We start from the raw sequence: 70,551 nt of genomic DNA, 5'->3' as shown, positions 1-70,551 counted from the left end.
AGATTGTCAAAGTTGCAGAGAGATGAGCAAATCTGTGCCCATGGTGCACCCAAATCTCTGCAACAGTTTTTCTTTCCACACACATTTCTCACTTGCTGCCACTGCTTTGAACCTTCCAGCAATACACTTCCTGCTTGTCCTCTGTTATCTGACCACCTCACCAAGTGTCTTGTCCCACCGCATGTCCTCCACTGGCCCAGCAGTTGGAAAAGCAGGATGGACTGTGGAAGGAGCGCATGAGGGGACTCTGTAATCTGCCCTCAGCAGCCAGGGGACAATGAGCAGACTGACTGCACTTTACCAGAACTGCTCAGGGTGAGGTGGAGAGAAGACACCTGTTCTGTGCACCTAGTAGACTTCTACAGGTTATCCTGCAAACAGACCTAAACAAACATCTTCTCCCACACAACGATGTGGAGTACAATAAGAAATCTGGAGGGTGGGCTGGGTTTGTCATCGGTTACCTTGTCATGGGTTACCTTCTAGCACACCAACCCTCTGTTCTCCTCTCCCTTTCTTATGGGGTATTCTTCTCACCTGGTATCAGCTGTGGGCAGAGCTGTGATCACCCACTCAGTTTCATTGAAGTCTATTGCAAATTTTCTTGCCAAGTCTGTGCTATCACTGCTGCTCAGTGTATCACAGGAAAACGTAGGTGGGAAGGAACCTTCAGAGGTCTCCAGAGCAGTCTCCCACTCCAAGCAGATTCCATTAGGAGCAGTTGTTCAGGTCCTCTTCTAGCTGAGCTTCTAGTGTCTCCAGGGATGGAGATTCCACAGACTCTCTGGACCCTCTTCCAGCACCTGAATCATCTCATGGTAGTTTTTCTCTCTTGTGTACCCAGCTGGAATTCCCTATGTTCTATTATGTGCCCATCAACTCTTCACCATGCACCTCTGAGGACCAGCATTGTCCCCTTGACATCTTCTCATTAGGCAGGTGCTTCTCAAGGCAACAACTGGAATCCTCAAAACCTTTGATACTCCAGAATGTGCAAACACAGCTCCCCCTCCCCTCATGCATCAGTGACATTCTTTATGTATTTACCTGGAGTCCCAGCCTGGACATAGTACCACAGAGGTTTCCTCAGGACAGAACAGAGTATGTGAAGCACCACATTCACTTTGCCTTCTGTCTTTGTCATTCTACAGTGGTTTTGGACAATAAAATTTAAGTTGTTATTCCAGAAGCTTAATAATGTCCCATTTCCTGTAGCTCAACATAAACACCACTTTTTTTTTTTTTTTTTTTTTTTTTTCCCCTCCCAAGGAGAATGTTATTTGGTATCTATAGACATTTCCTGAGGGGCAGGTGGGGTCCAGATGCTTCTTGGGAGCACTGAAGTAGTGCAAGCACTCATCTGAGCTGAGCTGCCCAGGCTGGACTGCTGTCAGAGCCTGGTGAGCACTGACTGCCTTGTGGCGCATCCCAGGGCTCTTAATTTTGGTGAGAAGGATGTCCTTTACTATTGAGAAACTGCTCAGACTATTCACTGAGTCTTCACAGAAGTATAGTGAACGTCATTTATTTCTATCTTTAGCACACTTTTATAGGGTCCAACAGGGTTCACAGGGCTTAACAAGTTACTATTGGTTAATACATATGGTTTACATTCTTTTCCCCAGAACACAAGGCTATTTTTTTTCTTTCATTCTCACTGCTCCATGAAAATTTCAAGGACACTACCTTTAATATTGTTGCTTATACCAAAGGCTGGCTTGTGCAGACAGGCTTTTACTAAAATATCATGCCTTTACTCTGTTAAAATGTTTTACTACACTTTACAGAGTAGAGGGACATTCTGGCTTCTGGCTTCATGCCCCAAGAAGACAGATCAGTCTCTGCTCTTTTTTCTTGTTTACATTTTTATTCAGTTAATCAGGAGCCTCTTCTTTTGTACCAAAACTTTTGTGTTTGGTACAAGAGAACTTACTGGGACACTGTTTTTCCAACAAACATCACTATTCAGCTTCAGTGCAATAAAAAAGTGTTGCTTTTTTTGATCACTGCTCAGCTAGGTCACTGATCATTAGAGCTTTTCAGTTGTATCTTTTCTAGGAGTAAAACCTGGCTGCAGGAAAGCCCAGGACAGCTCTTTTGAGAGGGTGTTCCCTCTAAAAACCCCAGAGGAGACTACTGCTGCTGCTGTTGCATTTCTGAAGCCCTCCAGAAATCATTGTGTGCACAGTGGAGGAATGAAAAGTATCTCTGGGAATCTTTGAATGAAGGGTGACTAAACCAAGAACAGGCAAACCTGACATCATTGCAGTTTGGAAGAGGAAGTGATGAGCTACCAGGGCCACCGTCAAGGGACTGTCATTAGGCACAAAAGTTAATGTCAACTTGAGATGCTTTGTATGCTGTGGCAAGACCTGTCACGAGTTCAAGTCCAGCTTCTCTGAAGCTTTGTGCTTGCAATGGAACCCAAAGTGTTCTAGAACCCAAAAGGGAGAAGTAGCAGCAGCAGCAGCAGCAGCAGCAGCAGCCAGTGCACGTGGCTGTGGGGAGCAGGTGCAGAAGGAAGCAACCCCGGCTGGCTCAGAACAGAGGTGGAGCAAGGAGCTATGTGGGGCAGAAAGGGAAAAGGAGCTGCTGTAGCAGCTGAGGATTGTGCAGAAAAGCCACTCTATGAAAAGCCAGTGTCCATAATGGAGACAGAGGAGTCCCTGAACTTTACTTGAGTAAAGGGAGAGAGTCCACTGGGACATACCCCTGTGCAGTTTCTCAGTTTTGGAGGATGTGGCCTCCTTTTATCCTAAACTCCTGGCTGCATGTTGCCCTCTTCCCTTCTCCACTGGCTGAAGGTACAGCCTTCCTGAAACACCTACCATATATTCCCTCTTGAATATGTATTGAAATTTTACTCCAAAGTCTGGAAGTTCAGATCTGCAATAGACTTGTGTGGACCCATTTCTCCTATTACCCTGAAGTCCAGAAGTTCAAACTGTCTGGGTCAATTGTCTAGGTTCTACAACAAACCTGCAGCTTGATGTAGAGACATTAACACCTATTTCTCCTAAAGACCCTCACATATCAAGTCGTTTGTAAAGACATTCGTACTCGTATTTCCTGTCAGGATCGATCCACAGCCTCCCTTCTGGCAGGTCTGAGGTCTCCTAGAGCCTCCTTCACACCTGGGATGCCACCTCTGGAGCACAATCCTGGCCACCTCCAGCACTCACCAGCAAATGCTGCCCCTCAGGGAAAAGGAACTGCAGACCTGGGACACCCAGGGCTCTCTGTGCCATATCCCATCCCACCCCAACTCATCCCCGTTCCCCACCTGCAGCTGCATCAGTCCCCAGTACCTCCAGGAATGTCCAGGGTCCAGCAGTGCGAGTACTGTGGCCCTGTACTGCTGAGCAGGGGCTCTGACATGGAGTTTCCGATGAGGAAGATCCTTGACACACTGTCACATCCCTGCCTGAGGAGTGCTGGGCATCCCCAACACTGGCATTCTCCCTGAGGCAGCTCTGGCTGGGCCAGGAGAGCCCTGGCATCCCCATAGGACAACTCTCCTCATGGACACTGCAGAGACTACTCCCTGACCATGTAGCAGGGCACACAGCAGGGACTGGGTCATGAGCTGGCCCTGTTCTTCATCAGCTTGAGGCACAAATACGCCTGCCTGGGGATCGCCCTCAAACCAGCAGCAGCCCGTTGGAAGGACATGGGTATGTGTTATAAGTGCATATGGTATTATTGGCTTTTCACAAATATTAAAACAAATGTTACATATACTGTAGGAAAACTTTGCTGTACTAGTATAGTTTCTTTTATTTCTGTTATTGATAAAACTTAGAAATAGTGGTGTAATACATACATATATATATATATATATATATATATATATATATATATTAGGCAGTACTATGGTATGAAAATAAAAGACTGTTTTTGTTAATATAACTCAGAGACTGAAAAGATAGTCAGAAATTCCTCCTGCATTCTTAGATTATCTTATCCAGATGAAGACAGCAGTGGCAAGGACTCCAAGGGAGAAATTTACTGAACCTCTGTTATCGGGGAGTGTGAGACTCAACGGAACCAAGAAGATGGATCTATTGGGGAGGGGGGAGTTGCAGCTAAACAAAGGAACATTTAAAACTTAAGAGGACTGTTTGAATCATGCATAAGAATTTATGAATATGTAATAGATTGTGTTTTTAAGGGACAATCCTTTGTTAGTAAGGTGTGCTCTCTTGGATGAATGCTGAGGCACTCGGCCATATTTGTTAATTTTTCCTTATTCCTATTTCCTAATTGTCTTTCTACTAAACTTTTCAATTTTATATTAAACAAAAAGTGAATGTCTTTTTGCACAGTATGCATGGCTGCCACCCCACCCTGAGCAGCACTGTCCTGCCCACCAGCTCTGCCATCACCACCAGCCCCCAGGACAGCCCAAGCTTGCCTATAGCCACCTCCATAGCTTCCATCCCTGCCAAGGAAGCTGTGCCAGAGAACCCACCAGTACTGGATGTGACTGCTTCACAAACAGGAAGCCAGAGTGTCCCTTTGCCCCAAATCCACTGTGCCTGTACACTGTACCACATGTGCTGAACCTGCCTTGGAGATGGGCCACCTGCCCTTTGCTCAGAGAGCTGTTGCCACCTCTTCTGTCTTGCCCTGCCTTTAGGACAGAAGCAAGACATGAAAGGTGGCTAGTTCAGGTGCAAAGAACAAGAGGCATCTGAGAAACTAATCAGCATTGCTGTCAGAGGTGGAAAATCTACCCAGTTTCCTATTGTGTTCCAAATGGGTGCTGGGACGGCCAGAGGCTTGGAGCTCCTTCTGCACTGTTGGTGGGGGTCTCTCCTCTGCAGGCAATGCCCAGAGCCCCAGAATAAGGATTGGGAGGGAGGGAGGCAACAGCAGGTGGTTTGGGGATGCAATCCAAAGCCCTGTGGTCTGAAAGGACTTTGGGAGTACAGATTAGTCCAGGATTGAGCTGAACATTCCTCTGCCATCATGCACCCCGGATACCAGGAGGACACTTGTGAGAGACTGAACTGTGAAAGGGCAACGACTCCAAACATTCTCCCATTTGTGGAGATGCCAGAGTGCTTTGTGGAAATGGAGGAGAGCTTTCGGATGTGTAATGGCCAATCTCTGATCTGATATGACCAAGACTTTCTTGAGGCCTATGGGTGATGAGATCTTCCTACTCTTGTCAGAATACTGTAGATAAAAACCAAAATGACCACATACCTACTTGCCTGTGCAATCACATTTTTCTACAATGTGAAAACCAAGGTTCACTTTCTTGGTAAAATTTAAAAAGTTTAATAAAGACAATAAGAGACATAGATAATACAGCAAAGAGTAATGGCTCTGCCAAGAGCACTTTTGGTGTCTTGGGAATACCTTTTATATCATTGCTATATCAATGCTATATATAGCATTTCTATCGCATAGACTTCATGCATATTCAAACTTTTCCAAGAACTATTTTGCATGGCCACTCCTTGGGTCTGCCTTTTTAGAGCATGTGCATTTCTTGGCTTGCAGTTTTAATTCCTTTCTTATCTTTTAATTTGGGCTTTGGCTCCTTCTTTCTACAGGGTGTGAGCGTTGATAGCAGTCTGGGCCCCATCATCTGTTCACTGGAGGTTATCCTAACTGCTTAGGCAGTTAAAGTGTTATATTGACCTACACCTAAATTCTTGCTAATAACAGGAGAAAAAGAAAAAAACTACATTCACACAACAAAGCCATTCTAACATTATACATATAACATTCATCTTAATACTTGCGAAAAGCCAACATTACAATATGCATTTATAACATACAATAAACCCTACATGTGTATATTTACAAACACCAATCATTCAGTGTCATTTCACTCTAATCTGCCCTATTCTCTCTTAAAGAGAACCTGGGTTACTACTGCCTTTGAGGGTGGCTTGTAACAGCCCAAAGACAAAGCTGTCCAAAGACAGCTCTTGCTGCATAAATGAATCTTGCAGGGAGAAGAGGCGTCTCAGTCACTTTCCTCCCAGTGCCTTACTAGTGGGGACAAGGGGCAAAAATACAAGTCAGCAGAAAATAAAAAGATGGAGAAAAGAAGACGGAGAAAAGGGGAGGGAAATGAGATTAGTGTTAAAAAAATTGGAAGCTTCTTGGGGTGAGAATGATCAAAGGACAGACATCTACAATTCCTACTTTATATTATTATTGTTATTTTATTTTTCCACTTTTCTTTATTCCTTTCACTAACTGCAGCCTGTGCTTTTCAAGAGGAGGACAGGCGAGGCTAAGGTGTGGTACATGCTTCCATCATTTTGGTTCACAGCCTGAAGAGACAATTGTATTTGCAGCCTGAGGCAGAAGCAAAAGAAACAGCATAGCTGTTCCACTTGGAAAGGGAGAAAGCTTTCCATCACCACCTTAACTTCCAGTGCTAACAGGGGTTCACAGTGGGAAGAGATGGGAGGGAGTTAAGCTGCGGGCTGTGGGACATTTGGGCATGTGCCAACAGAAGCACATGGCAGTGCAAAGAGGAACATGGCAGGACACAGAGGCTCCTCACTGCCTGACCTTGGGGCGAGGAGGTGGCACCGGGCAGAGCCCTGCGGAGAGGAGCCTACTGGAAGCTGACAGACGGTGAACAGTGTGCCATCACCCCACAGAAGGACATTTAGAAAGCGTGTTGCTGACGTGGCAACATGGGATAGGTCACATAATGAAAATTACCACGTTAGGAAATACTGTGCCTTGAGAAAGTGTATAAAACCAGCTCGTTTCTTTGAATAAACGATTCAGATTCCCTGGCCGTCTGAGTCCGTGTCTCAGTCGGTACAGCCCACTGCCAGTCTGGCAGCACAAATGGCTTCTGGAAAGACAGCCTGGTTTATTTTCAAAGATATACTTGCAGCTGTGCTGCTGGCACATATTTATTATGTTCTGGAAGCGTAACAAACGCACGTCCTGAACACCAGAGGGCTGGACCTGGCCAGTTGCTGTGTTATGACTGTGGCAGCGGAGCCAGGGGTGGGAAGTATGTAAATTTTCTGCATCTAGATGTGGCGAGGTTTGTTAGCTTATTAGCAGAGTTAGAAACTTGTTTGTTTTTCCTTTGGCTGGCGGCCCGGGGCGGTTCCCCCCAGCCCCCGCTGCCGCTCCGGACCCGCCGGGGCTTTTCCCCCGTCCCCGCTCCTGCCGGGGCAGAGCCGAGCTCTGCCCATCCCGCGCCGCTGCTGCGGGGAGCCCGAGGGGGCGCTGCCGCCGCCATTACCCGCAGCCGTGGTCGCTCTGCGCTCCTCCGGTGCCGACACGGAGCCCCCGGTACCGCCCGGATCGTGGCAGGGCTGCCGCGATCCGCCCCAACCTCAGCACGGGGCTGCGGCCGCCGCCGCCGGGATTCAGCTCTCTCCTTGTGGCAGTGCGGGCTCCGGGGACGGACGCGGGAAACTCATCTCTGTTTTCCCGATCCCAGCGCGGGGCTGCTCCCGCCTCTGCCCGGCTCTTTCCGTTTCCTTGTGTCTCATCCAAAAGAGGTCGGGCCGCTGCCTTTGTCGCCTTCTCTTCCGCCCCGCGCGCGGCTCCGCGCCGCGGCTCCTCCCGCGGTTTTACTCCCTAATGCTTGGCGTTTGAAGATGTCCATGTATGTTATTTTTTATCTTAACCTGTTATTTTTTATCTTCCCCGATTTGCAGAAGGTTGGGGAACTGGCCAGCCGTGAATAGTAACTGGTCCTTTCTAAACTCCCACCCTCCAAAATACCCCGTTTGAAACAGAGAAATTAAGAATTAGGAATTAATTATAAAAATTGCCTTGAGTAAGAGAAGAGGCTACAAAACCCGTGTGAAATGCTGACTGCTCCCATAAGAGCAGGAAGAGAATAAAGACTACAGGATGAGATAAGGAGCTGGAATACCTGAACAGCATACGAGCATAAATGTGCCATAGGATGAGGAGGTTACTTGGATTCTTTTGGACCCCTAAGACAGAGGAAATGGAAAGAGGGGGATCAAAAGAACTGAAGGGAGCATGCGCAAAGAGACGAGGTAAAAAGTTCAGCTGAAGGAAAATTGCTGACTTCAGCCCCAAAGACCCCCAGAAGACCACCAGAGTGACCAACAAGGAGCAGTGTGCAGCTGCAAATAGGTGTGGAACTAATTTTAATATGAAGCGGGGACAGGCAGGGTTAGTGTCGTTCTAATTGGGAACGGCGGAAAGAACGACACGGACTCTCAAGGGAGTCAGAACAGGAGAAAATCTCTAGTTTATTGTTACAGTCATGTTATATAGACTAGTTTGTGAAGAGTACAGAAAGGAAACTCTTATTGGTTAGTGAAGTACTACATTACCATCATTGGTCAGTGGGGTTTACCACCCCCTGACCTTCTCCTGTAAGGAAAACACGGGAATCAGAAAACAGCACCTGCAGGCTGTTTTGTGTCTTTGAGGATTGTTTTGAATCCTCCCATGAATTTCCCAGGCTAGCTTCTCAGGCAGGCCTGTCAGGCCATGGGGCCTGCAGCTTGCTCCAAAGCTAGCATCCACAACTCACCTTTTCGGTTTAGGAAAAAAAAAAAAATAAAATGTACAGTGTTTGTAACATCCTGCTGGGCCCTTGCAGGAGAGAGAACAAACACGGCACAAGTGGTTTTTTTACTAGATATTGGAATGGATACTAATTTGGAATTTTGGTTTATGATTTTGATGTTTAAAGATTGTTTTCCTTGCAAGGATTTGATGGTTGAGTCAAATATTCTTAACTTAGTGAACTAATACAAAACATTGTTAGTCTGTTCAAACTGACAGTCTAACTTGTCAATATAGTAGTTTAAAAGAACACTAAAGTGGTCACGGTGAGCAAATTTGGGTCTCGCAGGGACCGCAGGACTTTGGTGCGGCTCACCCCCTGCAAGGCGGGGTGGGACGCGTGCTGGCCGGGGCACTGCTCGAGCCCCGGGACCGTCTCGCGGGGCGGCTCGGGTTCGCAGGAGAACCTGGCAGCACAAGGCTGGCAGAACTTGGCTTGGCGCCTGTAGCACGGTCCGCGCGTGCAGGCCGCGCTGACGGGCGCGGGGGGAGGCGAAGTTCGCTCCCCGTCCTCCCCGCCGCTTCCCCGCTGGAGCGCGAGCGAGCGGGGGGCAGCGGGGGTGTTGTGCAGGTCCTGCGGCTCCGCGCCGCCCCTCGCGGCTCGCTCCGCGCGGGGCGCACACGCGCGGGGCGCACACGCGCGGGACGCACACGCGCGGGGCAGCGGTGGGCGTCCGCGCGGGCTCTGCGGTCTCGCGCCGCTTCCCGCGGCACAGAAGAAAGGAGCTCAGAGGGCGCGCGCGCGCGAGCGAAAGGGGGGCCTGGGCTCTCCCCCCCCCTCCCCCGCCACTTTTCGGCCGGCACTTTGGATGGGTGTGTGGGGGGGGAATGCTCGCCACGGCTCTGGCCCCGGCTCCAGATCCGGGCTTCGGCTCGGCTTTTAGGGGGTTTTTGCAGCCGGCCGGAGCCAGGGGGCCCGGCTGGCCGCCCGGCCCGCGGCCGGTGGCGGCGGGCGGCGTCCTGAGTTAGCTTTTTCTTCCTTTTTTTCCACTTTTTCTCTCGTTTTTTTCTCGCCGCTGCTGCTGCTGCTGTGGGGACTCGGGGCACCGGCGGAGGCTCCACGGCGGCCGCTGGCAGCAGTGCTCGCAGCGCTGGTCCTGGAGGGGCCTGCGGAGACTCCGCGGAGGGCGCAGGCAAAGGCGGTTCTCGCGGCGCTGGCGATGGCGGCGCTTGTGGGTGCGGTAAAGGCAGAGCCGAGCGATTTTCGCTCTTCTGTTGTTTTTCTGCTGGTAAAACTTGCACGCCGAGCTCCGTGGAGGGCGGGCGCTCAAATTTTTCTGGAGAGGGAGCTCTCTGGCTCACGGATTGCTCCTGCCCGCTGCTAAAGTTCTTTAAAGGTCCGGGCAGAGCTGAAGGACTGCTACACAGTTCAGTTTCACTGTTTTTAGGCTGGCACTGTTCCAGTGCCTTAAAAATCACTCTCCAAGTTGCTGCTAAGCTGCACGCACTGGTATCTCCCGCAGCTAGCTTAGTCCACAGGTGGTCTCCCACTGACCACCAAATCTCAAGGTTAAACACATTATTCACAGTCACAGCAAATTCCTGCGCTTTCACCCAGTGGAACAAAGCGCGTATATCTTCTTCAGGAATACAGAGTCCCATGCTCAGCAAGGCGTCTTGCCATGCAAAGCTGACAAGTTGCTTATCAGCTAAATCACAGTTCTTCATTATGAAAAAATTTTTTATCTTGGCGGCTCCGCGAATGCAATTATGCAAACGCTATCGGCTTGGACCCGGGATTTCAAGCTCTGCTTCACCAAGATAGCCGTTCCAAGCCCGCTCTCTGGCAGGCTCCACTATCCCGTTGGTTAAAAACCAGCTTCCTCTTGGAAAGCCCGGGAGAATTCCACTTTCCCCTCTAGGGGGAAGGGCCGGTGTTTTTCCCGCTCGCTGCTTACCCTCAGGGGATTAGCAGATGTCTTCACGTCGGTTGTTTCTGACCTCGGGGGTCGGCTGCACATCACGTCGGATTACCAGACCTCGGAGGGTCGGTCCGTCATCACGCGGGGTCACCAGATGTCGTTCTAATTGGGAACGGCGGAAAGAACGACACGGACTCTCAAGGGAGTCAGAACAGGAGAAAATCTCTAGTTTATTGTTACAGTCATGTTATATAGACTAGTTTGTGAAGAGTACAGAAAGGAAACTCTTATTGGTTAGTGAAGTACTACATTACCATCATTGGTCAGTGGGGTTTACCACCCCCTGACCTTCTCCTGTAAGGAAAACACGGGAATCAGAAAACAGCACCTGCAGGCTGTTTTGTGTCTTTGAGGATTGTTTTGAATCCTCCCATGAATTTCCCAGGCTAGCTTCTCAGGCAGGCCTGTCAGGCCATGGGGCCTGCAGCTTGCTCCAAAGCTAGCATCCACAGGGTTAGCAAATGAATATGTATTAGGTGTACTGTGTAACCCTAGTTTGTAGAGAATAAAAAGGGAGAAACAAGTCTCCAAGCTGTGCATGCCTTTGAGGAGATATCCCCCATGCACCTCAGTGCTGAATAAATTCATACCTACTCTTATAACTACGCTGCGAGTTATAGAGTTCTTTCTATCCACATATCACGTTAAAAGAAGCAGCCTGAATATTTTGTCTCTTTCTCCTGGAGTTTCCCTTTGCAGAAATAAAGCTGTGAAACAGAACCCAGAAGAAAGGTCCCCCCTCATTTCTTTGCTCATTCGAGGACTTGTGCTCAAGGTGAGCTGGTGAGCTCAAATCCTGGTCCAGAGCCAAACAAAAGTTCTGGCTAGGACCCCTCCTGGCCCTGAGCTGGAGAGAAAAGAAAACCCATATTTGAGCCAGCCAGGGAGCTCTGGCCCAGGTCATCTTGACAGTTACAGTTATAGTGGGAATTTTCACGTTGATGTCTGAAATTCTTTTTGTTGATGCAAGTGAAGTTTGCGAAGATTGTGTCATGAATATTTATATTAATGCTAATTACCTTAGCTAAGAGTTGAGAACAGTTACATCTCCTTCTAACAGAAGTCTGTCTTTGGAATCTGTGATGTCTCTGAAGCTTTTCTTTTCTGCTAGACTGGGGAAGACAGTCCTGGACAAGACCTTTGGACATAGTTGTTTGCCTACTTAGGTAAAGCCTTTGTCAAGATGTTCTTCACCTCTGTTTCTGAATGTGTAGCTGAAGGGGTTTAGCTTCAGGGTTACAGCTGTGTTTAAGATGGTGACTGTTCTGATCAGTTCCAGTGAAGCTTTGATAGATGGCTTGATGTGGAGAAAGATGGTGGAGCAGTACCAAATAATTACTATCATGAGATGGGAAGAAGTGGCGGAGGATCATCACTGGCCTTGAGTGTGAGATCTTCAGTACAGTGGAGATGATAGAAATAAAGGAGGTCAGGGTAAGGACACAGGGGCCGAGGATGACAATGGCAAACAGGACAAAGCACACCAGCTCAATGAGTGTGATATCTGTGCAGGAAAGGGTAATCCAGGGGGAGGTATCACAGAAGAAATGGTTGACAACATTAGAAACACAGAAAGACAACCTGGCACAGAAAGACATAGCTGCTGATATGACCAGGAAACCACCCACTATCAGCCCCCTGGACAGAGTGCTGGTCATGATGCTGCTGTAGCTCAGGGGGTAACAAACAGCTAATTAGTGAGCATATGCCACGACTGCAAGGAATAAATATTCTGTACAACCAAACAAGAAGACAAAGTGCATCTGAAGGAGGTAACCTGTGAAGGAAATGGACTGGCTTTGTAACACAAGATTGGCAGTGTCTTTGGGATGTAGGCAGAGGTGAACCAGATCTCCTGGAAGGCAAAATTACAGAGAAAATAGTACCTAGGGTAGTGGAGTTGATGGAAAGTACTCATGAGCACAATAATGCTGAGATTGCCCATGACTCAGAACATACACAGAGAGGAAGAAGACAAACAGGAATATTTACAGGTGTTGAGAACCAGGGAATCCAAACAGGATAAACTCCTTCACCTGGGTTGACTTCTGTTGCACATCCAGCAACACAGACTGCAGATTGCAGGGGCTGGGCATGCAGAAAGCAGAGGCAACTGTGGAGAAACCTGACTCACTCTCCCTTGGTCTTGAGGGGATCAAGGACAGCTTACATTCAGAGCATACATCTCACAGAGGCTGATACCTGTTCCAGCCTATCATGGCTTTGGCACTTTCATATGAGATGAGACGATGATGTCCTCTTAATCAGAGCTGGTCAAAGTCAGGGGAGAGAAATGGGCACTTCAAGGATGCAGCTGTTTCCCCACCAAACCCTTTCCTGCTTCTGGGTGTAATAAATGGAATTGATTTGTGCTAACTGAATTGTAATTATTTGGAAAGTTATTATTAAAAGCAATCAAAAGAATCAGTGTTACAAAGCAGATGTACCCCTTTACAGATATTACATATTAAAATTAAGGTACAGGATGTAGTGTGGAAGATAGGTGATATCCCAAGACAAAAATGACCTTGAAATGGACAAAATTAGAACGACTTTAGGCATAGGACCTAAAATTCATTAAATGTGAGAGGGATGACGGGTTTGTCTTCACAAACAAGCTGTGGGTCTGCTGATAAGATGAAACTGTCACTGAGAGATAACAGAAACAATGGGATGGATTCCACTGAAAGATGAAAGAGGCACTGAAGAAGCACCATGAATTCCACAAGAGTTAAGAATTAAGAAGGGATTATGCATTGGGGGTGGGGGAGAAGGTATCCCAGGTATCAGGCGTTCTGGGAAGCCTGTACCTCTCAAGTACCTCAGCCTATGGGGAAAGAGAGAAGGGACAAGCGGCCGGGAATTAGGATAAAAAGGAGGCTGCGCCCTCCAAAAATTTGAGAGACCCCAGGGGAACGCCCCATGGCCTCTCCCTTTATTTGAATAAAGAAAAATGACTCCTCTGTCTCCTTTTTGGACATAAACCTCTGGTGTTTGTGGATTAATTTTCCTGACAAATGTAAGACTAATTAATAGACTTACATAACACAACGCTTAGTATGCACACGCCAACCTCTGAGGCCATCCAGAGGACAGCAAGGATGAGTGTAAGCCTTCATCCAAAAGACCCCCAAAAGAAGACTGAAGACCCCCTAACAACAAGTGAGGCATGTGCCATGAGGAATAGTGTTGTAAAGTCAGAAAAAATCAGACATAGGAGGAAATTTATGGGAAACATTAATGAATATGTATAAGCATACAATATATAAGTTTAGCTTGAAGTGCTTTGTTTTGTATGTGAGGCAGGGTGGGGAATCCCCTCTGTACCCTGGTCAGTTTGGTACATGAGGTGAGGTAACAAGCCCTCTCCATGCCCCGGTCGTTTTGCTTATGCTTTAATTATGCTTAATTACTGGCAGATTACATATATGAGTTGCATTTTTTTGCTAAATTGTATTCTTTTACTAAACTGTATTCTTGTAAACCAAATTACTATTCAATTTACTAAATTGTATTTGCCGCGGCGGCGGAAAGCCCGGAGCACCGCGACTTCTCCAGAAGCAGCCTTGAGAAAGGCTGGCCCGAAGCGCATGTGAGCAGCTTCGAGCAGTCGAGTGATTCCAGCTCAGCTCAGTAATAGTATAGTGATTTCAGCTCAGCTCAGCTCGGCAGCAGCGGCGGCAGGCAACACAGGAAGCAGGGACGAGACAGCTGGTCCAGCGTTCCACCGAGGCACAAGCCTTTATTTAGGCAAAGCTTCAGCGAAGGGTGCCGGTAACAGCGAATCTCTCGAACAGAGGAAAAGCTGGGATATTTATGGGGAAGGAGAGGGGCGGGGGGAAGCCCGAGATACCTGTATCGGGGTGGGACAGCAGGGGGGAACACCAATGAAACACAACAGTTTAACATAACTAACTCAAAGACCCCTGGGAGCGACATTGTGTCGCTCTTACAGAGAAGTATCTCCTCTCCAGGGGAGGGCCAGTATCTCGGGCCCAGCGGGCTCCTCCGTACCCACAGTATTCACTTTTAATTACATTGTTATTAACTCAAGGGACCTAGTTGTCTGAAATTACAACAGTAATTACAACTCTCTTAGATTTGACAAAGTTGTAGAGAATAACAGTTGCAAAATTGCAACAAGATTACAGAGTTTAATGGAAGACCTTTTAGAAGAGAAGTAGCTTTGCTTTAAAACTGAACTGAAGGAGAAAGAATTTCCCTCACGCACATACACTCTGTCTTGCTCCCTAGTCTCTGGGAAGGCATCTCCAAGGAAACTGCCCAACAGCCAGGCACCATGATTCACCTCATCTGTTAGGCTTCCAGATCCCCTCTGATGACACCCAAGGTGAGGAATGCCAGGATTTTCATCACTCCCACACTACCTGGACTCTTCCTAGGCTGGTAGTCATGTTCAGGTTTTGAGTCTCTCTTCTAGTATCTCTCAGGTAGAGGCACCTCTCCCAGAGGTGCTTGACTCCCATCTCTGAGACAGACTGGCTTTGCTGTTCTTTGCCTTCTTGTCTGGGTGTGTTGTAATTCCTGCCCAGTTCTTTACCTTCCCAGCCTCAACACTTAATAGTTTGAGGATTTCTTCCAGTCTGACTGTTGATTTCCCCACCCCTCCCCCATCCTTCCCTGTTCCATTATCTGGGTATCCTGAGAAACTGCACTTGACATGCAGGGATCCTTTGCTGGACTGCTAATCTGGCTGCCATCAGCATGTGCTGCTTTTGGAAGTATTCTGCTTTTTGTTTCTCCTCATGATTCCACAGTTGTACATGAGCATTCCTTCAACCCTATGAGGAGCAAGTAATGCAAGTAAAGAAGCACCATCCTGGTGATCAAAAAAAGAGATTTTGACTCACTTGTTAAATGTCTGTTTCTAGGAAGTCACCAAAACTTGATACAATTAGTTTTCAGGGTTGATTTTCAGTGTTGATTTTGTCGTGATTTTGTGTAGATTTCACTGTGGAAACATCTTGATGAAAGGCTGTAAAACACACAGACCTCAGGCATGAGACAGGCTGAAGATGGAACTCACCTGTATTTAGCCATCAAAACCTGATGCTAATATTACAGCAACATGGTGGTTTCTGTGGCTTGAAAACACTGTTCCTGTCACACTATTGCCGCAGTACAGCCAGCCTGGGCTGGACAAAGTGAATCTGACCATAACACAAATCCAGTTTGGCTGGCCTGGTTCATACCTGAACATGTCCCTGGATAAGTTACAGGGGACCCTTGGCCAGCCCCATTCAAGCTGAGAAGTGAGCCAGAGATCACTGGCCAGAGATCTGGGTGGAGAGAGATCCCACCCAATAGGTATCTAAGCCTGGGAGTTTTGAATTGAGTATGAAAGTGAGCTCTGCACAATAAACAAGGGTGTTCTGTTTTATGAGCATCTGGTTCACAAGTGGTGGATTTTCATCTCCCCACTGTTATAAACGAAATTAGAATTTTGACAACTAGGTCCCTTATGTTAATGGCAGTTTAATTAAAAATGAATACAGTTTAGTAAATTGTATAGTAATTTGGTACACAAGAATACAGTTTAGTAAAATAATACAATTTAATAAAAAAAATACAATTTATATATATATAATTTGCCAGTAATTAAGTATGATTAAAGCATAAGCAAAACCGACTGGGATACGAGGAGGGCTTGTTACCCCACCTCATGTACAAAACCGACCAGGGTACAGAGGCTTCCCACCCTGCCTCACATACAAAACAAAGCACTTCAAGCTAAACTTATATACTGTATGCTTATACATATTCATTAATGTTTTCTGTAAGTTTCCTCCTCTTTCCGATTTTTCTGACTTTACATCACTTTTCTTCACAGCGCATGCCTCACTTGTTGGTAGGGGGTCTTCAGTCTTCTTTTGGTGGTCTTTTGGCAAAGGCTTCTCCTCTTCCTCGTTGTCCTTTGGATAACCTTACAGGTTTGCACGTGCGTACTAAGCATTGTGTTATGTTAGTCTACTAATTAGTCTTATATTTACTGATTTTTAGGCCCAATGCCTAAAGTTGTTCTAATTTTGTCCATCGCAAGGCCGTTTTGATCTTGGGACGTCACTTATCTTCCAAACTACATCCTGCACCTCGATTTTGACATGTAACATCTGTAAAGGAGTACATCTGCCTTGTAACACTGATTCTTTTGATGGCTTCTAATAATATCTTTAATAACAGTTACAATTTAGTTAGCACGAATCAATTCCATTTATTACACCACCCATGACCGGAACGATACACATGGAGCCCGGGCTGAGGACAGAGTCTTTCCCACGAGCAGAGTGAGGGGGGAGACAGGGACTGAGCAAGAGCCTGAACAAAATATTGAAAAGGTGGAAAAAAGAGGCAAGGAGTGTGAGCTGCCCCCCGCCCAGGGAAGCAAAGATTTAGTTTCAGAGAAGCATTGTTAAAATGAGAGGCGTGGCTTTAAAGCCCAGGAAGAGTAACTTCCATCCCTCTGCCTCGGGGGATGTGCCCGGTGAGCCCAGGAAGAGTCGTCCCTCCCCGGACCCTCGTGGGGTGTCAGCCCAGGGTGCTCTGATCAGTTCCGTGCCCCGGGGGTTTCTCCCTTGCCGTGTCCTTGTTAGTTCCCGATCTTAAACTCCACCCTGGCCCTGCCCCATAAAACCCCCACCGTGCTTCTGTTCTGGGCTTTCTATCTCCGGATTTAAGCCGAGTTTGTTCCTGTGTTGAATAAAATTGTTTCCTGAGCTTAACCAAGCAGAAGCCCATCTTGTTGAGTCACATGTTGGTCACCAGAATCCACAACATCCCTGGACTTGATCCTGCACCTGCAAAATGAAGCAAAGGAGAGCCCGATCTAGAGCGAAAAGCTGGAAAAAACAGGTGAGGAGAGCCTGATCTACAGTGAAAAGCTGAAACGAGGCGTGCAGAAAAAGCCGTCTAAAAGACACAGCGCCGAGAGCTGTTTGCGGTGAAAAAATAACTCAAAAACTGGAATATTTCTTGACTTACTCTTAAAAATAGAAGAAAATACTCATCAGAGCTACGGGAGCCTGGATATCAACTCAACCACCTCCAGTTTTGAAGGCATGGTCGCTTTTTTACAAGAATGGGACTTCGAATATGATAAAGATGCATTATTAGCTTTAATAACGTAGGGAAAAAAAACCCCACGGTTTGGACACAACCAAAGAGGATTCTCTTGATATAAATACCTGGGAATGAACTAGACAATTTATACTTCGGGCAGCCTCAAGGGGAGACGAAAACACTGTGAAAGTTTTAAAGCCATGTGTTGAGGGTTAGGTGGGAATTTTTACCCATTATGTGCTGGGAAACCTAACTACCGGTACTTAAGGGTGCTCACAAAGGACAAAGAGTAGCCGGGCCCAGGGTGGCGGGGAAGGGGGCAGAAAAAGGAGGGTGGGGACAGTTTTTGGCTGGCTTTTTCCTCGGCTTCGGGGAAGAAGGACGTTCGTGCGCTGGGTCGCGGAGCTGCTTCTTCTCCTTCTCCCCTCTTGGTTGGTGGCCTCGCACCTGCTGTCCTGCCAGGCATCGCCGTGGAGCTGCTGATACACCTCATCCACCAGCCCAGGATCTCAGCTCGTCCCTGCTGTTTCAGCCGACTGTTTCCTCGGAGCCCTGCAGGAGCACCGGGACTGACTGCCCGAGGGGTTTGTGAAAACAAAGCCTCTCCTCCATCCCGTCTCAGCCGAGAAAGCTGTCCCGGGGTCCCTGGTTCTGTTTTCTTGTTATTGCTGTAGTTATTGTTTGTTTGTTTACCTGGTTGTACTAGTAAAGAACTGTTATTCCTATCCCCAGATCTCTGCCTGAAAACCCCTTGATTTCAAAATGATAATAATTCGGAGGGAGGGGGTCTACATTCTTTCATCCCAAGGGAGGCTCCTGCTCTCCCTAGCAGACACCTGTCTTCTAGAACCAAGACACCATGGAGATTTAGTTTTGACTTAATGAGACAAATAAATACTGGTCTGCAAAACAAAAACAGAGCTCGGGAGGGGACGGGAGATGGGGACACACGTCTGAGCCCATGGGCACCACCGAACAGCTGCCCGGTGTGGCCGTGCCGCCCTGAGCGCTCCTCTCGCAGCGGGACCGCCGTGCAGCGAGCGGTTTGCTGCAGCCCCGCACGCCGGAGAGCACGGGCAGCGACCGGGCACAGCGAGCGGCCACAGCGAGCGGCCACAGCACAGCGGGCGGCCACAGCGGGCGAGCGGCCACAGCGAGCGAGCGGGCACACACAGCGAGCGGGCACAGCGAGCGGGCGGGCACAGCGAGCGAGCGGGCACAGCGAGCGAGCGGGCACACACAACGAGCGGGCACACACAGCGAGCGGGCACAGCGAGCGGGCACAGCGAGCGGGCGGGCACAGCGAGCGAGCGGGCACGCACAGCGAGCGGGCGGGCACACACAACGAGCGGGCACAGCGAGCGGGCACGCACAGCGAGCGAGCGGGCACAGCGAGCGGCCCCACAGCGAGCGAGCGGGCACAGCGAGCGGCCCCACAGCGAGCGAGCGGCCACAGCGAGCGGCCACACACAGCGAGCGGCCACAGCGAGCGAGCGAGCGGCGCCACAGCGGGCGGACACAGCACAGCGGGCGGCACCGAGCTGAACTGCCCCCGCCACGGGGCTGGACCCCGAGCAGCACCGACAGCTGGGGGAACCATAACCAACCGTGACCAGCAGCTGCCCCGACCTGCAGTGCAGCGCCACATCTCCCTGCAGCTGCACGGAGCTGCTGCCCCAGCTGGCGGAACGCCGCCCTTTCAGCCCCGCAGTTCGCGGCCACGCCGCAGCCCCCGCCATGTCGGGGACCTCCCGTCAGCCATTGCGGCCGGCCCCGCCCCTCGGCACCATGGAAACACCCGCGCCGCCCCTGCCCGGAGCTGATTGGCTCAGCCCAGAAGCCACGCCCACAGCCCCACCCCTCTGCTCACGCCTCCTGCCGCCACTGCGGGGGCGTGGCCCGAGGTGACGTCACACGGAGGCGTGCCCGGGCTCGTACCCGGAAATGCACCGGAAGCAGGAAGCAGCGTCCCGGCCCCGCGCTGCCGCAGCTCCCGTGCGGCTGCAGCCGGGGCTCCCACAGCCCCAGGGCGCCACATCGGAGATGGAAACACGAGATCCCTATGGAGGGAAACCACGTCTTCACGCTGCTACCAGCCCCAGAGAAAAAACCCCTACAACCCTGCTGACACCAGCTCAAGCTCCATCACCACTCCTGTCAAACACCCCCCTAACACATGTTCAGTCTACGAGCCCTAATGGAAAATGCAGACATGTCTACTCCAACAGGTATTCAAGCTTGAAACAAAAACTTTTTTATATATATGAATGAGAACTTTTGATCTGTATTACAGTGTTTATTATAATTGTTAAATTGTATCCTACAAGAACTATTAATCAGAGGATATAACAGTGGTCCCTTAAAAAGAACTAGACACCCTAAAATCATTAGTACAAGAACAGCTGACTCAAGGACACATAGAGACATCTATAAGCCCTTGGAAAACCCCGGTATTTGTCATAAAAAAGAAATCTGGTGAATGGAGGTTTCTCCATGACCTAAGGAAAATCAATTCTGTGATGGAGAGCATGGGCACATTGCAAACTAATATGCCATCTCCTACCATGATACCTATCTCCTAGGACATTCTGATTGTGGACTTAAGACCCAAACAATTAACCACAGAGGCAAAAGCTGCTCTCAAAACAGTAGAGCAAGCTATCTCAAACAGACAAGTCCACCAGATATACCCAGAGGTGTGTACCACTGTAAATCATCACCCTACTTGTATTATAAGGCAGTGGAATACTCACTAGCCTGATCCTCTGCACATCCTGGAGAAGATATTTTTACATCATCAACCAAAAAAAGTAGCACACCACACTGGTATTCCCTAATTAACAACGGACAAATCATCATGGAAAGAACACACGGCACTTTAAAACATGTTCTCAAGAAACAAAACGGAGGACTGTCTGGTGAGACCCCACAGAGCAAGGTACCTAAGGCTATTTATACACTAAATCATTTAACAGTATCAGAAAAGTCCCAGAACCCAGTCATTTCAAATCACTTTCTATCACTACAACCATCTGGAGATGAACAGTTGCTTAAGGCCAAGGTAATGGTGAAAGATCTCATTAATGAGTGGGGAGGCCTGTGGAACATCACCCGGGGATGGGGATGTGGCTGTGTTTCCATGGCATTTCGGAATACCCAGGAACACATTGGGTACCTGCCAGATGTGTCTGTCCTGCCTAGGACCACAAGCTGCACCCTCCTGATGGCCCCTCAACAGACATGCTGGAGCAGAATGAAGAGTAATCAGAATAACCTATTCATGTATCTCATGAAAATCTGGGACTCTTGAAAAGACAGTTCATTCGAAAATTCTATTTGTTTACAAATTGTTTTTCTATTAAATTAGTTTTTTCTCACAGTTCTAAAGGTTGAATTTTTTGTTTTTTGTTTGTAGAGTCAAGGTATAATCCCAGTTCTAAATGATTTCTTGTTGTTTAGTGTTAAGTTGTAACTATAAGTAGTTAGCCTGTGGCATGTTAGCTTGAAGGATTGTGATCTCACCTGCCAGCTCCTGGGAGTGGGTGCTGCAAACTCCATTTAGTACATGAAACACATTGCTAGCTGAGGGGAACTAGATCTGTCAAATTAAGTGGAAAATCTCATTCAAATTAAATCCAAGCAGTCTCCTGTCACCCTGTCTGCAATGGGCCCCTGCAGATAGGATAACAGAGAGCATTTTACATTTTTTAATTTAACCAAAGAGGGTGAATTATCACAGTATTGCCGCAGTACAGCTGGCCTGGACTGGACAAAGTGAATCTGACCATAACACAAATCCAGTTTGGCTGGCCTGGTTCATACCTGAACATGTCCCTGGATAAGTTACAGGGGACCCTTGGCCAGCCCCATTCAAGCTGAGAAGTGAGCCAGAGATCACTGGCCAGAGATCTGGGTGGAGAGAGATCCCACCCAATAGCTATCTAAGCCTGGGAGTTTTGAATTGAGTATGAAAGTGAGCTCTGCACAATAAACAAGGCTGTTCTGTTTTATGAGCATCTGGTTCACAAGTGGTGGATTTTCATCTCCCCACACGCTACCCGAATGATACATTCAATTTCTGTAAACATTACAGGGGAGACAGAAGGTGGAGAAAAGGTGTTTGCTGCCAAGAAAAGCCTTTGCTGAGGAAAGGTTCATGGATAAAAGGGTCCAGTGTCAGGAGTTTCCAGCTGATCAGCACCACTCCAGTTGTGGGGTCTGGTGAATGGGGAATCACTCTGAGTATGATAAGCTTTCACACAAATAGGTGGGAGCCTTCTCTTTGGGCTAGTCTTCTCATGACCTGCAATGGGATACCCTTAGGCCTGAGAGATACAGTTTTATCCTGAGAGCCATGTGAAGGGACTCTCTGAGGGTTGTCATGGTCTGTAGGTCCTACTGCATCCCTAAAACTCTGCATGTTCCACAGGTAGAGCAGCAGTTTCTGGGAGTGCGGTCCTAAGAGATGAGGCTGTGGGGGTACAACACATGAGGAGGCCTGACCTGTTCACAGCCCTGAGAGCTTCTGCTGCTGGCACCTCCGGGGAGGGAGGGCCGCTTCCATGTGTCACAGCCTTTTTACTGCTCCCCTTTGGCGCTGGGCCAGTGGCCCCTGTGTTCCCAACACCTGCTACGCTCAGCCTCCAGCTGAGGGATGGGAGAAAGGGTTACCCTTTGGGCTGGGATTGGCACCTGTCCCTGGACTGTCCCTGTCTGCCTACATTCTGTCATCCAGAAGTTTGTGCCTCTGATTTTCTATTCTAATCTGGGTGTAGGGACACCTTGGTGTCCTGGAACAGCTTTATCACCATCAGCTCTCAGCAGACCTTGTTAAAACATCCTTACATCACCTCACCCTTTACACGGTATGTGATTTACCCCCAGGAATTTCAGAGTGCAGGAACTGTGGTGAGTTCATTCTTGCCTGAAATTCTCCACAGAGCCAGAGTCTGGGTGGTAGGTGAGGCTGTCCTCTGGGAAGGATTCCAGAAATCATGGCTTTAATGAGCACAAGAGGAAATTGTTTAATTTTTTTGTCAGTTTAAGCCTAAGAAGTTAAATTGGTCTGTGTGAAATGAGCGTGATCCACCTCCACCTCTGCTGGGGAATCCAACACTGTCCCACTTGAGGTAGCACAACAGTCCCTGAGGCAAAGTAGTTTCCAGGCAGCCTGAAGCTGGTTGTTTTCCTGCTCAGGCAACAAGGACTAAGCTGTATCTAGTGAGATCTCTTCTGTCACCGACCCCTGCCAGAGCACAACGAACACAGCCTGGGAATGCCCTGTGGGGGCTTCATGTCTGTCCTGTAAGTTCACCTCCATGCAGGGTGTCCTGGTTCTGGCCAGGAGAGGGGCTATTTTTGCAGTAGCCAGGAGTGGCCATGTCCAGGACCCTGATGTTATTTTATACCACATCACATCATTGCTAGGGACAGGGGAAAGGGACCGTCTTCCAAGGGCTTCCTTCCAGTTGAGAAAACATCTGTTGTATCTATTAGCGGGGAGTTTTCCCATGTGAATAATTTCTTTTAACTTTCATTATTAGTATTGTTGCTGCTACTGTTCGTTTCTTATCTCCTTGCTGTTTCCAGTGAATTGCTCAACCTGGTATCTTTACCTTTTGTAGCTCCACCTGGAGAGGGGAGGGGCACATGGTTTTAGTGGAAATACTACCTTGGAGAATGCTATTTCTAACCATGACACAGCATCAGGAGAAATCAAAATGTACCAAAAGCCATGCCATGTTTAAAAAAGCCTCCAAAATTCAGTGTTTTAATCCAACCCTAAACTGCCTGTAAATCAGCCTGACACAGGTGGGCATGCAATCAAGAGACACAAACAGGGATATGTGAACAAGGACAGGCAGTTGAGCTGAATTACAGATAAGAATCAGTAGAGGAAATCTGGCCAAGAATTAGAGAGGTAGGACAGACCTCAGAAAAAGGAAAAGTGACTGATGAATCATTAACAGAAACACCCCCAGGTAGTGGCTGTGTTATGGTGTCATTGTGAGGGCAGCAGAGGAGGAGAAGGACTGAGCAAGCCACAGCATGCACAGAGATTTTGATTTCTCAGTCTGGAAAATACCGTTACACAATGATGGGCAACACGTGCAAGTTGTGCATCCATTGTGGAAAATAATTTTAGGGGAAAGTAAATAATTTAATTAAATCTAAAGAAAAAAAATATTTTAACTGGCATAGGCATTCTTTTAACTTTCAGAAAGCATCATGTCCTTTTAGCAAGTGGTCTTTTTTATTGATCATCTATCAGCAGTCCTGGGTCACCAGGGGTTTGGCAAATGTGGTGTCCTTCTACAAAAAGGATGAAAAGGAGGATGTGGTGAACTCTAGGCCTGACCTTGGTGGCTGGTTTGGTGGAGTAGATAGATCATGCTGAGCGCATTGCTGATAACAAGGGAACAGCCCAGGAGGAAAGGGGTTCAAGCTAGGCTTTGAGCTCGGGAAGGAAAGGGGGGATGCTGCTTTTTCTCACACCAATATGCTCGCTTACACAACTGGCTCAGGCTAGTAAAGCACCCCCAGCCCTGGGAAAATAGTACATTCACACCATGGCCTGAGGGTTTTCATCTCTTCTGATGGGGCATAACTTGCTCAAGCACACTGATGTGAGAGGAGGCTTTTATGTCTTACAAGGTGGCATAAACCATCCAAGATCCTTGAAGTGCCCTAGACTCATTTCCGGGGCCTTCGATCAGAGGACTGTGCATGATCCACAGTGCTGCAACAATCCACTGTGTTGCACTAGACAGATGCCAGATAGAGAGTCCTCCAAAGGATCTTGGAGGTCTCCCTGGGAGGAGTCTGGGGCTGCTACCCATGACCACAGGGCAGTGTAAGAAGTGGGAGAAATCCTGGGTGGATCCTTGAAGAGAGAGTTCATTCCAAATGTGAAACAGTCACCTGAGGTTGCTTTTCTTGGAGGAGCCTTGAGCTGCTACTAGGTTCTCAGGGGGCTAAAGCAGCTGTGTAAAGCCTTCAGGAGATGCCTGGGAAGAGTCTTGGGTGGGTCCTTGAAGATGAAGGTCCCATAAAAAGAGAAGAATTACCTTGGATACCTTCCCTGGAGAAATCTGGGGCTGCTGTTTGGGAATTCAGGTGCTGAAATAAAAGACAGACTCCAGAAGATGTATGGGAGGTGCCTCGTGTGGAACCTAGAAGATGCAATTTCCAGAAAGAGAAAAATCTTCTTGGGCACCTTCCCTGGAGGAGTCTGGGGCTACTGCCTGGTATATCAAGTGCCTATGTTAGAGATGAAAAGACTGGGAGATTCCAGCAAATACATTTTTGTAATCAGCCCAGCTAAAGTCAGCTGAAAGCAGCCAAATCCAGGCAAATGCAGCTGAGCCCACTCCGGCCGAGCTCAGCTGAGCTGCTCCGCTCAAGTTGGTCGAGCAGCGCCCCCTGCAGACGGGGCAGCTCCTGCAGCCATCGGCACTGAGACCCCGGCCCCGCTGAGGGCCCCGGGAACCAGAGGGGAGTGACTGTGGGGGAAGCAGGCATCAGCTGCAGCAGGAGCACGGTGGTGTCACCCTGGGACAGCCTCCTGTGTGAGCCAGGTGATGGGAGGGGACAGAGGAGCAGAGTGTCCTGCAGAGCATCCCCCTGTCTGCCTCACACGGGGAGTGAGAGAACCCATCCCAGTAGAACCACAGTGCTGCTCCATCCTGCCTCCATGTCTGCTGAGCCCAGAGCCCTTCCCTCTTTTTGGGATCCTCCAAGGACTCCAAAGTTATTCCTTGGCCCTCAGTCAGCACTTTCCATAGAATCATGGAATATCCCAAGTTGGAAGGAACACACAAGACTCATCAAGTCCTACTTCTGGCCCTGTCCAAACAGCCCAACAATCCCACCCTGTGCAACTCTGAGTGTTGTCCAAATGCTCCTGGAGCTCTGGCAGCCATGAGGCTGTGCCCATTCCCTGGGGAGCCTGGGCAGTGCCAGCACCCTCTGGGGGAAGAAACATTCCTTGATCTCCAGCCTAACCCTCACCTGGCACAGCTTCGGCTGTTCCCTCAGGTCCTGTCTCTGTTCATGGAGAGATCAGTGCCTGCCCAAGACGAGCTGCAGCTCCCTTGGTGAAGTCTGAATAAACTAAGTGTCCTCAGCTGCCCCATGTATGACTTCACTTCTAGACCCTCCACCATCCTCACAGCCTTCATTGGATGCTCTTTAATAGATTTATAATCTTGTATTGAGATGCCCAAAAGCTCCTGGTGCCATGCCCACAAGGATGCCATGGCAGCAGTGGTTCCATGCCCATTGAGATGCCATGGCTGTGGTGGGCTCATGCCCTTTGGAATACTGTGCCCTCACTTCTGAGAGATCTGCTGCCTCCATGAGGAGCGGCGCACATGGAAGAGTATGATATGTCCTACAGCCCACCTGCCACTACTGCCAGCCCCAGGCTGTCAATAAACCCTGCCTAGGGCTGCTCACTGCAGTGAAATGGAGGGACATGGCTGTGTCCCCATCCTCCAGCCCCACACTATCACAGTGGGGACATATACATCCTCCAGCCATGGGCTGCTGGTCCTGCTGCAGGGATGTGTATAGGGTCTCAGGCCCCCCACCTCACTGGACAGACCCACTAAAACCTTAATGAGAGCTGACAAGTGCTTGGGCCAAGCCTGCCCAAGCACATTTGCACAGGGAAGTTACCCCATGCAGTCAGGACCTGCTGGCAGGTGTGGGCAGCACCTGTGGGCACTGCCTGCCTCAAGCTGGCAAGGGCTGGGCTGGGCTGAGGGTGGGATGAAGCCAGTGGTACCACAGCCACCAGTATGCCCCAGGCTATGGGTGGTACCACAGCCACTGGCACCCACAGCCCCTGCTTCCTCCCTCCCTAAAAACTACACCTACTTTCTACCACCCATTTATTTACAGAAACTGAAAATTAAACCACACATTGGGCCAACACAGACCTGTGGAGCCCACCTCCAGCTACTGGATAGCCCCAAGTCCCCCACCAGGCAGCCAGGGGAAAAGACAACCCAGTCCCAAGCATGGCTCTCCCTCCCTTCCCTCACTGCAGGAGGGGTGTGCAGTGTCTCTGTGGTCCATCCCTTGGCCAAGGGGGTCCAGTACTACTCTCCACGGATGTGAGAGCATGGAGTAGGCAGAAAGAGCAGCCCAGCCCTCACTGCTGCAGCTAGAGGTTGGTGTGCAGCAGCCACTCAATGGTTTCCAGCAGGTAGGCCATGCCATAGTGCTGGGCGATGTTCTGGAAGACACTGACATGGTCCATGAAGGCCTGGGGAGAAAAGAACAGGGGGGGAAGAAGGCTGCCCAGGAACCTAGGCAGCCATGGGCTCTGATGGAGTGGCTGGGCAGGGCTTCCCAGAGGACAGTTTAGCAGGTGCCAGGGCATGTGTAGTTAGAGCAGAGGAGACACAGGGCCCCTCACTGAGCTGCTGGGCTGGGGCTGGACTGGGCAGGTGTTGAAGTACCTGGGAGGAGATGGTGAGGGTGAAGTCTCCAGCACAGCTGCAGTACACAGGCATGTGTGTCTCCTTCACACCATGACACTTTTTGCACACCTGGAGGCCAAGGAGGTTTAGGTGGGTCAGAAGATGAGGCCAAGCTCCTCTGCCAGTGGCAAAGTGAATGTGTCCAGGCTCAGACAACTGCAGGAATGGGCAGAGCTGGGGACCTCTGTGCTTACCAGGTCCTGAAGCACGAAAGCCATCAGCTTCTTCTGCAGGGCTTCCACCAGCGCTGTCTCGATGGCATCAGTATCGTACTGCACATGGCAATTGGGGCAGAGCCAGCCAGGCAGCACCAGCCTGTCCTAGGAGCAAAGAGAAGGAGGTGAGCACCACAAGTCTCATGCACTGGGAACTGTAGAACTTGTTTCTGGAGAGGACAGAACATAAGCCAAAGCTCAAGCACACTCAGATCCATCTGAAAAATTTGCTTTAGGTGAGGATGATCACGGGCAGCACACAGAGCTGCAAAACAAAGGGAAGATAAAGAGATAAAGTAGGTAAGATGATCAGCTGGCCTCCAGCACTGCTGTACTGGGACCTCTATTATCCCTAGGAGAGAGGCTGCACCTGGGAAAGGGCAGGGTCCTTGCACAGGTCCAGATCCCTGCAGAAGTTGCAGTTCCTGCAGATGACTTCAGGAAGCACATAGGAGCGGCAAGGGTCCCGAAACTGGGCAGCTTCTGAGAACTCGCCCACTTCAATAAGGCGCAGCAGGTCCCGGCGTAGTTTGTTCACCTGGTTGGTTATGTTGGCATCCAGGGAGAGGACCTGCAAGGATAAAAGCCAGGTGAGCCTAACAGCAGAAACTGTTCTCAGCAGGACAGCTCAGATCCTTGTGACCCTTATATGGATTCAGGGAACAGTAAATTAGTTGTAGATCCCTCCTGGGAAAAGCTGCAGCAATGGACAAGGACCAGAATTTCAGTTCAGACCCAATCCTTCAGCCAAGGGGCCTGGCCCACCCCCACTGACCTTGCAAACGTATTTGATGAACTCCAGAGCTGGGTTGTTGAGTGGGAGGTAGGAACCAGGCAGGACTGGGAACATGTCTGAGGGCTCTGTGGCATTCTGGGAACCAGCCATCTTCTTCTGGATCTTCTGGGTGACAGTGAAGAAGCTTTGAGTGAGCTCATTGGCCACGTAATCTTGTGAGAAGGTGATCATGCCTAGAGGGGTGAAGCAGAGAGTGAACTGTTGATAGCACATCAGGTAAACAAGGTGGGTGGCTCTCTGCCTGCAGCAGAGCTGCCCTGGGGGTTGACACTCACCAGACATGGCCCTCAGGTCCCCCAGAGTCTCCTGGGACACCTGGCTGGTGCTCCTCCTCTTGATGGGGGTACTCCCAGGGGTGTTACACCGCAGTTCCTCCTTCATGTTGTGGTACACAGCTACGATGTACGCTGGGAAGACATAGGCAAGGCTCCAGCTCCTACTCAGAGCTGGCACTGGGAGGGTACAATGACTTCAGCATCTTCCTGTACTGCTCACCTGATATGATCATCAAGAAGTAACTCTGGCAGGAGCCAGCCTGGGGCAGGAACTGCGCAATGTTCCAGCTGTTCTCCAGCAGCTCCTCCACATCTAGCTCCCCTTCCTCCTCCTCTTCTTCCCTCGCTTCCTCCTCTTCCTCGCTCTCCTCCTCCAATGCCTGCCTCTTGCTGGTGTCCTTCTGGGGGTCCCAGCAATGCCACAGCAGTCCCTCATGCCCAGCCAACACCTCCCTACTCTGCTCCCAAGGGACAGGGTACTTCCCATCTCTTACCTCTCCATAGTGGATGCGAGAATCCACTTTTCCCTTGATACCTCCATAATTTGCTGGGTCCATCCAGAGCAAAAACTCCCAGCAGCGGGAGAATGAGATGGTCAAAGAATGGAAGATCTCCTTGGAATGGATGCTGGAGGGAAGAAACTGCAGTCAGTCCCTGTGTCAGCATCATCTCTTTTCCATGGGACACTGTGGGGAGGTGGTGCTGGCCAGGAGAGAGGGGTGTCCCCTTTCCCACTGGACCCCTGCCAGGGATCCCAGGGGAAGTCATGCCCAAGGACACATGGTTCTCTATTCTTGTATCAAGGTGCCTATACCACAGCTGCGATGTGGACAGCCAGCCAGGGAACAAACTGCTGAGCATCTCAGGCTCTCCTGGAGATCTCTTCACAATTGAGTCCTATGAGTATTCTTGGAATACTGCCTATAGAGGACAGCCAGGTACAGATCAGAACTCCAGGCATGACAGCAAGAGAACTGGGAAGCCTTGTCCCTTCAGTAGCTTTGCCAAAAAAAGTAATAAATTCAGTTCTGAGGTGCATCAGAAGGCAAAAAGTCAGCATCCTCCTCCCTGGCCTTGAGCCCTACCCCAGCCCCACCACCCAGGAGCCTCATCTCCAGGTGCACCCCACCTGTTGATGATGTACTCCATGTAGCTGATGGCATCCTCAATGCGCCGCTTCTTGGTGCACAGGATGATGCGGTTGAAGTTGGCATAGACCACAGAGGAGCCCAGACGCTTGAACTCGGCCACCAGCCTGCAGCAGGGCACAGGGTGGGGTCAGTGGATGGGAAAAGCAATGCCCAAGGGGAAAATGTGACCCAAAGAGGATGTGTTGATCCATCAGCCTGCAGTCAACATGCAGCAACACTGGGCAAGGGAAGTCACACAAAGAGGATGGATGGGAGGTCCATCCTACTGCCCACCTTTCTAGAGGATCACTGTGGATGCCAGCACCCTGGTCACTAACATCACACCTCTCCATTCCCCCATCCACCAGCCTGGCACACTTCAGACCTCACTTACTGCAGGAAAAGCTTCTTCATCATGTTGTGGAGCGTGCGGTGCAGTGCCGGGTCATAGAGCAGGGAGGAAGGAGAGTGAAGCCAGCGGTAAAAGTGAATGACCTGGTTGTCTGCATAGACGTTGTGGTACTGTGTAATCTCCTTCACCCAGCTCACCACCATGCTCTTCAGAATCCTGCCAGGAAGCAGAGACCAGCATCACCCCACCTGACACCAGCAACCCTTTCCCCCTCCCTTATGGACACATTAGAGGATTTAGAGTAGGAACTCCCTTGTTCAGCCCTCAGCACATGAGCCACAAGGTAAATATGTGCCTGTATAACCTGGTGGAGCATGAACAAAGGAGAAAGCAATATCCCCACACATCTGCTGACTGAGGCACCAGGCAGCTCTGATGATCTTCCAGTGTGTTGGAGAAGATGCTTGCCATGCACTTGAGGCCTGGATTTATACTTAGAGCACTCTACAAGCCCTACTGCTGGGGAAAGGCTAAAGCCAAGAGGGAATGAAGCAGGACCCTGAGGGTACCTGCCAGGATGGCGACCACCCACTCTACCTCCTGCTGTTTCTCAAGCCACACCTGAAAGTGTTGGAGCAGAGGGCAGTCTCATCATAGCTGGCTGGGATGTTGGCAGCTTGGTTCCCTGTCACCATGTCCTCCAAGGATGCCTGCTGAATCACATCGAAGCTAATGCTCATGCTGGAGCCTCCTTCCATGTCATTCACGTGGTGGGACTGCAACACTGTGTTCACAGCCAGGCTCTGGATGTCCAGCTCCAGACACACTAAGAGCAGATACAACTGTCAGCAGAGATGCAGGGAAAGGACCAGGAACACCCTCCCTGCTGCTGCCAGAAGTGCTTTTCACAGGTACAAGGTGATCTGTAGGTGGTGCTGCACTCAAGAGAGCAAATTCTTTCATAAGCATGACTGGACGTTCAGAAGTGCTTTTCATGAAGGGAGTCTTTCAGGACAAGGCTTGGACCTACTGACCCTTTGGGGACCACCAGTTTTCCTGGAAGCTGCAACAGTGGACCTCAGAAGAACTCATTACACTCAAGCTGCCTAAGAGACACCTGTCCCAGTGGCACCAGTGATGACCAAGTGAGTTGTCCTTGGGCAACATTGCAGGTAGTCTGCCAAGTGCTACTGTCCTTGGTCACTGGTAAAGAATCCCTATTTTGATGCTCACACATGTTACAGGTGAACCTTCCCTGCTCCAGGACACGCCCCTAACATCCACCTTGCCCACATCAATGAAACCCAAAAGCTGCTAGTTGCAACTGTCACCACAGAGACTCTTGGGGGACTGCATCCACCCCTCTTGCAGGACTCACAGAGCAGGATACAGCTCTGCCCCATTCAGTGCTACCACCCTCCTCCCTCTTCACCTGTGGAGTAGCAGCCAGGATTGTTGATCTCAACTGAGGCCCTCTCATCAAACTCCATGACCAGGCGGTTGTCATCGGCCTCCTTCCCCCCCAGGTCAGGTCGGGCTGTAGGGGACAGCCACAACAGGTGGTTGTGACGACGAAGGTGGCGTGAGAAGAATAGGTCAGAGCCAAAGGTGGAGATGTCATCAGGGAGGTTCCCAATGGGGATGTGGTAGTACCTGAGGCACAGAGACATCAGTGGTCATTGGTGTGAGCATGGGTGCAGGGAAAACAGGGACCCTGACCATACCCTCAAGGGATGAGGCAGCTCTTGTGGTCCCACTGAGGGCATGGCAGCCTCAGGGGTCATGGCCACCCTGGGTACCTGCTCATCTCAAAAGCCTGGGAGAGGCAGGTGTCCAGGTTGAGGTAGTGGCGAATCATGCGGCGGGCAGCATGGCGCTGCCAGTCCAGGACTGAGTAACTGATGTCATCTACCAGCCGGATGGGGACCAAGGGGAACTCCTCAATGATGGGGATCCCACTTGCCAGCTGTTTCAGGTCCCAGTTGGACTGCACAGCCAGCAACGTGGGGCCCCGGCGCTCGTCCTGCACCAAGGAGAAAGGCACATATCCTGGTCCACCTCTCACCTGCTCAGCCGGAAGCTGGTGGTGTCAGGTGCCTCATGCCCACAACAGGTCCCCACAGTCCTGGGACAGCACACCCCAGCATTCCCGAAGCACCCACCCACCTCCAACACCACCAACTCTCCAGCTGAGTGTAGGGACGAAGCAAGATCCTGAGGTGGCCTTGCCACCTTTCACTGCCCCAGGTAAGCCCCCGACAAGCAAAACAAGCATCCACTTCTTGATCTTGGGTCCAGCAGTTATGTGCAGTGTTCTTGGAACTAGTGCACCAGTGCCTTCCACAGCATCCTTCCCTTAGTCCCCATAGTCTTACTGAAACCTTCCCCCCAGCTCATCTCACCTTGTAGCCCAAGAGCAGCCGCTGGACCCCTTTGTAGATGGCCTTAGGGTCAGTCTCAGCACGCACCTCAAAGGTGTGTTTGTCCAGAGGCAACAGCTCCTTGCCCACCTTCTCTAGCAGAGCCTCGCGCTCCACCGAGAACAAGGTGGTGAGGTTTGGCATCTGGTTGCTGCGTACCTGGGTGCAAGAGGGACCACATCAGAGCAGGGAGATAGCAACCCTAGGATGTGCAGTGCCAGGGGCCCTGCCAAAACATGGCAGGGATGTGTGATGTATGGAGAAACCTCCTGCTGCCTGGCTCAACCAGGGAATGGTCCAGGGTGGAAGGGACCTTTAAAGGTTGTCTAGTCCAACCCCCTGCCATGGACAGGGACAATACATAATCTCAGAATTGCTTAGGTTGGAAAATATCTTTATGATCAAGTCTAGCTGTTCACCCAACACTCCCAAGGCCATCACTAAACCATGTCTCCAAATGCCACATCACATCTTTTAAATCCCTCCAGGTATGGTGACTTCACCACTGTCCTAGGCAGCTGTGTCAGGGCTTGACAACCCTCTTGGTGAAGTTTTTCTGAATATTCATCCTAAACCTCCCCTAGTGCTACCTGAGGTCATCTAGACCACATTGCTCCAGACCCCATCCAACCTGGCCTAGAACACTTCTGGGGATGGGGCAGCCACAGCTTTGCCAGCAAATCTGTGCCAGGGCCTCACCACCCTCACAGGGAACAATTTCCTCCCCATATCCCACCTAACCCTGCCCCCTGGCAGTGGGAAGCCTTTCCCCCTTGTTCTGTCACTCCATCCCTTGTCCAAAGGTCCTTTCCAGCTCTCTTTAGGCACTGGAAGGAGCTCTAAGGTCTCCCTAGAGCCTTCTCTTCTCCAGGCTGAACACCTCCAGCTCTCCCAGCCTGTCTCCAAAGCAGAAGTGCTCCAGCCTTCATCAGAGCATCTCTGTGGCCTCCTCTGAATTTGCTTTAGTAACTCCACGTCCTTCCTATCTTGCAAACCCCAGGGCTGGAGGCAGCTTTCCATGTGGGCTCTCACTCAAGCAAGGCAGAGGGGCAGAATCCCTCCCTTCCCCTGCTGCCCACACTGTGGAGATCAGTCCAGGACATGAGGGGTTTCTGGGCTGTCAGGGCACACGGCAAGGGCATGTCCAGCCATCAGCACCCCCAATTTCTCACTCTCCACAGCCCTCCTTACCTTGTCCAGCACGAAGACAGCAGCCTTGCGCTGTGAGGGGATGAAGAGGCCCAGGAGTGCCTTGCTGCCCTTGGAGCTGTGGTACAGGTAGATGTGGCGAATGCTTCCTGAGGACACAGAGCACAGAGCATCAGTAGTGCCCACAGGTGCCAGGTGCCTCAGGAATCCCTCTTCCAGGATGCCTTACCTGGCTCCAGGTAAGTGAACTGGGCCAGTGAGCACATCTCCAGGTGCTCAATGTTGAAGGTTTCAGCCTCTCGCCCTGCCAGGTGCCGAACAAGCTGCCTGCTGACCATGCACACGCAGCCCAGGTGGATCAGGGCACGGAAGAGCAGTGGCACCTGGAATGGTGGGAAGAGATGTGATGGAACAACTGCTACTAAGCTCTTCTTGGGGGTTGCAGACCTAGAATAACCTACATTAAAACCCACAGTTGGCACATATCTGAGGTACCTTGGCATGAATTTGGTATTATCAGCCTTGCTAAGGTATAGAATAGGTATCTCAAAATCCACATCTTCCTACCCAGATCCTACCATCAATGTATTTTGGAGGATGTGTGGAGCAATACACACAATCTTGCAAGCAAGCAAGAAGCAAAGCAATCTTGCTGCTCTGCAACTTGTGGTTTGTCACTATGAGGCAGGGGTTCCATTTGAACCTCCAGATAATTGGCATGGTAGGAGATTCACCACAGATCCATCCTGTTTTATTAACCCTGTAGCTGTCAAACCCACTGCTGCAGGAGACTCCTGAATGGCTTGCTGAGGAACCTGGTCCCAAACTAGTGAGAAGCAATAAACAATTCTTGCCTGACTGCTCTTCCCTTGTGCTTTAGTTGTAGAGGCCCCTCACATCTCTTCAGCAAGATAAAGCCTTCCCATCTAAATTCCATCCCTGAGGGCAAACTTTCCCTCTCTTGCATCTTTCTGTTACTCATTTTTCTATTATTCATCCTTCTGCTACTGCATTTTTTGGGATCATGACCAGAACTGCACTGCAGATGTTTAAAGATCAAGATGGATCTTTCTTTGCTCAGGTCAGTGTCCAACTGGGTTAATTGTGTCTCTGAAGATGGGAACTCCACAACCCCTTGGACAACCTGCTTAACAATATTTGCAGAAGTTTTTTCTGATATTTACACAGAATTTCCATGTTTTAGGTTGTGTCCACTGCCTCCCTTTCCTGGGCACCAGAGCAGAGCCTGGCTCCTCTTCTCCACTCTTCCCATCAAGCAGGTCCCCTGAGCTCTTCTGGGCTGCACAGTCCAACTCATTCAACCTCCCCATAGATGACAGATGCTGCTACCCCATGACTATTAAAATTCCTTCATATCTTTGAAACTTCTCCATGCCCTTTGTTTTACTTCAGCTGCTCATTTTAATTTCACCTTAACTTCTTGATTTTTCCTGTTACCACTTATTAAACACTACTAGAGTGGAGGGGACTCAGGTTTTCCTAGAGGAAGGTCTGTAGATATAAAGAATTTAGGTACATGCCAGTCACTCTGGACAAGTAATCTGAAGTAAGTTTTGGGTGCTGCTTACTAAACCTCAGTACAGTTTGGTAGGCACCATTTTCAACTGCTGATGGCATATATGGTTCAACCTTTTACATCACCACAGGATTTCATAGCCTCCACATAATCATTAAGAGTTGCGCCTTGCCTTGAGAGACCTTTCTTCAAATTTTTCAAAAGCAGAAACTTAAGGCAAATACAAGTTTTCTTTAACTCTGTCCCACTGGAATGCTTCACAGGTTATACCAGTAACTTCAGTAACAAAAGTCTTCTAACTCTGTGATAAACTTTTTGCCCTTGCAGCCTCCTGCCCCTCAGAAAGCATTTCATAGCCAGTGGTACCTCTGCTCACAGCAAAGCTTGTCCTGCTCAGGACTTTTCATCCATAATAATCCTACAGTGCATTTCAATATCAAATTCACCTGCCTTTATTCTTTCTTTAACTCCACTCTTTCAATGGTGTGATCTATTCTGCCACATACATACAGGCGAGGTCTTTTCTCTACAATATCTTCTTTGTTAAATTCCTGTCATCAGGTTTTGATCTGCTGGACAAATGAGTATCCTCACTGGAAGCAAGCATCCCACCTACATTTTCAGAAAGGTTCCCACTTTCATTTTCAACATTGGCAAAATGAATTTTAGCCTCATTGCTTTCTATAGAATTTCATTTAGGTTGTTCTTGCTCTTGCTGAACCTTCAAGTTATATACTATTTTTTTCTAAAGCTTTTACAACCTTGCTTTAGAGGACATGGCACTCAAGACACTCAGACCTATGTATCACTCTACATAGGTCGGGTTTTCCCCCAGCTTTACTCCAAATGCCCCTTCTCTTTCCTGGTTCCAATACCAGCAGGCTGGCTCTGGATTAGTTTAGAAGAAGCCATCCATTTCTTTCCCCAAAGTTTTCTAACTCCAAATAAACTGAAGCCCCTTCCCTGACACACTGTAACCCATGTGCTGATACTAAGCATTTATGTCCATATGAGCATAACTCCCAGTTTCCTGGACAATGTTGAGGGTCTTGGATTTTTGGTGTCTCACCACTGGAATTTAGACTAAAAAGCTACTGCTCAGCAACCCTTAAAGATGAGCACCTGGAGGAGTTACCTGTGTCTCATACACTCCCTCGATGTCTGGAGCAGAGAGGTCTGCGTTGATTTCATTGATGTGCTCTTGGTACATGTCTTCAGGAACAGAGTATTCATACAAGTTGTAAACTAAGTTTGAGCGGGGCAGGATCCTGTTTACCTGGCAAGGTAAGGGACAAGATTATTGGGACACATCCCACCACATGGCAGCACTGCCAGGAGCGAGGCTCTGAGCCAGGCCAGCTTCTGGTGCTCTCTCCTAAGGAAATCAGTAGGTTATGGTCATGCATGTTACGAATTCCTGAAACAGAGAACTTGATTTCCAGGCAAGCTGGGATTAGCAGAGGACTAGGGCCTGGATGAGAGATATCCATGGGGTAGGAGAATGAGGTGTTGCATGGCAGATGCTGGTAACTCCTGCTTACAGGGGAGGTGAAGTGCCTTATCTCAGTGCAAGCAGCTGTTTCCCCTTCCAGAAGGGGCAGGTGCTCACCTTCCTGTAGGCTGCTCCCTCCTCAGGCTTTGGGACACGCTGGTTGACATAGAAAACACGGGGGATGCTCAGCTTGATGCAGTGCAGGTCACTTCCTATCACTGCCCACAGCCGGAAGAGCCCAGGCTGGCTGGTCTCAGCGATCTGTAGGACACAAGGCACAAGGGCAGCATTAGCAGGAGATCCAACATGCCATCAGTGCTTACATCTACACTGCAGAGCGCACTGGGGATCTACATGGTCAGCTGGTGGCTAAAAACAAAGCAGGGAGCTTAGAGAATCATCACTTTCATTGCTGGAGTCTCTGTGTCCTGCTACTGTTCCAGAGTACCATGAAGAAAACTCTGCCATAGGCTGGCCAACCAACTGCAGGGAATGTCATTCAAATAATTCTGAAGTCCTGGACCTACAGCTCTGAGACTTTTCTGGAGGATGAAGTGGGTGATAGGGGCTGGGTTTAGGTGGCTACATGTAACAAAAGTTTGTAAAAACACCTCTGGATGTTTGGATCAAACTTGGATGACACCACCCCACCTCTTTACTTGTACACTATCTGCTTCTAGGCACCACTGGAACCCTGTGTCCAGTGCTGGGCTCCTCAACACAGGACATGGACATACTGAATTGAATGAAGGTCCACAAGGAGGAAGAAGGGATTGAAGCATCTTTCATATTAGGAAAGGCTGGTAGAACTGGGACTGTTCATCCCAGAGCAGATAAAGCTCAGAGGGATCTCCTCCACAGGTATATACTCCAAGGGAAGTGTAGAGAGGACAGAACCTGGCTCTTCCCAGTGATGCCCTGCTGGAATCCAAAATAAAAGCCTCTCTGAGCTCCTCAGAGAGAGAGAAAAGAATTAAAATATATAGAACCATAGATATAAAGTAAAAGTGTAAGTTTTAGTTTTAAGTAGGTAAAAATATAGCTTAAGTGCCCTAAGAGTCTGTGTTAGCTAGTGAAAAACCTTATTACCCAGTTTGAAGTTCAGTGACAATACCCCTCACAGATTCAACTTAGCCCTAGACATAATGAAGGTATAGTTTGCATTCTTGGATAAGGACAGGATTAGTCACGTGGACAGATGGTACCCTATACATGGGATTCAGGTGGCAGGAGCATTGCTTTCGCATGTTGGAGTTGAGTTTGGATTGGTGTAGAAAGTATTGTTTCAGAAGCGTGTTTTTAGCTGATCGGATGATTTATGAATCTAATCCCCTCTACTGGGGACCGGAAAAACACATCCAAAGAACAGCAGCACCATCACCATCACCAGCTGCTTTTGCAGCCCAGGACAACAGAACTCCACGCCGAGAAGCTGCTACTCAAAACATCAGGACATTATACCAGACAGCTGCTGCTCAGAACTCAGGACTTTATGCCAAAGCTTTAGTAAGGACTGTAACTTTCTAAACTCTTTGCCTTTGGGACTGATGCTTTTATACAATAAATACCTTTCTAGCAACCATCAACTGCTTGTGTCTTTTTGAGACATGGAAATATTCCTGGAATCCCCGTTGAAGCATCGACAGTGTCCAGTGGCAGGACCAGACATCACAGGCACAAAATAGAATACAGGAGGATCCCTCTGCATGTCAGAAACTTTTTCCCTGCAAAGGTGAACCTGGTCCAGGTTGCCTGCAGAAGGTGAACGCTCTCCATCCTTGGAGATATTCCAGGATGTGGTCCTGGGACCCCAGCTCTGGGTGGCCCCGACTGAACAGGATATGGGACCAGAGCCTCAGCTGATGTTTCTGCAATTCTGTGACTGTCCAGTGCTGCCCACGGGCTGAACTACAGCTGCCCCACCAGCAGATCTACCCATGTATCCAAGAGTCACCAAGAATGACTCTGTAGGCACCTGTTTCCATCCAGACATGTGTAAGTCTGAGGCTCAGCAGCCTTTCCTGGGCTCCCCAGGGCTAACACTTACATGGGGTAGGTCAGAGTTCCTGAACTTCACCATTTGACTACAGAGTGTAAATGTGAGGCTGTGTGCCCCAGGCTGCTGTGAGGCAGGTCCCCTCCCCAGTACCTGCACGACCTGCCAGGGCAAGTCCAGGATGCTGCGCGCTGTCCGGCGCAGGTAACTGCTCAGCCCTTTGGAGGGGGCATCACGAACCACTCCACCACCTGCCACCACCCCCCCATCCTCCAGCCGCCTCCTCTTCCGCCGCTCCTGCCGCTGCCGAGCCTGCAGCTCCCACTTCTTCTGGTGGAAGCGCAGCCAGACCAAATGCTCTTCCTAAGTGGGTTGAAACAAGCATAAAATCAGCAAAGGTTTCCCAGCCCCACAACATCACACCATATAGCCTAGCCTTCCAGCCCTCGGTCCCAGATCATGTTCTTGCTCCAGCTGTGAAGCCACCACCCCCCTTTTCTCTATCAGTGGTTGCTTTTCTGTCTCCTGATTATATTTCTCCTTGTATCCCAGAGCCATGTGTGTGCAGTGTTTTGGAAACCCACAGCTTGCTCCTGGAAGCACCCAAGCTGCTTGATTGGATGAGTCCTGGGGCATCCCCTGCACAATCTGCTTTACCTACCTTGGTGGTGCCAAAAGGTGGAGGTGGGCCCAGGATCTCCCGCCAGGACTGGGACAGCTCCAGGTCCTGGGACAGCTGCTGGCTTTCCTCTGCTGCAGGAATACGCTTCCGCTTATTTGTAATGGGAACCAGTGGCTGAGGGATCTTGACAGCCCCAAAATCCTCTATGTCACCCACCTGTGAGCTGGGTGTCCCCTCCACAGGCCGACTGGCAAGAACCTGAGAGAGCAAGGAGAGCAGAAGGATGGGGACTGCAAGAGAATAGCTCCACTGGGACTGCCAGCACCTTCCCCTCACCCTCTTTACCTGTTTTTTGCCTTCTGAAACAAAGAGCTCATTGATTTTTTTCTGTTTGTACACATCATTCTTCTCCAGGAGTTTCTTGTGAAGCCAGTCTGGGTGTCGGACCCGTGGCACTGGGTTCTTTACCTGCAGAGTAGCTCCAAATCACATCCAAGTCCCCCGTACAAATCCTTCCTCCTGTCCACCCCTCCACTGCCCTGTACCTGCTGCAGGGCAGCTGGAATGGTGATGATTTTCTGGATGGTGCTGCCCAATCTCTCAATGTAGTAGTCCCAGTCCAGGATCTGCGAAGAGGCCAGAGCTTGGGCAGTGAAGAAAGACAAGCAGAAGGGTCTCCAGACACAGGACAAAGCATTCCAGTAGGACCCCCACCCCAGCCCCCTGCTTTGTGAGCACAGGAAGCCACTGCCCAGGTTATGTCTCCAAAAGGACAAGCCCCTGTCCCAGATGTGGGGTCATCTGCAGGGATGCCTCACTCACCGCACGGATGTTGAAGTCCTGCAGGGAGGGGCTCTTCAGCCATTTTCGGAGATAGTGCTTGCACACGCTGGGCTCAGCTTGGAAGATGGCAAGGGGGATGGCTCTGGGGGAGGCAGGGAATCAATGTCCTAGCACCCCACAATTTACTCACCCAGCCTGTGGAGATCCTTCAGGCTTCTCCTGAACTCTTGTGAGGCCACTGGGCTGTACGGTGTTACCCACTGCCCTGCTCAAGGCCTGTGCCAGATTCAGGTGATCACCTGGCCATGTATTCCAGCTCCCTCCCATCCTGCTACCTGCCCATCCCTTCTTGGTTTTTCCCACACTGCCAGAAGCACTGGCCCCTCCAGGTGGGGTTACCTCTCAGTGACTGGAGACCCTTCTGGTTTCTTGGAAATGATGAAGCGACAGCTCAGCCCTGCGTCCTTCACCATCTGGTCCCCCAAAAACTCTGCCAGGCGCTTAGCAGTGCTGATGGAGGTGGACTTCTGCTCCCCATAGTCCTCCAGTTTGCGTGACATGGATCGGTTCTCTGAGATGAGCTCAAACAGCTCTGAATCAGGCATGTTGGCAGCCTGAAAGATAGGGAAAAGCCCAAAGTTAGCAAGAACTAGTGATCAAACTTTCCTGTTGTCAGGAACAGAGAGCACCACAAACAGCTGATGTCTCTTTACAGGGAGCCTGGGAACTGCTTCCTGGCACATCTGCCAGTGGGATCTATAGAAAAGAGGGTGCGTGGGTTTCAGGCTGGCACCACTTTGTGCCATGGCTGGGCCGGGGCAGCACAGCTTTGTGTTGTGCATGCAAAGTTAGGCGCACCAAGAATCTGTCGTAAAACAGCATCACAAAACAAAGGACTGTACAGGACCAGAACTAAACATGTTTTGTCTCAAACATTCTGAGTATTGCTACAGGACAGGTGTGACTGGAGGGTCCCATGGAGGTGTGACAGTGCTTTGCCACTGAGCCGAATCCCTGCCATGCCCTAAGACTCATGCTCAGTCCTTTCTCTAACACACATCCAGGAGGGCTAGCTGTGCATGAAAGGAAGCAAATAGATTTTCCCCCCCCCTTTTCTTTTCCTCCTCTCTTTCTCTTCCACTTTTTTTGTCTCATTGTTTGCACCAGCTCTGAACCATCCGTGTAGTATGATCAAAGCAAGATCAACACAGACCTAAGGACTGGTGATATTCTTTGTTTTCTTCCCTTGCTTTGCCTAAGCAAAGAAGGGCTGTCATATTCTACTTCATACTTTGTATTGAACCCTGTTGCGGGAGTGGAGAGCTTGTGTAAAGGTGTGTTGTGGCTTGTTTGCCAGGACTTTTGAGTACTGGTGTTGTGGCTCATGTGCCAGCACCTTTGTGTGACGGTGCATTGCAGCTTGTTAGCAAGTACCTTTGAATATTGGTGGTCTACTGTGACTTGTGAGACAGTGCCTTTTGAGGTGCATGTGGTGGGAGCTGAGAACTTACTGAAGTGTTCTGTACAAAATTAAGGGCTCTTCCACTCTTGTGGAAGTCTCTTGTAAGAATTCGCTTGTTGACTAACACCTTTTGAGTTTAAGCAGTGGGCTGGTTGCTGGAATTACAGTGACTGTACAATAAAACATAAAAATTCCTGACACGTGACCGGTGTCTTTGTTCAATCATGAGAATTTATAAAGAACATCATGCCCCATGACCAGTAGGTCATGTCAAGGACCCAGTTGGACTCTCGTTCCCTTCCACCCCCTTGTCTTGTAGAATCACAGAATCATTCGGATTGAAAAGCCCTCTCATATCAAGTCAAACCACTCCCCCAGCAGTGCCAAAGCCACCACCAACCCATGTACCCAAGTGTCACATCCACACAGCTTTTAAATTCCTCCAGGGATATGGACTCCACCACTGCCATGGGCAGCCTGTGCCAGAGCTGGGCAATCCTTTTGGAGATGAAATTTTCTCTGTTAGTCAACCTAAACCTCCCCTGCTGCAATTTGAGGCCATTTCCTCCAATCCTGTCACTTGCTCCCTGGGAGAAGTGCCCAACTCCCACCTGGTTCCTCCCTATTGTCAGGGAGTTGTAGAGTAAGAATGTTCCCCCTGAACCTCCTTTCTCCAGGTTGAGCCCCCAGGTTGAGCTGCTCCTCATCAGACTTGCACTCCAGCCACTTCCCCTGCTCTTTTCCCTTCTCTGGACATGCTCCAGACCCTCAATGTCTTTCTTGTCATGAGGTGACAAAAACTGACCCTAGGTTTCAAGGTGCCTCACCAGTGTCCAGCACAGGAGGATGGTCACTGCCCTGGTACTGTTTGCCACGCTGTGGCTGGCACAGGCCAGGTGCCATTGCCCTTCTTGTCTACCTGGGCATGTGTTTAGCACTGTTGATCAGCATCCCCAGATCCTTTCCTGTCAGGTGCCTTTCCAGACCCTCTGTCCCCAGCATGGAGCATTCCATGGGGTTGTTGTGACCCCTGTGCAGGACCCGGGACTTGACCTTGTTGAACCTCACACCACTGGCTTTGGCTCATGGATCCAGCCTGTCCGATCCCTCTGCAGGGCTTCCTGCCTTCCAGTAGACCCACTCCCACCCAGCTCAGAGTCATCTGTGAAGCAACTGAGGGTGGAAGAGGTACAAGGGACCACTGACTCTGTGCAAGCCAAGTCCACCTTCCCACAGTGCCCGACCAGCTCAGACACTCCTTCCCATGTTCCACCTTGGACCGCAGATTTGTTGAGCTGTGCCTACCTTGCTGTAGAGCACATCCAGCCAGTAATCGGCCACCTTGGCCACGGAAGCGTAGACCTCCTCCAAGGTGCTGCCTTTTAGAAAGGCTTCAAACACAGATGACTGGAATATCTTCACCAGCTGCAGTTCTCCCCGGCGTTTCACCTCAAACCCCTTCAGCTCAGCCAGGGACCCATCCTCATTGAACACAGCATACCTAGGACAGAGTGTGAATAAACCTGGCCTACACCAAGGGATGTGTCCCCCAGGGTGCCCTGGTGTGCCTCCTGCCAGGGTACTTCTCCCTATGCCTTTGTGCCACTATCCAGTATGTTCAAAGGAGCCACAGCAGCACCTGGATGTAAGTACCAATAGCTTCCCTAGCAACCATTTTACCTTGGTCTGGAAAAGGACATCAACTCTTGCCCCAGCTCATCCACACTGACTCATCGAACTACAGCAGAAGGGACCTCAAAGATTATCCAGTCCCGTGCCCCTGCCATGGGCAGGGACACCTTCCACTAGATCAGCTTGTTCCAAGCCCTGTCCATCCTGGCCGAGACACCTTGGGGCAGCCACAGCTTCTCTGGGTAACCTGTGCCAGGGTCTCACCACCCTCACAGCCAAGAATTCCTTCCCACTATCTCATCTAACCCTGCCCTCTGGCAGTGGGAAGCCATTCCCTGTGTCCTGTCCCTCCATCTCTTGTCCAGAGTCCCCCTCCAACTCTCCTGGAGCCCCTTTAGGCCCTGGGAGAGACTCTGAGGTCTCCCTGCAGCCTTGTCTTCTCTAGGTAAACATCCAAACACCTCCAGCTCTCCCAGCCTGGCTCCAGAGCAGAGGGGCTCCACCCCTTGGAGCATCTCCATGGCCTCCTCTGGACTCAATCCAGCAGCTCCATGTTTTTTTGTGCTGAGCACGCCAAACCTTGATGCAGCACTGAGGGTGAGGAGTGACCTTAATTGGTGAAGGATGACCTTAACTGCGTGTAAGAAAGGGCGGGAGATGAGAGCCCAAGAGGGGAAATGAAGATATTAGGAAGAGATTTAGAAAGAAGAAAACTGTCAACTCAAATGCTGGCAGAGTGGTTGACAGGAAACTGGGTGCAGCCATGACACACCTAAGGGAACATCCCCTTCCTCTTGCCTTTTCTCTTGCATTGTTTTGCCTTTCACAGCCCCGAAAACTATCTGTATGTCTCAAAAAAACCCCAAACCACCACTGTAGGAATGATCAGTGAGGAGAGGGGATACTAAAACCTGCTTGGCCAACCCTTCTCCCACCTGCCTACATTCCCATCAGCACAACCTTTCCTTCCTCCACTGACCATGGTGCCTGCAGCCACCTCCAGGCTTGGAGAGTGACCAGGAAATAAATGCTCTAAGATCCCTAAACTGTAGGAATCCAGAGGCCCTGAGGGGAGTCCTACAAGCACAGCCCACTCAGAGCTGAGCAACACTTTGACTCCTGCAGAGGGGTATGAATGCCTGGAGAGGGGCACTGGCAGGGAATGGCGAGTGCTGAACCTCATCCTGTCAGGGATTAAGCACAAAAAAGTCCAGAATTCTGAGGACAGAGGGTACTAGGGAAAGCAACAGCATGGTTTGGAGTCAGCCTGTGGGCTGCCACCCAAAATAATGGATGCTACTGCTCTAGCTCACTCACTCTTGGTTAGGAGGTGGTCGTTGAGAAATCAGTGAAGTTTGGGTACAATTGTGCTGTAACGTGACAGTAATGGCAGAACCTGTCCTACTTACAGATGGAGAGAGAAGGGGAAACACACAGGAGTAGTGTTACTGGAAGTCTATGAACTCTTGCGAGATAGGAAGGCAAGAACTGCTGAGTTTAAACAGATAAGATTGAATACAAGCAGTATTAGATATCTCAGAAGGGAAGTCAGCATTCTCCTGCGCACCTCAGAGCCAAACAGGGCAATGTTTGGTCACTAGGCTGAAGAAATGTAATTTTGCTGTTATATGCTAAAATTTACTGCCATAGTAGCTGAATTCAAAGATGATCTGATGTAAAGAACTTGTTATTTAAAGCCAGTGAGTCAAATGCTGCTGGCTCTGAAGGCAAGGACCAACATGCCCCACATGCACAAAGGCAACAAGATCCTTAGTCTGTTAATTCAGGGAAATAGACAATATTTCAAGCTTTGAAATCTCACCTTTTCTTCAGCTTCTTGCCCTCTTCTTTGGAGGCTGGAAGGATCATGGCCAGGTATGGACCATCCACTTCAAAAAAGATGCTGTTCTCTGAGCGTGTGATATAGGTGAGTGAGGCTGGATCCTGCAGTTCCTGGTACTGGTCATTTGTGAAGCCTTCCTGTGGCACAGCCCCAGGAGAACAGTTTCAATCCACAGCTGTCTGGTCACTCCAGGGGATGCCCCTAGGACACACCCTGCCCAAAGGAACACCTCAGCACCCCTCTGGGATCTACAGCACAATTAGGATTCAAAAGTCAAAACACCTGTCCTGCCTGTTGAGAAGAAAAAGGCTTTGGACCCTAAAATTACATTTTCTTTTTTTTACAGAGCCTGGAGTAAGCAGAGGATAGGTTTAGACCTTCCACTGGACTCCCTACCATCACAGGTAAGCATGCACCTAAGCTGGCCTTTTACAGACCCCCCTCTCTGATGGGGGATATTGAGACTCCTTCTCCATTCAGATGCTCTCCAGAGCCATCACCCCTGACATCTCACCCACTATACAGGGAGTGAAGATGGAAGAGGTGCTCTCCCTACTCATCAGCTCTCTATCTCCTTTTCCCAGGCTGCAGAGGACAGGTGCCAGACTCACCTTCACCAGGATGTTCAGCATGGCACCTGGGTAAGAGATGGTCACTTTTGGCTTCTTGATATTGGTTGACTTGATGACAAAGTTCTCTGGGAAGCTGTTGGGAAGGACACACCAAATCCCATCGGTATCCAGTTCTAGAGGTCTCCTAAGGAAGGAAGGAAAGTCAGGAGTAGAGTGGATGAGAGATGACAATCAGCTCTGTGTCCCCCATGAAGACAGCAGCAGCCTGTTGCACCCACTCTGTTCCTTTCTGCAAAACAAATCCTCAAATACAACAGCAGTGTCAGGAATCTGAATGCTCACAGAATCAGAGAATCACAGAGCACTTGAGGTTGGAAGGGACCTTAAAGCTCATCTCATTCCAACAACTCCTTGTCATGGGCAGGGACAACTTCCCCTAGACCTGCTCAACCCGGCCTTGAAACACTTCCAGGGATGGGGCAGCCACAGCTTCTCTTGGCAACTTGTGCAGAGAAGACTTTCTTCCCAATATTCTGATCTTCCTCATCTGATCCTGCTATCCACCTCCTGATGCAGTAGGAAGCCATTCCCCCTAGTCCCACCACTCCTGGTTGTTGCCCAAAATCTGACTCCACCTTGCTTGGAGTCTCTTTAAGCACTTAAAGGGGCTCTAAGGTGTCCCTGGAGCCTTCTCCAGGATGAAAACCTGGAGCCCTTCCTCATAGGAAATGTGTTCCACCCCTCTGAAAACTCCAGTGTTTAACATGCTCCCACATCTGTCCTAGATGCAAGTGGACCTTCTTCAGCTCAGCACACACTCACCCAATCTGCTCGATCAGCTCTCTGGCCTGGGTGATGATATTTGCCCCTGTGAAGCAGACAATGCCAGCCATTTCCATGGAATACCAGCGAGCTCTGTGAGCAAAGAAGTCACAGTTAAAAGCATGACATGCTTTCTCCAAAATCCAGCCATGGAAGGGCAGGAGGATCTCCAGCGGAAGAAGGGCAAGAAACAAAATACTGGGCCTTGGAACATTTTTCTCCTATGAAATTCTCTACTTATGATGCTCCAGAAAAGCTGAAAACCCACTAAGAGACAAGATTCCCATCATTTAATATCTGATAAGAGTCTCCAGGATGAGGAGTAATGGGTAGAAGCAAGAGAAGAGTGTTACAGGAAGGACCTACTCTCATCTTGGTGCTTCAGGAAGCGACTACATCACCAGGACAATCCTGGTTTCCAAGGGTCCTCTCTAGAGGATCCTGGATGGCCCAGGGCAGACTTACCCTTTCCGCATGACATATCCATAGAAGGAGTTGAGGATGCACTTGTGAGCCAGCTGCAGGGAGTCATAGAGGATCTCCATGTTCTTGCAGCGTTTCACTTCAGAGGCATCTCCTGTCTCCACTGCTGCAGACAGCTTCTTCTTCCACACCTGCATGCCAAGGGCAGAGTCAGGACAATTCCACATATCACTACTCATGGCATCCAACTGGTTTCCACTCAGTCCCAGTATAGCATTGCAGCTGTACAGGAATATCTTTGCCAAAGATCAGCATCACGAATCAAATGTTCCATTTGCTTTTGCAGATCAGGAGGGGTTGGCCAGAGGCACTTTGTCACTTGTCAGAAGAGACTTTCAGCTCCCATCATTGATCAGAATTCAACCAGCACCAGCTGTGCTGCACGATATGTGTCCAGGGAGGAACTCAATACACTGCCTGCTGCAATCCATGATGCCTGGCTAACAGTAGAACCATCAGCCTAGGAAAAGCCTCTTTGTCAGCCCTGGGAACCATGGCAAAAGAGGCAGCTGTGAGGAAGTGCAAAGAAACAGGCTCTCTAACTCTTCCAGATGTAGAGCCCCAGGCATCCTAGAATAGTCTGGGTTGGAAGGGACCTTAAAGCTCATGTCATCCCACCCCCTGCTTTGGGCAGGAACACCTTTTCCTAGACCAGGTTGCTTTAAGTCCCATCCAATCCAACTGGCCTTGGACACTTCCAGAGATGGGGCAGCCACAGCTTCTCTGGTCAACCTGTGCCAGCGCCTTGCCCCCCTCACAGGGAAGAATTTCTTTCCAATAACTAATACGACACTGCTCTCTGTCAGTGAGGAACCAACAGAGGCTTAATCCTTTGAGGTTTTCAGCAAGGGTCAAGAGGTCCCCAGGCTTGGCAAGACAATTTGACCAGCACCCAAGCGTGGTACCTTGTGCAGCCCCTTGAACTCGTATCGGCGGTCCCGGAATGCTCGCACCGTGTCCACATAGAAAGAGTTTTCTCTTTGGCAGATGGTAGTGACTCGCTCCTCCACCTTGGTGACATGGATCTTCTTGTACGCCTTGCGGCAGTAATCTGGTCAAAGGAGGAGGCAGAGGGGGGCTCTCAGGAATGGGTGCCCTGCTACAAAGGGATGAGCAGAGTAGGGATAGGGAGGCAGCTAAGCATAAGGCATGGGTGAACAAGGGACAGTCCTACTGCAAAGGGAGAGGAAAATCCCAGTATGGAAAGATGCAGCACCTCTTTATGGAGGTGGAGGGCAAGGGGGAAAACTAATCACATGGCACACCTACAAACCCAGGCTCTGCCCTGCAGCAGCTGGGTAGTTCTGCTGGACAGCAGACCTCCAGATGATAGGATAATGTGATGTTTGCCTTTCATTAACTAGATTTAGCAGCCTTACAAAAAATGGAGCCATTCATATTTCAGCTCAAGTCTGTGGCTCTCCAAGACAAAGGTACACTGACAGAGGTACCAGTGCCTGGCTCCTCTTAGGAAGCATGCATGATTCTGTTGGGAACCTGGAGAAGTTCTGAGACCAGCCTGACCTCACCCCACAGCCCTATGAGGGGTCACTACTGCTGAACACTGCTCACAAGTCCAGGTTGCAAAACACTGCCAGGATCATGACCTTGATTCATTTTTTTACCTGCCAGACGCCTTTTCTCATACTTGGCTTGTTCTTCCCGGGAGAGCTCGTGGAAGGCACGGGGTCGTCCATCAGGGAACAAGGGAGGGAACTTTTCTGACTCCAGCTGCTGCTGGATGCGGTGGTACTCACTGCGGCTGGCAGGCACTGCAGAGGAGGGCAGTGATCAGCCTCAGGGGAGAAGCAGGAATTTGGCTCCATCTCTTTGGGCTGGACTACATGGTCCTTCTTGTACTTACTGAACTCTCCTCTCCACTGCCACATCATCCGACGTTGACAGTTGGCACCCGGTTTGTTGAAGTCACAGGCAGCACATGTGGCCTCATCCACCATGGCCGAGGGCTGGATGCAGTAACAGACATGCAGGTGTTAGAGGGGACAGGTCCCCAAATGACAACTCATGCTAGAACAGATGCTGTGTGGCAGGAGAGCACAGGTGTGAACATCAGAGACGGTACTCAGTGAGTTCCCCTTTCCAGAGCCTTTCAGGAGCACAAGCCCCTCAAGACAGCTGGGTTTTTGGGAAGAGTTCTAGCTAAAGCTGTAGCTGAGTCTCTGAAGACCTGGCCATCCAGAGAAGGACAAGAGAGATAGGGGAAGGGACTGAAGCACAAGTCTGATGAGAAGCAGCTGAGGAAGCTGGGGGGCTCAGCCTGGAGAAAAGTAGGCTCAGGGAGGACATTCTTGCTCCTACAACTCCCAGATAAGAGGGTGGAGCCAGGTGAGGGTCAGGATCTGCTCCTAGGGAACAAGTGAGGAAACAGCCTCAAGTTGTGCCAGATGATGTTTAGATTGGATATTAGAGAAAAATCCTTCACTATCATCCTATCAGACACTGGCACAGTCTGCCCAGACTGGTACTCTCCTGAAAATATTTAAAAGTCATGTGCAGGTGCCACTTGGAGACATGGGTTAGTGGTGGCTTTGGGAATGTTGGCAGAGTGGTTGGACTCAATGGTCTTAGAGGGCTTTTCCAACCAAAATAATTCCATGATTCCACAATTCCATGTCAGCTTGACCAAATTTCACACCCAGCCATATCTGCTTCCCCTGCCCTGTGCAGAAAGCTCAGCCCTTGCTTTTAAAGGGATCCAGAGGGACCATCAAAGTCATCTGGAAGTCAGATTAGGAGAGACAAGATTGATGTTACCCACCTGCAACCTGTTGGTCAGGATGATGTTGGGGTACATGGCCCCCACATCCAGATGATAAATAAGAGGACACTCAATTCTGTTGGGAACATCCTTCAGGGAATTCAGTTTTCCCTTGATTTCATCACAAACCTGTGGTGAGATAAAGAGAAGTGAAACTAGGGCAGGAAGGAATTAATGAGCCAAATACTTGTTGAATTTGGTTCTTCTTCAAAGGGGCACTTGCCATGGGCTCTGGGGATGGATCTAGAGAACCAAAGGAGCAGATGAGGGACTCCTCAACCCCTGGTGCTTTAGGCTTTGATCTGGACCTCCAGGGTAAAGCTTTTCTGTAGGGATACCTGGCGAGTGGGAGCAGCTGCTTCCTAAATATGACTTGATCAAGGATCCTTTCAGTGCAAATGGGTTAACAGAGAAAACAGCAAAGACCAGAGGTCCCCAGTCCAGTGCTGCCCTCCAAGAAACTCCAGACTTGGATTTGGAGAGGGGCAACCTGCACTTTTGTAGCTGGTAAGAAGTGGGGAACAAAAAGGACAAAAGTATTTGGGATATGTGAGGAGTCTGCCTTCTCCCTAAATTCCTTCCCAGCTCTCTCAGAGCTTTGCTCCTGGTTGAACCTGCGAAGGGAAAAGCAGGAGCTGCATTCCTCGGATGGAGCAGAGACCCTGATCCCCAGGCTGGGCTGCAGGACTCAGCCTGTAGATGGGCTTCTTAGTCTCTCTTCGTAGAGCATAAACAAAACCCAAACAAGCATTTTAGGGTTGCTGTTTCCTGCCCAGCTCAGCCGTGCTGCTGGTATTGTACCTCCTGAAAGTTGGTGACCTGATCCAAGGGCAGACCCTCCTCTTCCTCGATGGCGTGCTGCAGGGTCTTCTCCACATGCTGCACCAGGAAGTCGAAGGCAGCAGGATTCTACAGGGACATGGAGATGGCAGTGAGGCCATAGGCAGCTGTCCCTAGCTGCAGGCAGGCAGCTTCTGCCCTGTCCCTGCTTGGCTTGGCTCTAATCTGTAGGGAACGCACTGGGGGAGGTCATGGAGATACCAGAAACAGGTAAAAAAACCCTTAGGAAGGGTTCAGAAGAAGCTCAGTTTCAGAGAGAGGACAGGACCCCAAGCAACAGAAGCATAACTTCCAAGAACCACTGTCGGAAAAACAAACCCACACCCATCCCCTGCTGTCAACAAGCTCTGGATTGCTTGCTCTTCCAGTGAAGCACAGATGGCCACTTAGAGATCTCCTCCTATCCCATCCCAGCTCAGCTTCAGGTAGCAAGGGTCTCCTGGAGGTTGCCAAGCACTGAAACAGGCTGTTGAGGCCAGTGGTGAAATCACCATCCCTGGAGGTGCTCAGAAGACATGCAGATGTGGCACTTGGGGACATGGTTTAGTGGTGGCCTTGGCAATGCTGGGTTAACAGTTGGACCTGGCAACATTAAAGGGCTTTTCCAACCTTACTGATTTCTGTGATTCTAGGTGCTATCCTAGAAGCCCAGCAGGGAGACACTGGAGATGCCAACAGTGGAAATGCCATCCCTCCCCACCATGCTGCTCTATGAGGACAGGGGCTGGCTGCCGGCCCATTACCATTTTGAAGCGGCAGGGAATATCACTGCGGAAGACCCCAGATTCCAGTGCCTCCACATGGCCTCCCACGTAGGTCTCTGAGTCCAGCACATGCCCATCTTCTGTAAGTTTGTTGAATTCCTGCTCCTGCTTGTTCGGGAAGATGATGTTGGCATGGTAGGCCTGAACCATCAGCAGTGCCTCGCACAGTGTCCCAGATCCTTTTCTTAATACCTGCACATGAGGAACCAAATCTGGTTTCAAATCCAGAAACAGTAGATTTAGATATCAGGAGGAAATTCTTCCCCGTGAAGGTGGTAAGGCACTGGACTGGAACAGTGATCCCAGAGAAGCAGAGAATGGCTGCTCCATTCCTGGAAGTGCTCCAGGCCAGGCTGGACAGGGCTTGGAGCAATCTGGTCTAGTGGACGGTGTCCCTGCCCTTGACAGGAGGGTGGACCAGATTATCATTAAGATCCCCTCTAACCCAAACCAGTCTGTGACTCTGTAAAAGTGCTGTTCAGCACTGGCAAGACTGGACCATCACACAACCTGGACAGCTTCAGCTGGTGACACATCTGCAACACAATTCCATCAAGTGCCTTTGTCAGCTCAACCAGGTGGGAACAGACTGACATGCTTCTTCTACATGCTTAGCATTGACAGCTTTTTTATCATACTCCATATAGCTGACAACAGCCATCAGGAGACACAACTTTGCACGGCCATGACAGCAAGTGAACTTGGCTCAGCATGGATCATTGGACATATTTTCTTGCTGCAGCCCTGCACTGCCAAATCTCAGGTGTCCTCTTACAGAAACCTGTCTCCAACTCCACAGCTGTAGGAGAAAGGAGCAGCCTCTAAATCCACCCTCCCTTCCTCCCTGCCACACATGCAGGCTGTCTAGGCAGTGGGAATCAGATCTATGGCCAGAGTATCCCTCCAGTGTGGGAATCATGCCACTTAACCCAGCAAAGAGATCATCATTTTGAGAAAGCACTCACCTCATCAGGCTCCATGGGAATGATGGTACACAAGGCAAAAATGAAGGGATGCACATACTTCATATACATGTAGTAAGTAGCAACGGCATCGGACACTGAGTAGGTGGCCAGTGTCTGTCAAGGAACAAGAGAAGCAAAGTAATCCAAATCCCATGTGACAGAGTGGCTCAATGACAATGATCTTTCATTGCTTCCTGCGAGACACTTTCCTATCAGCAGGAAGAAGGAAAAGGTGTATTTCTCCACAGCCTAGATTGTAAAGAATAATGTGTTTGCTTCCAAGGCCATTCTGCTTTAGCTCTAATCAAACAGGAACATATCAGCTCTGAGAAAGAACAGGGAAAATGAGCTGAAGGCACAGAATCCACCCAGTTTGGGTCTCAGGAAGCCGCTACAGGGCTCAGCAGAACCTCCTGCCTGTGACACCTGGAGAACTAATCCTCTCCTGTTCCCCCAGCAGGTCTCAGTTCTTTGTGGTGTTTCTGATTTCACTGGTGCTTTTCACTCCACACTGATGTAAATAAATACACAGAATGCACAGTGCAGTGCCAGGGCCAGAACCACTTCAGGAGAATCCTGTTCTTCTCCCTGTGAGCTCTAAGGCATTGGAAGTCTGGGGAGACAGATTCAGTTAATTTCTCAAAATCCACTTCAGCTTACAGACTCAGTCATAGTGCAGCTGCTCTAGGCTTGTTTTCCCACAGAGCACAGGGAGGGAATACCTGAGGCTCCTCTGTGGCCATCCGGCACATCTCCTCAGGGTCCAGCTCCACTGGATCGTAACCCAGTTTTGCTTTAGCTGCTGCTTTCAGGTTGTGACTTCCCACTGGGAGGTAACTGTCTCTCTTCACCCACCTGGACAGAATCAGGAAAATATCAGTTTGTGCAGAGAAAACAGCCCTGGTCATCAAAACAGGGTCAAGATTGTGAAGGCAACCTCAACTACCATGGGCATGTCTCACCAAGCACAGCTCAGCATCCAAGAACAGTGAGTGGGGTACAAGGCTGTCCAATTTTAGCTAGCCCAACCAGAACAACCTCCACGGTCCATCCCACCACCACTGCTCCTAATTTCCAACTTCCAGCTCCCTCAGTGGCTTTAAGGTAAGTATTTCACCACTGAAGAAGACACCACTTGCAAGAACATCCAGATGTGCTACAAAGCTCAGACTGCTCCAGGGGGGAAAACGCACATAAAACCCCAAAGTTCTGTCTCTCCCACGTGTCCTCTCCTCTTCCCTCTGTGTCAGGAGGCTGGTAGGTGAGGCTACAGTCCATCCTTTTCCCTGCTTCAATGGCTGGATCTTAACCCACTCCCACTCCTTCTCCCTTTCTCTGTCCACCCAAGTCAGCAATCAAACACCCAAGGCTGCAGAGCAAGAGCAGCCTGGGAGGCCTTCAGGGGAAGACTTGGCAGCTCCTGTGGGATGCAGCACACCAAGGGGAAGAGACAACACAAAAACAGATTATCATGCAGCTGAAGAAGGTGACACACAAAGCTTCCAAAAGACAGAATGTGAGGACAGTATTCAAATACAACTGTAGGTATTTTATTAGAACTGAAGAGATAAAGACACAGCTATGTGGTAGAGGGGCAGCATTTGGTACCTCAGACAGTCCATGTGGATGCACTGGGATGCTTTGTACTCTCCCTGGCTATCCTTCTGAAACCCAATTTCCTGATACATATTAATTCCATGAGCTGCTGCTCTTGCTTCCACAAAAGGCCTGGGGAAAGAGGCAATATGAAGAGAAGGAGCAGAACAGCTGTTTTCCTGCATCTCCAAGAATGGTTCCATGACCACTTCGTTACAAACTGCCTAAAGAATTTTTCTTGTGATTTATATGTGTATCTGGTCACATATATTGAAACAACCTGGTCTAGTGGAAGGTGACTCTGGTCATGGCAACAGGGTTGGAACAAGATGATTTTTAAAGTCTCTTCCAATCCAAACAATTTTGTGGTTCAAGAGGCAAATGTGCTTGCTTGTATCCTGCACCTGGAGGCAGAGATGCCTGGTCCCTCTCCTCCTGCTTCCCCAGGTTCGTCTGTGCACCCCTTCCAATATGCTCCAGGTCTCTTTTGACCCTCTCTCTGCTCTCCCACGACTGAGCTCATCCATACACTGACATTCCCACATCGCTAAGTCTTTAAAAGTAGCTCAAGCAAGCGGATGGGACTTTTCAGAAAGTCCTATTGCCAAGCCAATGATCACAGGATTTGGTGAGGTGCAGGACATGGCTGCTCCACATGTGGCCACAGGGCCTCCCCACACTGAGCTATGGAAGGACGCTGAGGATGGAACCTGACCTTGCCCTCTAGCTCAGGCGACACCATGGCCGTTTAGTCATCATCCCTGATCTTACCAGTCAAAGAAATCTCCATTGTATGTGACAATGATGGTGGGTTTGGTCTCTTGGACATGTTCAAACCATCTCTGGATTAAATGAGCCTGGGATGAAACAGAAAAGCCATGTATTTTTAGGAACTTCATCTCCTCCACACAGAGGTGGCGGATACCACATAGTTTGTTCCACCCGTCCTCTTTCCTCTTCACCTAGCCCAAACCTGATCTCTCTTGCCCTTATTCCCAAGAAACAAAAGCACAAGCAGACCTGCTGGACTTACTGTACTCCTCAGGGAGGCAACCTGTCAGGGAATGAGATCTCTGGTCAAGAAAAGCTCCGGGCAGGTAAAACTCTGCAGAGCAGAACTAACTTACCTCATCTGGTTCATTAAAGACACAAAATGGACCCTCATACTCAGGTTTGGGAGTAAACTCAAAGTCTTCAATGTTCTCAGAGACAATCTCCCTGTTTGTGATCAGGTAGCCCTGAGGAGGTAACAAGAAGGCAGTGAGGACTGGAGTTGCAGACAACTCAAAAATGCTGTCCAAACAATGGAATGCTTTCCTCTTGAAAGCCAGAGCTTCTGTCAGAGGGGAAAAACATTTTGGGAGTCCTCCGTTGAAGCATCATTGACCATCAGAAAAGGACGCCACAGAGAGACAACACAGGACACCAGTGCTGTCTCTCTCCTGCAAAGAAGCACCAGTAACCTGGGCTGGGTTTCACAAAATTCCCTCTCTGTGCTCTATGGGATACAAAAGTATCCTGTATATCACCCAAACTTCAATGCCATTCCCACAATCACACATCATGCAGCTGGCAGCATGGAAAGCCTGGAGACAGCAGAATTGGAGAGGAATGCTGGGCTGCTTCCTGGCTTTGCTGCCCAAGCCTGAAAGAAACCCTCCTGATATCCTTACCTGCCCATCAATCATGTAGGAGATCATCATGATCTGGTCTGTGTCTGCATCAGGAAACTTCAAAGGCAGTTTGGTTGTTTCAATATCAAAGGCAAGAACAACAGGATCCTGGGCAGAAAAGATTCCAGAGCTGACTGAAAGAGTGGTTCCCATAAAACCCAGTGTTGGTCCAGTAAGTGAACCAGAAGATCCCAGTTAACCATTTTAGTGCTTTACCGACCCAAAAATCACTACCCAAGCCCAGCACTCCCTCTGCCACCACGGTTTTACACTGGCAGTGTGTCAGACACCAGTCCACTGGGGCGGACACCTGCCCAGTGCTCACCGGCCGTTCCACAAGGTCATCTCGGCGGGTGATTTCGGGGGGGTAGGTGTTGCCCCGGTATCGCACGTTGTACCAGTGAGCCTGTGGAGAGATGAGGGTGGGCAGTGCCTTATGGCCACATCCCCACATCACTCTGTCCAGCTGCTGGGGATGCAACTGTGGCAATCACAGGCAGCCCAGAAGAAAGCCTCGAACTATGGCCATGCATTACTCAGGTAGCTTTTCTGTGTGCCATTAACTAAGGGGAAGCCTAGCAGAACAGAAATGAGATTTAGACATGAACTCATCGTCATCAATACCTTTGAAAAGGTGTTGGAGAAAAAAACCTTTTCTACACTTCAGGCGTATGACTGGGAAAGCAAAGCTCACCACATGGATCTTCAGGTCGATGGAAAGGCGAACATGGTAGGGGACATCATACTCCCGCATATCCACAATGTTTTCCATCTGGTTGGCAATTTTTTTGGAGGCTCCTTCCTCATCTGTGCTTAGACTGCCCCCACTCAGAGCACTACAAGAGCAGAGGGAAGCAGCTGCCTTACCCATGTCTCACAGAATCACCAGGTTGAAAGAGACCTTCAAGATCACCAAGTCCAACCCACGCCCTAACACCTCAACTAAACCATGGCACCAAGTGCCACACCCAGTCTTCTTTTAAACACATCCAGAGATGAAGACTCCACCATCTCCCTGGGCAAACCATTCCAATACTTTATCACCCCTTCAGTAAAAATCTTTTTCCTAATATCCAATCTAGATTTCCCTTGCCCAGCTTAAGGCTGTGTCCTCTCATTCTGTCAGTTGTTGCTCGGAAAAAAAGAGACCGACACCCACCCAACTACAACCACCTTTCAGGAAGCTGTAGATAGAGAGTGATAGGGTCACCTCTGAGTCTCCTTTTCTCCAGGCTAAACAACCCCAGCTCCCTCAGTTGTTCCTCACAGGGCTTGTGTTCCAAGCCCCTCACCTGTTCCATTACCTTACTGGGTATAGAGGTAAGGCTACTTGCTTATTAATTTCCAGGATTCTCCTTTCTACCTTTCCTGTGAATGGGGGTCACATTGGCCAGCTTCCACTCATCTGGAACATCACCAGTGAGCCAGGAATGTTGGTAAATGATGGAGAGCAGCTTCGCAAGCTCATCTGCCAGCTCCCTAATCACCCTGGGATGGATCCCATCTGGTCCCATAGACTTATGAACACCCAAGAGACTCAGCAGCTCTCCTCTTGGATAACTGGGGGACCATTCTGCTCCCTGACACCATCTACCAGCCCAGGACAGTTGTTCTGAGGACAAACCGTCTTTCTGCTAAAGACCGAGGCACAGAAGGCATTGAACACCTCCGCCTTCTCCCCATCTGCAGTCACTGAATTCCCTCCCCCATCCAGTAGAGAACCTTCCTTATCCTTAGGAAGGTCTTACTCTTCCTTTTGCCATTATTTGTAAAAAACATTTTCATTATCCTTAACAAAAGTTGCCAAATTAAGTTTGAACTGAGCTTTGGCCTCCCTAACTTTTTTCTTACATGCCCTAGTAACCTCCTTAAATATTTCCTAAGATACCTGACCCTCCTTCCAAAGATGATACATCCTCTTTTTATTCTTAAGTTCCTTCAATACCTCATTGCCCATCCAGGCTGGGTGTCTGCCTTGTTGACTTATCTTTCAGCGCACAGAGACAGTCTGTTCCTGTGCCCTCAAGATCTCTGTTTTGAAGTACGCCCACCCTTCCTTTGTTTTTAAGGGCTGCTTCCCAAGGAACTCTCTGAATACGTCTCTTAAACAGGCCAGTCTGCCCACCAGAAGTCCATTCTGAAAGCTTTATTGTTGCTCCTCCTTATTTCACCAAACATTGAGAACTCTGTAATTTCACGACTACTGTGCCCCAAACGGCCTCCAACCACCACATCTCTCACCAGCCCATCTTGACTTGTAAACAACAAGTCTAGCATAGTCCCTCCCCTGGTGTCTGTCTACCAGGGACGCCCACTAGCACTGGCGACACTGGCAGCAGGAGTCAGGGACAGGAGAGGAATATAAAATACTGAATTATTTCTGTCTTGATCACAATTAGAAGTAAGGTTGCCCACTGCCTTTCTATATCCTTTCACAGGGAATGGGCAAACTATTTGACAGGCAACAAGAGATACCACCACATCCCATCCCATTAGCTCTGGGGCCGATTGATGCACAGCACAGAGCTGGAAGAACCTCCCTGAAGATGGGTGGCAGAGAGGCATATCAGGGGTCTCACTCAGGCAAGACAACTCTGAGGACAGCTGGGAAATATTCAGGAGGGTCTAATATATTAAGTGGGTGATGAGGCACTGGCACAGATGGCCCTGTGGCTGCCCCATCCCTGGAAGTGTTTAAGACCAGGTTGGACAGGGCTTGGAGCAACCTGGTCTAGAGGAAGGTGTCCCTGCTCATTGCAGGTGGGCTGGAATAGATGGCCTTTAGAGGTCCCTTCCAACCCAAACTACTCCATGGTTCTATGAATTATTAACATGAGAGACCAACTGAGTCCCCTGCAGGGAGCTCCCACCTTGACAGCATGGTCGTGTAGATATCATTCGCCTGGTCCTGCTCCCTGTTTTTCCTCACAGCAGGAGAGATCTCCTTCCGCACCTTCACCAAGTCCTCCACTGTGTTGAAGGAGAGCTTGATGTAGTTCCTCTTCAGGCCCACCAAGTGGTTTGGCTGCAAAGCAGCAGGAGAATGGCAGCTCAGGGATGGGCACCATAAGAGAGGGGTGGAAGGCCAACAAGACTGATGCAGGCGGAAGAATTGGCCAAAAAAAGGTGCTGATGGGTGGGACAGTAAAGCCCTGATGAGAGATTCTGGTGGGTGTGTCAAGAGCACAAGACCAGCACAGCAAGAGCCCAGCCAGCCCTGCTGCTTGTGCAGGCAGCCACAAATGGGATTTACCAGGGAAAAAGAGGAAGAATGGGTTGAGTATGAGCAGCATCCCTCTCCTGCACTATCCCTCTTCCTCCAACCACTCTAATTCAAGAAATTAATGTCCTGAACACATTACCTGAAACAGCTGATATATTCAAGGAGAGGAATGTAATTACTGCTGATAAGCAATTAGTCATATTAGTAAACACATTTCTGAGATGCCACAGGACCAGGACTTAAGTCAAGCATGCTGCTTTCTCTCCCTGCTCACCCCTTCCTACATCACTAGAGCTGTGCAATGTCCAAAAAAACACCACAGAGGGATACAGACCAGGTCCAAGTCTTCTTTGGGGACAGTTTCCAGCTTTGCAATCTTCCCTTGGAACTTCTTGGAGAGGAAGGAGGACACTTCCCGCTCACAGCCCTGTCAAGAGACCCTGAGGCTGAGCAGTGCATCTCTATCCTTGGGAGATCATCCCAAAGCAGGCTGCCCAGGAGTTCTGGAGCTCCTTCCCTGGGGAGCTCAGCCCTTCCCCTCCTCACCTTGTGGGTAGCAATGTAGAAGTAGGGCTTGTAGGGTAGGGCCACCTAGGAAGGAGCAGACAGACAATGATGACAGGTTCCCTCCTGGGACACCATACCCACTTCATCCCCCCGCTACCTACCTTGAAGCGGCTCCCATCCTCCTGGATGAAGTAGTAGTCCACTGCACTCACTGACCGCCGGTCCTCATCCAGCACCTCCGTCTGCTCATGGGCACCAGGACTCAACAAGGTCCCTCCATGAGACTACCCCGAGACCCACCACGGGACACTTTTCCCCCGGGGCTTACCGGAAGTCTCCGTGTGGGACTTCCCTCCCGATAGGGCCAGGGAAACTTGGGAGGCTCAGTAGGGACATTGGACCTCCTCCCCGAGTAGGCATCTATCTGTGGGAAGCGTCTGGCTCGGCCCTACCATGGGACTCCCCAGGGGACTTCCTCCCCCACGCCCTATGTGGGGTATCTCCATGGGACACTCCCCTCACACCCCGGGCCGTATCGGGGGTCTCCCCATAGGGCCTGCCCACAGCTCTACCGGCGATAACTCCGTCGGACTCCCATCTCCAGTACGGCTGGGGTGTCTGTGTGGAAAACCCCTCCCCAGGCCCTACCGGGGGTCTCCCCATAGGACGCTCCGCGCCCCATCTGTTGCCTGTTCGCCTCTCGCTGCGCCGGCCCGTACCGGGTGCATGTTGATGAGCCAGCCCGTCCGCTCACCGGGCTCCGCGGGCCGCTCGAAGCCGAACAGCGCGTCCAGACGGTCCGTGCGCTGTGCCCGCTCCAGGCGCTTGAATGCAGACAGCGCGGGGGCATCATCCCGGCTGGACCCCGCGCCGTCCTCCGGCTCCCGGGGCCCACCTGGCCGCCGCCCCCACGGCGCTGCCTCGGGCTCGGCGCCGTCCCTCAGTCCCATCCCGGCCGAGCCGGACCGCACCTCAACGGCGCCGCCAGCGAAATTTCCCGCGCTGCGCCAGGTTCTCGCGAGAGCGAACCCCTCACCGCGCCTCACGGCGAGAGCACCAATGAAAACTCGGCCCAGCCTCCCCCGCGGGAACAGCTCACCAATGGCAGGCGGCGATCTCGCCTCCTGCCCCGCCCCCGGCGCGCGGCCCCGCCCCTCCGCGGCGGCCCGGGCGGAGCGGAGCGCGCCCCCGCGGCGGCGGCCCGGGCGGAGCGGAGCGCGCCCCCGCGGCGGCGGCCCGGGCGGAGCGGAGCGCGCCCCCGCGGCGGCGGCCCGGGCGGAGCGGAGCGCGCCCCCGCGGCGGCGGCCCGGGCGGAGCGGAGCGCGCCCCCGCGGCGGCGGCCCGGGCGGAGCGGAGCGCGCCCCCGCGGCGGCGGCCCGGGCGGAGCGGAGCGCGCCCCCGCGGCGGCGGCCCGGGCGGAGCGGAGCGCGCCCCCGCGGCGGCGGTGGCTGCCAGGCTGAGGGTTGGCCCAGTGTCCCAGCGGGACTCCCTGCCCGGCTGCTGGAGTCCCGGAGTCGGGTCCTGCCCAGGCCCAGGATGTGGCTGCTCTTTCCCGGTTGTGGATTCAAGTAGCACCGAAGCTGAGTACAGGTTCCAGAGTGAACCTTAAGTGGTGTTTAACAAAAGGTTAACCACAAGTAATGTTGTAACAAGATGTGCAGGTAAAACAAGCAAGATAGCAAAGAAAAGCAAGCTAACGGGGCAAGTGAGACAACAAACGCCATGGAGAGCAACATAGCAAGTTTTAATGGAACTTGCAAACTGAAAAATTCGCTGAAAACAAGACTAAAAAACAAGTAGCACCAAGGCATTTGCTGAAGATAGAGGTAGGAAGTTTAAATGTGAGGAAGACTACAGAAGCCTTCATCAAAAGACCACCAGAAGACTGACAACCACTACCGAAGGAGCTGACACATGTGCAAAAGCAATTAACTGTTGTAAAACCATGACACGGCTTTATGCAAATATGAGTATGCTAATAATATGTTGTAATTGTGACATTGCACAGGAGGACTTTTAAAATGTAACTGAAGGCTAAAGAAGATTGAGTGAGTTTTTGGCAGAGAGATCCCCCTCACTCCCAGCACTGAATAAACAAATACCAGCTCTGTAGCTGTCTGACTAGAGAGTTTTGTTTTCTTGCCCAGTTTTGGGCTTCAAGAGACATACAAGTCCCAGAGACACACACATGAATGCAAACACAGGAACACCCAGGACTCACAGGCACCGGACACACAGTTGGCCAGCTGCAAGGTGCTGCTGTCATCAGCACCTTGCACAGGACCCACATCACACCCCAGCCTCCACTCCCACATCCCTCCTTGTGTCTGGTGTCCCCGTGTTCACATGTTCAGCAGTGGCAAAGCGCAGGCTGATCCTTCTGGAAGGGCCAACCCCAATGGCTTTCTGGATAGCCCCTGGATTAGTATGTCCCCTTTGTATAGAAAATCACGCTATGAAAAGCCAGTGTACATAAAGGAGACAGAGAGTTGGAAATGATACAAACATTTTACATTTTTTTTTATGTAACTTTAGTCAGGTTAGTTCACCTTTGTCCAGAGGAAAAGGGAATTGAAGTTTCTTTTCAAATTACTGTTTCACCTGGCAAAAACTGATGAGTTTAACGCCTACATAGATTGGGAATAATCAGCAGTCAGAGATACCAGCAAATAGGCAACCTTCAATGAGCATTAATGAGCATCAACCATCAACTCCAGACACTGCCCCCTGGCATGGTCAGAGACACCTGGTCCAGAAAACACTAATAAGAGAACCAAAGAACTAAGACCAAATTAGTCTTGGAGGTGAAGAAATCCATAAACAACAGGAAACCAGATATTAAGAACTGTGTAACTTGGGACCAATGCACATTGAACCAATGAATTTCTATGAGGTCTGACTGTATAAAATATGGGAAAATCATAAAATTTTTATGTCATGGAATGATTTTCTCTGCACATCTAGACAATGTGTGAGTGAAATGATTTCTGTTGCACATTCTAGGCAGAATGAAATAATGTCTTGATTCTCTATCACTAAAAATGGTTGTTGGAGAGTTTTTTTGGTTTTGCCGCAGTTTCAATGACACATTCATCCTTTCTATTTGACCTGAATTCTGAGGGTACCAGGGGATATGGAAGTCCCACTGAATTCTCAAAGCAGCCATAATCCTTTGAAGGATACCTCTGTAAAATGAGTTCCCTTGTTGGAGACCACTGCCTTCACAATCCCATATTCAGAAATCATTTGTTAACTGATCAAATAGTTGCTTAAGTGGCTAGAAATGCTTCTGGCCACCCTGCCAGCCAGCATACCACTACCAGAGGATATTGAAGCCCTCTTATCCAGGGCATCTCAAATACATCCGACATCTTTGGAAGGACTTATAGCCCAGGGTCACTCCCCTGCTTTGCAATCTCCTTTGTAGTCTGGCTATTAACTTTAGCCAGACACCCCTCAATACCTCATTTTGCTAAAGCAAGAGAATCCAAAGCAGGACATCTTGAGGAAGGTCTCTGCCAATCCTACAGAGCCCCAATGACTCCCACCATGGAGTTGTTTTAACATTTGCAGGGTCAAAGCTCCTGGCATCCACTGTTTACTGTCCTCTGTAAAACAATTTTCTCCTTTCTTCTGCCCCACCACCTTTAATTATCTCCAACTTCTCTGGTGGGAAAGACAGCACCACCACCACCACTTCCCCCTCCCCCATGCAATGTCTGAGCCACAGGGAGCAAAGGGAGGATCCCGGAGACCTCTGGCAGAAGTGCTGCCTTCTGAACCTCTCCATTGGCCAGTTGTTTACCTGTTTTCTCTTCTGAGTACCTTGCCTGATGTCCCCTAACATGTATTATTTCTACTTCTTTTGGTAAATTCATAGGCGAGTAATTGGGCTCTCATGAGTGGACGGTTTTTTTCCCTGCAATCTAACAAGCCTTTCTCCTCCCAGTTTTCCAAACATGGGTACCACCCCACGTGCATACTTTGAATCTGTAAATACACTACCTTTCCTTGATACACTTTGCAGGCTTTTATTAAGGCATACAATTATGTGGTCTCTGCCAACCATCTTCTTGCAATTCCCTTGCTTTTACTAAACCACATCTAGAAACTTGTTTTCCTCCTATTACTCTTGAAGATCCATCAATAAACACCTTCCCCCAGGCCAAGGGGTATCCTGTAAATCTTCCTTAGCTCAGGTCTGGAGATCAGTTACCCTGACACAGTCATGAGTTTCCTTTAGGTTTCCTTCCTTGGGACAGGAGGCTGGGTTAAACCCTTACCCACTTTTCAATTCTAAATCCTCCTGTTCCATTAGACAGGTTTCATACTGTAACAGTGGTCATCCATTTAGAACTTGTTGCCAGACCTTAACAATCATGCCATCAGTTACCATCAAAGCTGTGGCTGCACAATTCTGTAGACAACAGAGCCTCAGTTACCATTAGAACAAACTGTGGGGCCACCCTCACGCCAATGGGTCAAATGTTTTAGCACTAGAATTCCTTTGTCGCAGCTCTGTTCAACATGCACATACAACTAAAATTCCTTTTCTGAGTGTGGCTAAAGTTTTGCTCTTTCTGGTGTCCATACCATGACATTGGGACTATCTGAGTTTAAAAAGTCACAGAATAAAAATTAATAAATGGCACATTGATTAAAAACTGTGCCATTATCCTTGCCTGTACTTTTACCTTTTCCTCATCCCTTCTTATATGTACCTGTCAGAAAAATTAATCCACAAACACCAGTGGTTTGTGTCCAAAAAGGAGACAGAGGAGTCCTACTACTTTATTCGAATAAAGGGCCATGGGGCATTCCCCTGGGGTCTCTCAAATTTTTGGAGGATGCAGCTTCCTTTTTATCCCAGTTTCCAAGCCGCATCTCCCTCTCTCTTTCCCCATTGGCTGAGATACTTGAGAGGTACAGACTTTCCCAGAATGCCTGATAACTAAGATTCCCCTCTGGTGTATAACCCTCCCTTTTAATTTTTAATTCTTATGGAATTTATGGTGTTTCCCCATTGTTTCTTTCACCTTTCAATATCCAATTTCATTTATCAGCAAACCTACAATTTGTTTGTAAAGGCAAATAACTTTTTTTCATTCATCAATCAGTGGCATCCTTCCCATTGTTTATCTCTCAGTGCTAGTTTTATCTACCAGCAGACCCACAGCTTGTTTGTAAAGACAAATCCATCATTACTCTCAAACCTGATATGCCTTCCTTAGCAACTTTTGCAAGGGCCCACTCTGTCACCTCTTCAGCCCGTGCTCCCACTTTTTGTGGGCTCTCATGTTCCCAAAGCTACCGAATTCTGCAAAATCACTCATCTCCCTGGTGACCCAAACAAAATCCCTTCTTATATCAGGCCAGGCTTTGGTGACAGATTATATGTTACACCGTGTACGGTCCCAAAGCCAGTCCCTGTCCAGACACAGCCCCGAGCACAGCCCCGAGCACAGCCCGAGCACAGCGGATGGGCACAGCCCCGGGCACAGCCCGAGCACAGCCCCGAGCACAGCCCGAGCACAGCCCCGAGCACAGCCCGAGCACAGCCCGAGCACAGCCCCGAGCACAGCCCCGAGCACAGCCCGGGCACAGCCCCGGGCACAGCCCGAGCACAGCCCCGAGCACAGCCCCGAGCACAGCCCGGGCACAGCCCCGAGCACAGCCCGGGCACAGCCCGAGCACAGCCCGAGCACAGCCCGAGCACAGCCCCGGGCACAGCCCGAGCACAGCCCGAGCACAGCCCCGAGCACATCCCGGGCACAGCCCGAGCACAGCCCCGAGCACAGCCCGGGCACAGCCCGAGCACAGCCCCGAGCACATCCCGGGCACAGCCCGAGCACAGCCCCGAGCACAGGCACCCAGCCCCCGGGCTGCTCTGCCAGCAGCACAAGCTCGGTAAAGCAGCAGATCCCAGCGGATGGGCACGGATGGCCGGGTGGGTGCTGCATTGTGTCAGGACACATGGAATGTCCCTGGGGGCTCTCCTCCTGATCTAGAGCGAGTTTGGTTCCTTCCCCCCCCCTCGACTCCTCCCTTGTCGTTTTCTCCTACTGGTTGTAACATGTATCCCTACCCCCTTCTCCCTCGGTTCAAAAGCCAACGCGGGACACGATTTTCCTCTTTTCCTCTTTCCCTGCCCTGGACATCTGTGTATTAAAGCCGGGCTCCGTCCCACCAGGAAAGAGCCTCGTTTTTTCACCCCTAGCCCCTTCCCCTGGGCCGCGGCTGGCGGACCGCAGTCTCGGGGAAGCAGGGGATTATAAAAACAGCAGTGGACGGAACATCCAGCAGCCTCATGGGCCCGGGGGCCACCGGTGCCCACAGGGGTGGCGGCGTTGGGCGCTGCCCGGAGCTGAGCCCCACAGTCTCGGCTCCGTCCCGCACCTCCTGCACAAGCCCCCAGCCCAATTTCCCGGTCCTGCAGTCTCACAGCTGGCCTCGGCACTACTTACCACAGAGAAACCCCTTTAAGTCCCGAGTAGTAAGCAGACAAACACAAATCGTCCACTCTGGTTCCATAACGTCCCGGGGAAGGGTGGAGGCATAGGAACAATACCTCCCTATTTTCCCTATCCTGAAAGTTTGGAATACAAAATTTTTGGGCCCTATATTAGACTGCATGTTTTGAGAATAAGGTGGAGAACATCCCAATCTTCAGTGTTTCTCTTTTCTTTTATCACGTAGTCTCCCACTGCTGTTTGCATTAACCATATTCCTTCACACTCCCCTTCAAACAATCCTTTCCCAAACCAACAGCATTTGTTGCCTGTTGCAGAGACCCCTTCTTAACTCCCCTTATTGTCCCTTCTGGGTGTGGAGATTGCTGAGACCCTTTCTCAACTTTCCCTTACAGCCCTCTCTGGGCATCCATCCCCTATTGCCAAGACCCTTTTTTGACTCCCCTTATTGCCCCCTCTGGGCATCCAAGTCCTTAAGTACCTCTGTGAGAATGTGCAAACCATCTCAACATTCTCCCAAATTTCTGGATCATCATCCCTATAGTTGAGACCCTTTTCTTGATTTTCTTTTTCTGCCCTCTCTGGGCATCCTGCCATATTTCACACCCCAAAGTACACACTGTACTCACTAGAGAGACTTCCAATGGGCTTTTCCTGTTGACTCTTCATGGACCTCCCTGGTCTGTCTCTTGTCTGTGTCCTGAACAGTCTCAGATACCACATCAATTCCCTCATTGTAGCCAGTGCTGGAAGGATTTGGTCACCTAAAAACTGAGTGAGGCATGCCTCCAGCTCCTCTTCCTTTGTGCCAAGCCCAGACAGTGGAAGGACCCCAGATGAGTCCCCTATCTTGTATGGGAAATCATGCTATGAGAAGCCAGTGCTCGTAAAGGAGACAGAGGAGTCTTGCAACTTTATTTAAATAAAGGGAGAGGGGCAACTGGGGCATATGCCCATGGAGTTTTCTCTCTCCAGGTGTTGGAGGATGCAGCCTCCTTTTATCTTAAACTCTTGGCCCCATGTTGCCCTCTTTCCTTCCCCATTGCTGAGGTACTAGGAAGGTACAGCCTTCCTGAACCACGTACCACATATCCCCCCTTGAACCTGGCACTTTCCTCCAAAGCTCAGCAGCTCTGGCTTGTGTGGACCCATTTGTCTATTTCAAGCGCCAAACCTAACCCTAGCCTAGCTCTAAGGTCTATAAAAAACCTGCAGCTTGAAGTTGATAGAGACATTAAGACCCCTTTCAAAGACATTAACATCCATACCTTCACCCATCAAATTGTTTGTAATGACATTAGTACACATCTTTCCTATCACCTTCACTGCCTCCCATATCACCTGGAGGTCAGCTCTGTGTCCTCTGTGTTCCCATCTTCCTCCTTTTAATAACACATCCTGGTTGCACTGAGGATCCCCAATCTCTCTAGAAGCAGAGACACACTCATAGTTTGTTTCCACAGTGTTGTGGTTTAGGAATGGTATTCCCCAATTTAGTGTTCACACCAAAACATTCCAAATTATGTGACACCTTGCAGGTGGCTGGAGAGGAGTATTGGAGGCACAAAAAGGTAAAATTACAGGCTGAGATAAGAATAATTTACTGGAAACAGCAATGAAATAAGGAACAGAACAGTAACAGAAACAGTATTAATAACAGAGTGTACAATATGGGAACAATTCACATGTGAGTCCTCACCGTGTGGAATCTGATGTTACCCTGATCACAAGCTTCACACCATGCCACCAGAGGAGGCCCCTTCCCCCACCCTGTGCATAATATGAGGTGGTACAGAATACCCTCTATCCTGGCCATGCTTCTTGTCGCTACTGCAAAAATTAACCATGTCATGGCTGGAACCAGGATACACAGCAATGTGCTCTCCATGTGTTTCAGAGAAGGAAAAAATAAAATGTAATTCCTGAGGCAGAGGCCTCATTTTAACCCACAAATCCACGGAGAGGTGAGGAGCATATCACCTCTTCCCTGAAGCTCCTTTGAGTATTCCAAACTTGCCATCTCCCCTTAGGAAAGTCTAAATTATACCTGAGCTTGACCCAGAAAATCTCTTTGTAGATCATCTCTGCCATAGAAGAGTGTTCTACCCTAGCTGGCATGTCCAGCAGCAGGAGATTTGGATCAGTGGTGGCATTCAAATGGTCCAAAAAGGAACTGACTTTATGGATGTGAAAAATGGGAATTAAAAATATTCTGCTGGTTTTCTTCTGAAGGTGCAGCAGCTGCTATTGAGTCAGACTTTCTCTGAAGGTGCAGGGACCTGTGTCTTTTTTGCTATTTTTTGTGGCTCTGTCACCTGGCTCCTGTGGAGTCAGATTGATTGTTTGTTCTTTCAGTGGATTTTGTTCATTATGGGTAAATAGGCTGGAGAGAAATTAAGGAAAAGTTTGATGTTGGGTTCATGTCAACATCTGCAGTTTGCTGTGGCTTGTGCATGAGGACAGGCCTTTGCAGACAGCCTGTGGAGCAGCAGAGGCTCTGTCAGGGGAGCAGACTCTGGTCTGAGGCATCAGCACTGGATTGTGAACCAAGGTCTCTTCTTCCAGTAACTTCTCACCAGGTGTGACACTGATTGTCCACTGCTGGCATCTGAGTCAGCCAAGCAGGGCAGGGCTGAGACTGGATGGTCCAGAGGGTTTATTGCTGCTCTGCACTGTGGATTTTGCATTAAAAGGTAAGGATTTGGGTGCTGGTAAACCTGACCGTTGTAGCAAAAGAAATCACAGAACCAGAGAATGGTTTGTGTTGGGAGGGACTTTTAAAGGTCATCTAGTCCACATCCCTGCCATCGGCAGTGACATCTTCCACTAGACCAGGCTGCTCCAAGTTCCATCCAAACTGGCCTTGGACACTTCCAGGGATGGGGCAGATGCAGCTACTTTGGGCAACCTGTCCCAGGGCTTCTGTTTTACTTATTTCCACTGAGTTGTCACTTGGGATTAGGTAGAGGTGAAAAGCTGAAATTGCACCACCAAGGAGCCCATGGCGAACTTGAGGTTGAATATAATCTTCTTCAAAGCACTCTGGGCAGTGAGAAGCTGGATTCTCCAGCACAGCAAAGAAAGCTGTCAGTGGGGGCAGCCTCTCCAAGGTCATCTTCCCATATTTAAAGTGGTCCATGGAATATGAGCTGGTGTTTATCTTCTGCAAGATAAACAGGCAACAAGGTTTTTGCAAATTGTCCTGGCACTTTATCAGGCTGCCCCTTCTCTTTGAGGCTTTAGCAGCAGAAAGGGGACATGTCCACACACAATGAAATGTTCTGCTTTAGATTCCATGTGTGTCCTGGGCTTTGGGGTTCAAAGGGCACTGTAGGCCTTTGGCAGCGTACCTGAGGGCTCAGAAACTGGCAGATCTGAAGGTGGCAATATGGGAGCATGAAAATTGCCAGGCTTCACCATGCAGTGTCTGATTGCAAGGGTCACACACCGTGTACCGGGATGCAGGTAGGTACTGTGTGAATCCCCTTGGTGTTTGATCACATCAGAGATGACATCACTAGGGATGGCTGGGTCAGAGAGCTCTGCTGATGACCAGTCTCCTGGGTTATCTCTGGAGCACACTTTGCTATTAACCTGTCAGGCTAATATAATCAGATATAATAGAACTGGCTAGCTCTGACCTCTTGCATCCCACCCTGGCGTGGTTCAGGTGGTGGGAGGGCACAGCTGTCCAGATCCTGTCCTGGTGGAGCAGAGCAGGGACAGCCATTGCTATCTGCAGCTGTCAGAGGTGCAAAGGGCTGGAAACTTCCCAAGGGAGCCCACATCTGACCTACTGGACTGTGATAGTGGCCAGGGATTGTCACCCTGAAAACTCAGCTTCTGAGCTTGCTAACATAGTTTTCTAAGGACTTTCCCAGGACAGTAACTGTAAACATAGATATGTGTGCATTCTTTCTGTTCCACGTCTTGTGATGGGCATCTCTCATGACCAGTGCAGTGAGAAAGTGTTATCCTGACCATCCAATCCCCAGCCGTGGTCAGGAGCCTATAAATCCTGGGGGGAGAAATAAACGTTCTCTTCCTTTCACCCCACCTCGAGCTGTGTCCGTGTGATCTATTCATCTTCAGCGGTAACAAGGGATCACCACAGCAGCTGGGAGGAGTGTGGGGGCAAGGAGAGGCTGGTGGTGTGGAGCTGAAGCTTGAGAAGTGAAAGAAGGATGAAGGATGTTAAAGAAAAGCAGAGGAACACAGAGGAGAGTAGAGGACTTTGGAGGAAAGAGAATTTCTACCTGTCTGGAGAGAGGTCTCCAAGGAGCCAGAGAAATCCTGGAGGGGGTGACAGGCTGAGGGATGATGGATTGGGACTCTCAGGTCCCTGTGGCTACTGTACCTGCAAGGTGGATGAAGTGGGGGAGATGCACCATCTGCACAACCGTGGGCTGCACTTCCAAGTGGAAAAAGGATCTGGTGGGCACCTGGTCAGCCTTGCTTAGGTGCCTGTTTCAGGTGTATCTGTAGATGACGGTCCCTGCTGACTTCTGCCCAAAACTGAGGCCTGTAATAGGGCACTGGAGGTCACCTGCACCAGGGAGGTGGTTCTGCAGGTGGGAGGGCTGACTGGCTTCCAGAAGGGGCTCCTGCTTGGACTGACAGCTCTTACCAGGTGAGGTACCTCAGAAAGTGTTAGGTTATCTCTGGCAGATATACTTCTGGAATATCCTGCAACACACATGTCGCAGTTTGGGTTTGAATGGGGTGTTTTGCACTGGGTGCTGCTTGCAGGGGCATGCCGGGATTTACAGGGAAGCACTACACAGCTTGGCATCAAAGATCAGAGCCTTGTGTCACTGCCATCAGTGAAAAAAATCATTGACTGGTACTTCCTATACTATGGGACATGAAGAAAGCACTGGCTGCGCCTGAGGCTCACAATCTCTTTAATACAGATCACTTTGTGCAGGCATATGACTCACTTGGACCAGTGCCCCTAGAGGGATGGCATTGCTTCATCCCTGCATCCCCTGGGCAGGAGAGCTACTGGGGTGGCCATGCAGAGCAGTTCCTGGAGCTCCAGACTGTGTTTTGCCCACTGATTTTTAGGTTATATTTTTAGGTTATATTAGAAGTTCCAGATGGGCAAGTTTCTGTT

General features: G+C 50.0%; 1 protein-coding gene, 1 long non-coding RNA gene and 1 pseudogene across 3 annotated transcripts; all 3 read right to left on the bottom strand.

The window, feature by feature from the left end:
- Positions 1–11,137: 11,137 nt before the first annotated feature.
- On the bottom strand, positions 11,138–12,732 carry LOC131585492 (olfactory receptor 6F1-like; annotated as a pseudogene).
- A 3,216-nt stretch (positions 12,733–15,948) lies between these two features.
- On the bottom strand, positions 15,949–19,328 carry LOC131585497 (uncharacterized). 2 transcript variants are annotated; one of them, XR_009278968.1, is made up of 3 exons: positions 19,179–19,328; positions 17,131–17,287; positions 15,949–16,603 (listed from the first exon to the last, which is right to left on the bottom strand). It is a non-coding gene; the product is annotated as an uncharacterized LOC131585497 (long non-coding RNA). The 2 variants fall into 2 exon arrangements; XR_009278967.1 differs by having other exon boundaries at positions 15,949–17,287.
- A 7,114-nt stretch (positions 19,329–26,442) lies between these two features.
- On the bottom strand, positions 26,443–59,957 carry POLE (DNA polymerase epsilon, catalytic subunit). The gene is made up of 48 exons (XM_058851726.1): positions 59,685–59,957; positions 59,127–59,207; positions 59,005–59,049; positions 58,793–58,885; positions 58,106–58,260; positions 55,930–56,071; positions 55,561–55,641; positions 55,236–55,343; positions 54,690–54,800; positions 54,334–54,419; positions 53,575–53,694; positions 52,689–52,821; positions 51,967–52,080; positions 50,981–51,193; positions 50,199–50,306; positions 49,398–49,526; positions 48,483–48,585; positions 48,244–48,390; positions 47,524–47,669; positions 46,601–46,749; positions 46,136–46,228; positions 45,353–45,497; positions 44,721–44,878; positions 42,572–42,767; positions 40,204–40,418; positions 39,844–39,946; positions 39,567–39,647; positions 39,367–39,489; positions 39,061–39,279; positions 38,553–38,762; positions 36,521–36,664; positions 36,047–36,187; positions 33,604–33,757; positions 33,417–33,523; positions 32,208–32,384; positions 31,605–31,828; positions 31,238–31,458; positions 30,427–30,631; positions 29,848–30,021; positions 29,453–29,578; positions 28,818–28,950; positions 28,544–28,724; positions 28,324–28,455; positions 28,028–28,221; positions 27,623–27,823; positions 27,232–27,357; positions 27,017–27,106; positions 26,443–26,820 (listed from the first exon to the last, which is right to left on the bottom strand). The coding sequence occupies exons 1-48, from the start codon at positions 59,913–59,915 to the stop codon at positions 26,719–26,721; spliced, it is 6,870 nt and encodes a 2,289-aa protein (XP_058707709.1). The 5' UTR covers positions 59,916–59,957; the 3' UTR covers positions 26,443–26,718.
- Positions 59,958–70,551: the final 10,594 nt, after the last annotated feature.

This window comes from Poecile atricapillus, chromosome 16, assembly GCF_030490865.1.
Source record: "Poecile atricapillus isolate bPoeAtr1 chromosome 16, bPoeAtr1.hap1, whole genome shotgun sequence".
Taxonomy (NCBI): Eukaryota; Metazoa; Chordata; class Aves; order Passeriformes; family Paridae; genus Poecile; species Poecile atricapillus.
Note: the sequence above shows the minus strand (reverse complement) of the source record. Positions and strands in the feature narration are given on the sequence as shown.

Excerpts from the sequence above, each read along its gene's own strand:
- POLE (XM_058851726.1), bottom strand. The coding sequence starts at position 59,915 with ATGGGACTGAGGGACGGCGCCGAGCCCGAGGCAGCGCCGTGGGGGCGG. Across the intron at positions 54,420-54,689 it reads TCTTTAATGAACCAGATGAG|GCTCATTTAATCCAGAGATG; the intron begins GTAAGTTAGTTC and ends GTTTCATCCCAG. Across the intron at positions 27,824-28,027 it reads TCATCAAATACGTTTGCAAG|GTCCTCTCCCTGGATGCCAA; the intron begins GTCAGTGGGGGT and ends TTATCCTTGCAG.